This window comes from Cnephaeus nilssonii (assembly GCF_951640355.1).
Source record: "Cnephaeus nilssonii genome assembly, chromosome: 19".
Lineage (NCBI taxonomy): Eukaryota > Metazoa > Chordata > Mammalia > Chiroptera > Vespertilionidae > Cnephaeus > Cnephaeus nilssonii.
Window position 1 is genome coordinate 10,002,081 of NC_137090.1, and position 68,505 is coordinate 10,070,585.

Here is a 68,505-nt window from a genome sequence, read left to right on the forward strand (position 1 = left end):
TGGAATTTCCATGCCTGCCTTCACTCCCTGTAAGGTTAAGAACCCTGTGAATTGTGAATTGGGGGAATGCACTTTGAAGGTTCTCATTGCAAGAAAAAAGCCCAAACAGGTAACGTTGTGTGGTGACAGATGGTAATTAGGCCTGTTGTGGTGGTAATTTCACAATATATATAAATATCAACTCACTATGCTGTGCACTTGAAACGAGTGCGATGCTATAGTTCAATTACACTTGTGTGTGTGTGTGTGGGGGGGGGGGGGGGGCCGGAATTCAGCCTCTGCTTTTGGAGATGCCTTGGGCTTGGGCGCCCCCTGGTGGTGACATGCAAAGGCTGAGCGGCCCCAGTGCCTTCCATCCTAAAGGGTTCCTTCCCTCTTGGGGGCGGGAAGCTGCCTTTTCTTCCTCAGCTTCACAGCCCTCGTCCCAAAGGGGCTGGCGTGGGAAGAACCAGGGAAGAAGGAAGAACCCTGTGGGGAGGTTTGGGTGGAATGCCTTTGCTGGAAGGTTCCATGGCAGCTGGTGGGCAGCCATCGGCCTGGGCAGGGGAGCCAGGAGGCAGAGGGAGGTGATGAGTCAGGGCATGGGTCAGGAGGGGCCTCCCTGGGCAGAGGAAAAAGCGGGGTGGCTGTGTGTGTGTGTGTGCGCGCACCCGGGGTGCTGGGTGGGGTAGCTGCCAAAGTATAAGAGGGAGGTGTACTTTACAACCTCTGTCCATTTTTTTATGCTCACAGAAGACTGAGGAAACCGAAATAGATGAACCTGGGAGGAAAAGATAACCAAGATTTAAACGAGGTGTTTGCCTCATCAGACCTTTCTCTGGGAACATAAGAGTGTCAGGATGGTTCGAAAAGTCTGAAACGCTGAGTTCTCTGTAGGTGGAAAGAGAAGAGCATGTAGAAAACCCGAGGAGGGAAAAGAGAGAAGCAGAGGCCACTGGGAAAATCCTTCAGGCAGAGTGAGCAGCCTGGAGAAGGCTGAGTTGGCTGTTACTCTTCAAAAATCAACAATAAAGCTGGGGTCCTGGCTCTGAGCGGGGACCAACAACAGCCGGTCAAGAGCTGGGACCCTGCTATCCTTCCAGCTTCTGGGCAGCCGGCAGCAGCCGGAACGTGTGGTTCCGGTCCTAGGAGACCCCGGAGGGGTTTGGAGCTTCTCCAGGGCAGAGACTTGGGTTCTGGATCGATCCATCTCTCCAGCTAGTGCCCTCCACATCCTTGGGGATAAACACTCCTTCTCTGGTACCAACTAGACGGAGGCAGCCACATTCAAAGGAGAAGGACCAAGGGAACGTTAGGAAAAGCATTGGGAAAATGAAGAGGGAAGGGGCGGGGGGTGCGGTAAGAGGCAGTCAGGGAAGGAGAAGTGAATTGGACGTGGAAGAAGCTGGGCCTGGAAGAGAAGGGGACAAGCCCTTGAAAAGTGATAGAAGGATATCGTCAGTCAGTCAGTCAGTCAACAAACATTTACCGAGGACTTACTAGACGTTGAGCAATGTGCTGGGAGGTACAGTGGTGGATAAGATAAACGGGGGGCCTTTCGGGGCGGGGAATGGTTAGCTTTGTAAATTAGAAATGGGGAGAACGTGAGCCGGAAGAAGCTGGAAACAAGAAAGCAAACATCACTGAGAGAGAACCTGCCCCGGACACACGGGGGGGGGGGGAAGAGCTGTCTCCCCGACTGATGTTGAGACAGAGCAGGAACCACCCGGCAGCACCGGCTCCGCAGACGGAGGCAGGAGGGGGAGGGGAGACACTCAGAAAGGGGAGGGACAGGAGTGGGTGGGGATGGAAAGTACAGGCTGTTCAAGTGAACTATGTACTTGAGCACCCCCGGTGGGAAGATGCTTTGGGGCGAAGGAGTGGTTCTCAACATTTGGCTGCCCATCACCTGAGGAACTTCTTCCTGCTGTCACTGGGGTCCCAGCCCCAGAGACGCTGGTGTCCTGGGCCTGGGATGGGACTCAGACTTCAGAATGTATGAAAAGCTCCTGCTGGGTCTAAGGTGCAATCAGGGCGTTGAGAAGCTGGCTGCCTGGCCTCCTTCCTCTGCTGAGGACGGGCCACCTTGAAAGAAGCCATCTCTGGGAACAGAAGTTGTGAGAATTGCAAGTGATGCCCTAAGACTTCAATGGTCTCCCCAGTCGGTTTGGCTCAGTGGACGGAGCGTAGGTCTGCGGGCTGAAGGGTCCCGGGTTCGATTCTGGTTGGGGCACGTGCCAGGTTTGCTGGCGTGGTACCCAGTGGGGGGCCTGCAGGAGGCAGCCAATCAGTGATTCTCTCTCATCATTGAAGTTTCTATCTCTCTCTCTCCCTCTCCCTTCCTCTCTGAAATCAATAAAAATATACTTTCAAGAAAAAAAAGAGAGAGAGAGAGAGACTTCAATGGTCCTGACAAAAGTAGAAGGGGGTCCTCTCCTTGGGAGGTGACCCTTCCTGGGCTGGGCCTCTGGTAGGAGAGGGGCCAGATCGGCTAGAAATGAAGAAAAAAAAATAAGAAAATGGCAACTTTCAAAAGGGAAGAACCATTCAAGTAACTCAAGATTGCTGCCAAATTCTTCTTAAGTGTTTGCGCCCTGTCTTCCCACGCACACAGGCACACTTTTTTTTTTTCCACTTCTGTCTTCATGAAGGGGCTCCGGGGGTGGGAGAAGCACAGCTGCCCCAGCTTTCATCCCACGGAAGGCTTGGCAGCAGCCCAGCAAGGTATTCAGCCCCACCTCCCCCCGCCCCCCACCCCCACCCCAAAATCCCTGAGTCACTGAACCCGGGTGGAGTCCTTAGCTTGACAGTGAAGCAATCTGAACTTGAAAAATGGCCTGGGAACAGAATGTGTGGTCTATATAAACCAGTCCTAGGCAGAGGTAATTGTATGCAAATACTCATTCTTTAACTCAGCGGACATTTCCTGCCAGTCCTCGGTACGCTGCCTCAGTCCTTCTGCGGCAGTTCAGGATCTAGCAGGGAGTCAGAAGTGAAAATAAGTGTGCAATTTACTCACACTTGTGCCAAGAACTGTTCAGAGGAGGAAAAAGCTAAGGCTGGGTGGGAGATTTGTGTTCAGATTCTTTTTTTTATATACACTGAGCGGCCAGATTATTATGACCTCTGAACACATAATAATCTGGCCACTCAGTGTGTGTATGTATATATATGTGTGTATATACACACACACACACACACACACACACACACACACACACACACATATATATGAGGCCCGATGCATGAATTCGTGCATGGGTGGAGTCCGGCCAGCCTGGCCAGGGGGAGGGGACATGGGCAGTTGGCCGGCCTGCCTGCTGGTCGAACTCCTGGTTGAGGGGACAATTTGCATATTAGCCTTTTATTATATAGGATATACACTGAGTGGCCAGATTATTATGCGTTCAGAGATCATAATAATCTGGCCACTCAGTGTATATACTAGAGGCCCAGTGCATGAATTCATGCACGGGTGGGGGTCCCTCAGCCTGGCTGGCAATGGGGGCCGATTGGGGTTGGCTGGCCAGCATCGGGGGGAGGGACCACAGGAGGTTGGCCGGCTGTAGGAGCGCACTGACCACCAGGGAGCAGCTCCTACATTGAGCGTCTGCCCCCTGGTGGTCAGTGTGCAGCATAGCTACTATCCGGTCATAACAGTCACTTAGGCTTTTATATATATAGACTAGAGGCCCAGTGCATGATTGAATCATGCACGTGTAGGGTCCCCTACACGCTTTCGCTTTTCGCGGTGGAGCTGGGTGCCTGTCCGCTGGTGCACCAGGCCTTTCAGAAGCCTCCGGCTCAGCGGAGGCTTCTGAAAGGCCTGGTGCCGGAGCAGACAGGCATCCAGCTCCCCCACTTTTGATGGTCCGTGGCCGCTGAGGGGGTTACCCTGCTGTTGAGAGGCGCAGGGGGCGGGAGTCCCGCCCCCTGCGCCTCTCAACAGCAGGGTAGCCCCCCTCAGTGGCAGCGGATCCGTGCCTCTCAACTGCCGGATAGGCCACCCCGAGTCCCGCCCCCCAGCCTCCCGCCGCCCAATCGTGGGCGTAGCGGAGTGATGGTAATTTACATGTTACTCTATTATTAGATAGGATATTTTTAAATTGATTTCAGAGAGGAAGGGAGAGGGAAAGATAGAAACATCAATGATGAGAATCATTGACCAGCTGCCTCCCACACACCCCCTACTGGGGATCAAGACCACAATCCGGGCATGTGCCCTTGACTGGAATTGAACCCGGGACCCTTCAGTCTGCAGGTTAACGCTCTATCCACTGAGCCAAATCCGCTAGGCCAGACTTTGAACACAGTCTTGAAGGATGTGTAGGAGTTTACAAAAATAAAGGCAGGGTTAGATAGGAAGGGACATAGTAGAGAGAAGCATTAAGTGTTTAGGAACGGGGAAATATTTCCTTAGGGCAAAAGAAGAGGATTTGTAGGAAGTTAAAGGGGATGGAGGAGGGAGATAAAGCATGACAAACCCCAGGAAAGAGTGTGAAGGACCTCGTTTGCCTAAAAAGTGAAGTTTGGGCTTTTTGCCCAGAAAGGCGTACAGGGCGCCAATGGAGGGTCCTAGAGGAGTGATCTCTTTCTCAAGTCTTGTTTTTCAAAGGCTACGGCTGAGCGGAGGACACTGGAAGGCTATTAACGTTTATTCAGCAATTCCTGTGCATTAGGCATTCTCAGCATTTTATACTATTTTTATTGTATCAACCCTTTATGAGTGTGGGTCCCCCCCCCCCCCCCGCCCCTCCTCCCCAAATTCCAGGAAAGAAAGAAAAGGGCAGAGAGAAAAGGAAAGAACTAGGACAGGATTAAAGATATGGGGGGGGGGGGGGGAGTATTGATTTTGGAAACTTTGTTACATACACTCCCATAGGAGTACAAGTGTCCGGCCCAGGATGCAAACGTATTTCTCCCTGTGGGTTGTGGGTTGTTTGTTGTTGTTGTTGTTTAAAGGAAAGTCACCCTCTAAAGTGTCGGTGTGCTTACTCAGCCTCACTCTACAGGGGAGGGCGGACGCTCCGAGGCTTGGCCTCCTGCCTCTCGGCCAGAGGGATGTGTCCGTTTCCAACCAGAGCTGGCAGGAGGGCAGAGGGGATTCCTTCTCACTCATTCCAGGCAGCCTTCCCGGGTTACACGTCCACAGGACAGGCCTGGGAAAGACAAACCTACCCGGATGGCACCTGCCAGGGGCTGGACAGACACCACCTCGGTCCCCCCGAGGCGCTGGTGCGAGGGCACATTCCAGGGTGCCCAGAGCTGCAGAGGAGGATTAGAGAGGAGACCCCGGAATCCACCCCTGGAGCTTCAGGTGATGCTGACGCCCACATCTGGGGGCCGTCAGTGAGAGGGTCGCTGCAGTAACCCGGGGGGGGGGGGGGCGGGTTACAGGGGCTGGAACCGAGACGATGAAAACAATCCCCCCTCGCACCAGTCACGCAGCCCCAACTCCCGCTCGGTAGCCAGCGCCTCGTTTTCCAAAGTTGCCTGGGAGCTCATTTCCTTCTCCGGAGGCGATGAAGGGCGAGGGACTACACAAAAGGCTGGTGGCTTTTCACTCACCAGGAACGGGATGGAGTGGCCGAAGAGCAGGAGTCCCCTGCTACCCCACGGCGACCCTGGACTGAGGTGTAATTTTCACGCTATTTACAGGGCTTTTCGGGGGCCTCACCCTGCGGACTTGTGATTGGCTCTAGGGCAGATCTATCACTCATCCTCTGGGTTAGAGGTGGGTGGAAGGTCAACCACGACCAATACAAAATCAGTCCTCAAGACAAGCCCCGCCCCATCTAGCTTCCTGTTGCTGTCCATCAACCACCCCGTGGGAGGAACTTTGCTTCCCTCCAGTTGGCTGGCGAACACGTCGCTCACTCTTCAGTAGGTTTCCGGTTGGTGCCTTCTACCGTCCATCAGTTACATTTCACATGTCTATTGGCCCAACCAACGTCGCTCTAGATACCTGCCTTTGATTGGTTAGGAGTGCTGTCGGTCCCCAATGCACAACACTCTATTGGTGAACACTGCCGTCGCTCGGGCGGTGGCGGGCTCCGGGATTGGCGGGTGCTGGGCGGGCGGTGTCAGGCTGTCGGTGGCGGCGGAGGCGGCGGAGGCCAGGGAGGAAGATGTCGTAATGAGCGGTGGGTCTTGGCCGCTGCCGGCGGGGTCTTCCTATCCCCCAAGGGTCGGGAAGTCGGGCAGAGGCCGCAGGGAGGGGGAACCGGGGCCGGGGGTTGCCCCCTGGGGCCGGGCCTGGCGCCGGGGCCCGGCTCCGGGAGGGGCGGGGGAGGAAGGATTCCCGCCCGGAGGAGGAGCGGGGCTGGCCAGCCGGGCGGAGGCACCCGGAAGGGGGCGTTCGACTCCCCGCCTCCTCGGAGCCCGCTGGGCGGGAGGGCAGCGCTTCCGGGGGCTGGCAAGACGAGCGGGCACCTGGGGCCGACCGGTCACCCCTCCGCCTGGTCGCCCCCCAAACCCCCCAGCGCTGTCCGGCCCGGGGGTATTGCTCGGGCCTGCTCCGAGGAGACGACCAACCCCCCTTCGCGGGTGCCCTGTGCCGGGAGGACCCTCCTGCACTCGGAATCGAGGTGCCCGCCGGCGATCCAGGGCCCGCCCGAGTGCAGAGCGGGGCAAGGGGATGCTGGACGTTCAGATGGCGCCAAGCACATGGGCACTGCCGGGCATGGAAGCCAGCGTGGTGACCCGTGTGTCCCCATTGAGAGACGGTGTCAGGACACGAGGGCACTCCCGAGGCAGGTGACCTCTCGCCTTAGACTGCGAGTAGGCAACACCTTCTCATGGGTTCCTTCATTTGGATCCTGGAGCCTCCAGCTAAATACCTTCAAACACTGGGAGACATTTAAGGACTTGTTGGCGGAGCTAGCCTGAACCTGCTGAATCCCAAAGGCCAGGCACAAACCTAAGGAATGAACCAAAGAAATAAAAGCAAAATGGGTATTTCTTTTCTTCCACCGCACCTCCCCACCCCTATGAATCGCAGCCTCTTACCCGTGCTTCTTGGCATATATATATATATATGTTCCTGGGGGCTTTATAACTTTAGTTGAAAAGGAACTGTGTTTTCTCCGGGCCATTGAGAAACCTGTCTTCACTGCATTCCTTGGTTTTGATTCCAATATACTGTCGTGTTGAATCGTTTCTTAATTAACTTGATCCAGAGGGACTCAGTCTGGCTTTTCTCGGTGCACATTTTCCAGAACTTTGTTTCTTCTTCTGAGGTTTACTTCCTGGCTCACTTATTAGTTGTTTCCTAGAAAAGGGGAAGGAAGAGCCAGGAGATCTACTTCAAGCAATGAATTGGTTCCTCGTTGTCCTCCATCACGCCGATTTCATTGCAGATAGAGGGGTGATGAGTTTTAAGGGGCACTGGCAGGCACTGTCTAAAACTTGCATGCTGTACCCCACACGGCGATCAGTATCACACGGAGGGCTAAATGTGGAGTTGGCACTTCGGGTAAGATTTTTAGGGCTAGGAAGTTTAGGGTTGTTAGCCACCTCACAGAGAGACTGAAAGGAATGATGGTGGAGTCCACACCATAGGAGTAATTCTGAGTAACGACCCAAAGAAACCTGTTGTCTGCAGTAATTAATATAACTGCAGTGGCTTTTTAAATTCCTGTGTCTGGTGAAGGGGCTAATCTGTCCTACAACCTATCAGTTGGGCTGATGATGTCAGTGTTCCAGTGGCTTCTAACAGGCATTAATTCCTGTTGGAAATGGATTCTCACTGGGACAATGGGTACGATTTCTAATTCTTGTTTTTCCACTTGGTTGTACAGAGACTTCACCTCTTTATTGAAAAGCAGCAACAAGAGAAAAAAAAAAGCTCTCTGACATATATGAACCCCTGAGCTAGGCTGTTAAAGACACATTCCCTTTGCTAAGGAGACCCAGGTTGAGGTCGTTCATAGTCCTAGCCTGACGACCCAGCAGGGAGAACTGGCTTGAGGAGGCAGAGTTTGACATCACTGTTGATAGCACATAGATTAGGTTCTATTAAAGTTTGGGCCTCTGGAGGTCTGTCAGAGGAAAGGAGAAGCTGTCAGAAGATTTTAGCAAATGTCTGGGTAGTTCATTTTGCTGTCTTGGCCTTGCACTTCCTAGTTCTGTTGATTGATAGCAGTCTTTTGGAGAAGTTGCAGGGTCCCTAAACAGTCCCTTGCCATAGCTATGTAATAATTCTTAAGCTTGCTTTAAGCAAGTATTGCCCAACTAGGGCCCTGTGAAGACATTCTAAGCTGTTGCAGCCAACTAATACACCCTGATACTGACTTGGGTTCAGCAATTTTCTAGACATTGCTCACCCCCATTTCTATGATGGAAATGTATGATATTCTTCTAAGACCTATCTTCACTCCTCTGTTCTCTGTATACACACAAATTAGATGCCTCACTTCCAAAGATTGAAACACTTAGGGATTATTTTAGAGGGGGTGGGCAGTGGCCACAGAATAAAAGATGCAGAGAAACACTGCTGTCAGGGGTGTTAGAGTACTAGGAAGTTTAGAGGTACAGTTGTGTGAATACTTCTGAGTTTACTAGTAAACAATTACACGGTCCAATCTGAAGCCTTGGGGACTGCAAACTTGGAGTCACCTCTATTTATACTTGCTTACGAGTTTATTGGATGACAGTGTCCCTTTGGGATTTGTGAGCTTCTTCTCAACAAGTTTGAAACCAGGAACACTTGGTCTACAAGCTGGACCCAACCAGCACAAGCTGGGTTGGAAACTGGACCTCATTATGGAATGTATCTGTTCACATCTTTGCTTGTGTGGTTTTTTTGTTTGTTTTTTTGCTTTGCTTTAGTTTTGGATCCACATGCAACAACTCCTTGTGTGACTTCTGGACCAGTTGAAGGAGGGGGGAAATGCTTTCTCTTCATTTCTTCCTTCATAGAGCCAGTGCTTAGATTTTATATTTCTGAAATGCATTTGAAAGTCTCTCTCTTAAGACGTTCTTCCTGAATTATCATAGATTTCTTTTTGGCTGGAAGCATTTTCGTAGGAGACCTCAGGGTGGGGAGGTCTCCCTTTTCTGTTATCTATTGGAAAGAAGGTAAAAACATGGGGCGTTACTAATTCAAGGGCATCGCCAGCCTGAGGAGGAAAGGGATTAGCGATCGCCCTTGAGGAGATGCTCCCAGGTTGTACTGTTGGATTTGTTCCAGTTGATGGGATTCCAAAGTGGAAACCGGTTTTCCTTCTGCTGAAATGAAAAGAGGGTCCAGGAGCGGGCTCAGAGTCAGCCTGGGGGGAAGCTGCGGCTCCCACCCCGTGTCCAGGAAGCGCTCTTCAGATGCTCTGAGGCCCCCACGGCACAGGGAGTTACTAGACTTCTCATCTCGCCGGGCTTCTGGCTGGCGTGCTCTGCTCCGGAGCAAGGGCGTGTGAGGGGCTGAGTGCCCAGTTAGATGTTTCTGTTCCCTCCTGTGCGCAGCCCTGAGGAGTGTTGGGATGACAGGGCTGTTTGTGTCACAGGAAGAGCAGGCTTACAGTCCCAACTGTTGGAACCCTTCCTTTGGACACCTCATTCCTTAGGTACAATTAGTTTCAACATCAGAGTTGCATGCTGTACCTAGCCAGAGCCCCGGAACATCACAGTTCAGAGGGTTAGCTTGGGTGACTATTGTTTTGGATGCTAAGGGCTCCGAGATGCCAGTTTGTCCCTGGGCTGTTAGGTGGCCTTTTTCATCTCCGCCACAGGGTGAAAATGGCTCCGGGATCAGTAGGCACTGGCCTGCGCATTTCCAGATGTCCTCTTTCCAGAGCTTCCTTGTCCACCTCTCCTTTGGGACTTGGTGGAATGACAAAGCAGCCTCTTGAGAGTGTGAATAGGGGATCAGAGACAGCAGGCAGAACTGTGTGATTGGAAGTGGAATATTTCTGCTCCTGATCATTGTCTAATTGGAAGTCTCAGATTAGTCTAAAAACAGACCAAATCATTTCCCAGACTTCAAGAAAGTAATTGGTAAGCTAACCCTCCCTTCCCAGGGGAAATGAAGTCACCACTCGTTTCAGAAGCCGATCCCAGCCCAGGATGGACTCAAATAAACGTGCCAAAGCAGAGCAAGCATGTGTTTTCACATGATGGTGTTCTTCAGGGGGGACATATATTTTGGTTTCTCTCCCTCCCCCCCCCCCGCACCTGTTCTCCAAGACAGAATTCTGAGGCCCAGTATTCTTTGTGCCATTTCCTGAGATTGCTTCTATCAGTAAAGAGTTCTCACCGTTCCCTGTTGCTCTTGTGTCCCACTCACTTCTCCCGAGTCCCTGCAGTATGCACACTGTGACCCAACAGTATGCAAACTAGCTAAGGACAGTCACATTTTGGGGAGAGGAAGTCAGGGTGGAGACAGAAAAGAGGTATTTCTATAGCAGGTACCCTGATTATTTTAACTTACTTGGAAAAGAACCCCCCCCCACACACACACACACAGACACACACACACACTGTATGTTAACTGAAAGAAGCACTGGAATGTAGTGTGGTGGTGGTGATGATCTGTGTGCTTTGCAGTATTTGTCCAGGAGCAGGAATGGACGTGCACTTGCCTGTGTGAGGTGACTGGTGAGGTTGAGATTTTCCATCTGGCCCTGGATCAGCTAAGCTAATCTAGTGAGCTAACCTAGTGAGCAGATCCCAGCTGAGTCAAAGGATATGCAAATCTGCAGGTTTTCTCTTTTGGTTCTTAAGCTCCATATAGGCTCTCCCACTCCGCAGCCTCTAGGGTTCATGCAGTCATCCACTCAACAAATATAGATTAAGCACCCACTACGTGCCCGGTACGGAGGTACATCAATGGGTGAGGCAGAGAGAAGTCCATGCCTTTAGGAAGCTTACATCTTAGAGGGAGACAATAAATACTAATAGACGTTAGACAAGGAGAAGTGCTAAGGAGAAAAATAGAGGGCCGGAAGAATGTGTGTGCGGGTATAATTTTACAGGGCAGTTTGGGAAGGTCTCGCTGGGAAATGACATTTGCGTAAAACTGTGAAAGAGTGGAGAGTGAGCCAATACTCAGTCTGGGGTGAGAGACAGGGTGAGAGCGCCAGCAGAGAGAACAGCAAGTGCAAAGGCCCCCTGAGAAGCGGCCACGTCCGGCATGGTCAGGAGCAGTAGGGAGGCCCTGGTGGCTGACGTCGTGAGGGAGAATGATAGGGGCTAAATCAGGTCACAGGAGACAGGTCACATTGGGCCCTGTGTGTCACTGTGGGGACTTTGGCTCTTCATTGGAATGGGAGATGGAATGCTATTGGAGGGCTCTGGGCAGAGGAGTCACGGCATGATTTACGTTTGATGGGTCTCATGGATGCCTGTTGAGAGAAGACTAACAGGGACAAGGTCAGAAGCCCAGCCAGGAAGAAGGCTTGTACAGTTACACAGGCGAGAGGATGGGGGCCTGACCTGGTGATAACACGAGGCGGGGAAAGCAATCAGATTCTGGATATATTTTGAAGGGAGAGCCAAAAGTGTCTGCTGACTTAAATGTGGCGTGTGGAACCAAAGAAGGATCCAGGATGAGTCCCAGGGCTTTAGGGCTGAGCAGCTGGAGGGAAGGAGTGTGTGTCACTCACTGCAGTGGGGAAGTTTGACAGGCACAGAATGAGATATCAGTAGCCCTGTTTGGGCTGGATTTGAGATGCTTACTAATACATCCAAGTGGAGACTTCAGTCGGCAGTCAGATATACAAACCTGAAAATACAAATTTGGGAGTCATCATTGTGTAGAACCTATATGTTAATTGATGTTTAAAACTACGAGACTAGATGAAATAACCCAGGAAATATGTGAAAACTGAAGAAAAACAGGTTTGGAGACTGAGTCCTGGGGCAGCTCAACCATTTGGAATTTGAGAGGAGGGGCGGACCCAGTAAAGGAGTCTTACAAGGGTAGTCAGAGAGGTAGGAGGCTAACCTGGCAAGTATGTCTTGGAGTCAAGCGAAGGTGTTTCAAGGAGAAAGAGGGGTCAACTGCCAGATCAACATAGAAGATGAGGTCTAAGAATTAACCATTACACTTAGTAAGGTGGCGGTCACTGGTGGTGTGAGCAGTTTTTGTGGTGTGGATGGGGTAGAGGCAACATGGTTGGAACAGGTTTAAGAAAGACTGGCAGGAAAGAAATTAGGGACAGTAAATACAAGTGACTACTGCAAGGAATTTTTCTGGAAAAAAAATAGATTCAGCTAATAAAGGGAATTTTAACTTTTTTTTAAAAGTGTAATTTTATTGATTTTAGAGAAGAAGGGAGAGGGATAGAGTGATAGGAACATCAATGATGAGAGAGAATCATTGATTGGCAGCCTTCTGTGCTCCCCAACTGAGTATGGAGCCCGCAACCTGGGCATGTGCCCTGACCTGGAATCCGAACCGTGACCTCCTGGTTCATAGGTTGATGTTCAATCATTGAGCCAAGCCGGCCGGGCCAAAAATTTAACTTCCTTTTGAAATTGTGGACACGACACACATCAGGGTCATGGGCTGAGGATGGGATCAAAGTTAGGAGTAGGGAAGACTGGATGGCTTGGTAAAGTGTCTGGGTGGAGACAAGACCTCTATTCTGATCCAGCCGCAACCGAAGTATGTGCCCTTGACCTGGAATCGAACCTGCGAGCCTTTGGTCCGAGGGCCCACACTCTATCCACTGAGCCAAACGGCCAGAGCTCCATTCTTTATATACCTCCCTCCTTTGGCCTGTGGCATTAGCAAGGCATCCCCCAGAGTTGTTCATATTTAATGAAAGTCAAATTTCTTTTGCTCTTATAGAGCTGTTTTATATGGTTATTGTGATTGCTGGAGATTAGCTTCTGGGAAACATTCTGTGCAATTTGGAGTCATTCACAAGCTGATTCTCTTAGCCCATTTGTCAACTCCCTTTGGAGTCCGACGTTGTTCTCTAAAACCAGCCTGGTTTGCTTTTCCCTTACCAGCTCTGAATTCTCCCAGGCCAGGCAACTGGGAAAGACTAGGCTTAGAAACTGTTTTGTTGGCTGTAGGCCAGCTGAGCTGACCAAAATAGACAGCAGGGCTGTTTGTGCGAGTGAGGAGTGAAATTCCTCCAGGGGAAATACCATAGCAGGAGGCCAAGAAAGCAATGGCTGGGATGGTAGGAACCTGAGGCAAAAAAAAGCTGAGTACCCACAAGACCTGGCTGTGGGATTTGAGTAAAGTGCTCTCAGAGGAGAAAGCTTCGTGAAGCCTACTGTTGTAGTATTTCTTTGGTCCCCTTTTCTCTCTCATTCCCTGCGTCCCAAGTGCAAGACCAGTGCAACAGCCCCTAGTCCGTGGCCAGAGCTTCGGGACCCCTCAGCCCATGGAAAGACCCCCAGGACAGAAACACACTCCCTCCTGTGTGTGGGGGGGGGGGAGAAGTGCTGTGAAGGGTGCCCTGGTGCCTGTACACGGGCACATACCGGAGCATTTACCCCACAGTGTGGGGGTGGGAGGGAGAGGAAAGTTTCCCGGAGTAAGTTATAAAGGACCTCTGAAGGAGGACTGGAGATCAGCAAATGGAAGAGAGCATGCTTGGGCTCCAAGTGAGAGAGGGCCTGTTATAAAGGTCCAAAAATGGAGAAAACCGGTGTGCCTTCAGGAGAGGAGGACAGAGATAAGTAGGAGGTGGGGGGGGGGGAGGGGCAGATTGTTTTGACCTCTATAAGCTTATCATGAGATCAACTGGAAGTTCTTGCAGGATTTAGTGAGGGGAGAGGCTGGATGGAATTTGCATCTTAAAATGATTCTGACCAGATTATGGAAGCTGGAGAAGAGGGGCAAGGCCAGAGCTGGAAGCTATTTTGAAGGCTTTGGGCAGTATTTCCGGCTGAGCCAAAGCGGTTAATGCTAGGATAATGGCGATGGAGGTGAGGAGCAATGAGTAGACTGTAGAGAGGTCTATATTTAGGAAGTAGAATCAGGAGGACTTGATGGGTTGGCAGTGGGGATGATGCTCAGATGTCATTGTGATGGGAAATAGCAGAAGAGGCTGGTTTAACCAGACATTCACTCATTCTGCAGCACTGAAGGGTCGCTGGGCTGTGGACCGGACTTAGTGTATCTGTTCCGCAAACAGACCTGGCCCACCCTGGGAAGCCCTCCCGTCTCAGGGGTCCTGGAAGGCCTCTGCGGAAATGACATGCCTGTTACGTAGTGGGCTCTCAATAAATTTTGCTGAGAAAAAACAACAGGCTGAGACCTGCAGGATGAGTAGGTCTTAGCTGGTAAGAGAGAAGGAAGAGCTCTAAGCAGGGAAGGGGCAGTGGCAGAGACAGAGGCTCTGAAAGAAGCCCCGGTGCCAGGGGGTGAGAAAGCTGGAGAGAGAGGGCAAAGGGGACCGCTAAGGTGGGAAGCTCTGTGGGCAGTGCAAGCGAAAGGCCCACAGAGGGCTGGGTGTACTGGTCTGCACTGGGCAGAGACCTGGGAGTTGTCAGCCTGTGGAGGTGCTTGAAGCCAAGGTGGAGGGGACAGAGGTGGAAATGAATCATCTCTCTGTACACCAGGAGCTGGGGTACTCGGATGCTTTTCTGCTGGCCTTAGAGTTAAACTGGCTTCCAGTATCCAGAAAGGAAAGACTGTGGTCCCATCAGACACTGGACGGCTTGTTAGATGACCTTGGAAGTTTTCCTTGAAACCTGAGAGAGCTACTTCCTGTCTAGTAAATCACTGAAGTTTCACCAGCCAAGGTGAAATCTCTGGTGGGATTAGCCAACCTGAATGCTAGAACTCTGAAAGAAACCCCTTCTATTTCAAGAGTATGCAATAATCCCACTTACCCATGTGGCAAAGTGTAGGTTTCAGTGACTGGATGTCAACTGCTGTGAAAAGCCAGTGGTACCCCCCCCCCCCCCCCCCCCGGCCGGTGTGGCTCGGTTGGAGCATTGTCCTGTACATCGAAGTGTTGTGGGTTCAGTCACTGTTCAGGGTGTGTCCAGGAAAGCAATCGCTGTTTCTCTCTCACATTGATGTTTCTCCCTCCTCCCCTTCCCCTCTCTCTAAGAAAATCAATAAGCATGTTCTCGAGTGAAGATAAAAAAAAAAAGCAAATGGTACAGTTAAAATGGTGGACGTGGTATAAACCAATAAGAGTCCTTTTGCAGTCTCGCTTTTTATAATATGAAGGAAAGCACAATTTATGTCCAAATTACACATTTTAAATATAAGGTTCCAAATTAATGCGGTTCTAAAGTACTTGGATCAGAGTCTTTTAGTTACTGTCTACGCCATTTCTTAACCAATTCTCATTTCCAAACACCAACGGGAAATGCTTCTCTTCCCTTTTATGGTTAATCTCAGGGTATAATCCTGCAGTGGCAGGGAGCGAGATCCTCTCTGTTTTGGTTGCCCAGGGGCCACAAAACTCTGAGTGATCCTAGGAGAGATACAAACATTGGCTTGCAATCTAGAGGAGTATTTCAAGAGCCAGCTGGGGAGGAAAATGAAACCAAATTGAAATGGTGCAACGCCAAGCGCCAGCAGTCTGCAGCTTGCTTCAGTAGATTCTGCTGTAGCTTCCTAACCGAAGGCTCACTCAGAGCCCAGCCAGGTCTCCAAACAGTTTGAGTCCAGGGTAGTAATGACTGCAGAGGGAGACAGGGAGATGGCAAAGGGGGATGAGTAGGAAGCTCTAGGCCAGTTTTCATCTTGTTTGCACGCTGTCCTTTTCTCATGTCCTTCCGTTTCATAACAGACGATGTCTCGGGGAGAGTCACTCACCAGTTTTAGCTAAGTGAGCCTGAGCCCAGGGAGCCTCCTGGGAAAGCCTCTGCCTTTCCTTCCCAGCCCTGCCAGCAGCTAACTCGTCTTGTGTTTTTATCAGTAACTGGTCTGAGAATTGTAAAACCCTTAAAGGCAGTCAGTCCAACTTCCCGCCCCATCTAGACATCCTGACTCCAACAGACACATATTCTGCCTCAGGCTAAATGGTTCCAGAGAAGGGAGACCATTACTACAAAAGGCACTTATTCCATCTTTTGAAAGTTTCCCTCTTAATCTGAAATCTGCCTTCTTGAAATTTCCACCCTGAAATCTTGGTTCCACCCTTTGAACCCACGGATGGAATAAATACCCTGGTGGATATAGCTGCTCGGGCACCCTGGTCACAACCATTGCTGCCCTCCTCTGAACCAGCTTCCACTGCAAAGCCCCCTTTTCAAAATGTCCCCCAGAATGAAACCTGACACTCCGATGTAGCCCAAGTGTGCAGAACACACTAGGACTCTTATTTCTCTTCTTCTGTGATTGGACTTGGGGAAATGCAGTGCAAGATTGCAGTAGCTGTTTTGGCAACCGCATCAAGATTCTGTTGGCGCCCGTTTAGCTTTGAGTTAAAACCACTGCAGCTTTTTCACAGGAGGCTCACTATTAAGCTCTGTCTTCCTGTCCTGTATACATGTTACTTTTTTAAAAATCTTAAGTGCAGAATTTATTCAACTTTAAAGTTTAAACCATCATTTACTGATTACCCACTATCTGATTAATGCTTTTCATATCAATTGTTGATGCCTCCTGGAATCCCATGAGGGATTCCATGATTCTCCCTCTTTCTCTCTAAAATCAATAAAAACATTGATGTTTCTCTCTTTTTCCCTTCCTCTCTCTAAAAATCAATTTTTTTATTTTAAAATTTTTATTGATTTCAGAGAAGAAGGGGGGGAGAGAGAGATAAATAGGAACATCAGTGATAAAGAGAGAATCATTGCTTGGCTGCCTCCTGCACACCCCCCACTGGGGATCGAGCCCACAACCTGGGCACGTGCCCTTGACTGGAATCGAACCCGGGACCCTTCAGTCTGCAGGCCAATGCTCTACCCACTGAGCAAACCAGCCAGGGCTCTGAAAATCAATTTAAAAAAAAAATATTTTATTGATTTTTTACAGAGAGGGAGAGAGAGTTAGAAACATCTATCAGCTGCCTCCTGCACACCTCCCACTGGGGATGTGCCTGCAACCAAGGTACATGCCCTTGACCGGAATCGAACCTGGGACCTTTCAGTCCGCAGGCCGACGCTCTATCCACTGAGCCAAACCAGTTTTGGCTGAAAATCAATTTTTAAAAAAATATATTTTATTGATTTTTTACAGAGAGGAAGGGAGAGGGATAGAGAGTTAGAAACATAGATGAGAGAGAAACATCGATCAGCTGCCTCCTGCATACGCTCCACTGGGGATGTGCCTGCAACCAAGGTACATGCCCTTGACCGGAACCGAACCTGGGACCTTTGCAGGCCGACACTCTATCCACTGAGCCAAACTGGTGAGGGCTAAAAATCAATTTTTAAAAATAGTTTTAAAATAAAGAAAAATATGAAATAGAGGAGAAAAATAGCAAAAGTCCATCACGTGTAGTAAGGGCATCTTTTGTTTCTGGAAACTTTTTTTAAAAATATATATTTTTTTATTGATTTCAGAGAGGAAGGAAGAGGGAGAGAGAGAGAGAAACATCAATGATGAGAGAATGAACCAAACCAGCGAGGGCATCTGGAAACTCTTATTGCATGAGCACAGGACAAGGAAGTGTGTGGGTGTATGTGTGCACTGAATCTTGATGTAAATTGTTTTTATAGCTGTGGTTCATGGTCTGAATAGTTTGAACGCTGCTGTAGAGAAAAGATGTTTTTGAGTCAACTTAGATTGTTTTCATTATAATGCTACAACTTAATTATGTACTCACATAAATCGGTGTAGCTCCTTTAAAATTAATTAAATAACTACCCAAAAGCCAGTAAAATTCAAACTGACAACATCATTCTGGGAGGACGACATTAGTTTGACCCTGAATCGCTGTTATCAGCATAAGCACAGCGCGGACTTGACACCAGGGCCTCCGTGACTTCTGCACTCCCATCCTGCAGGGTCTAGTGAGGAGACACAATCCTCCCAGCTTCTGAAGAGCTGTCATCCCTCACGTTGCACAAATGTATCAAATGAGTTACATGCAGAATTAAATTGTCTTAATTAGCCCACGCAGTTAGAATAGTACCACTTGGCACTAATACAGTTGTAATAGGCCCTGAAATGTGCAAATCTGGGGTAAGCAACAATCACCCAGTGATCTATAGTATTTGTTCCTTTTAAAAAGATGATCTCCACAGTGAAAACAAGAATAAAACATTCTGGTAGAGAAAGCTTGAGCCTCCGAGGAGAAGCCTGCAGACCCTGGTCCTGGGGCCCCATCCCTAGTTTGAGGCACCCTGGTTGACCTTGCAGCAGCCAACTAGACAGCATGGATCTACTTAGCCTCCAAAATAGACTGTTATCCTGCCTGCAATGCCTTCCCTTCTTATAAGAATACTAGAGGCCCAGTGCACGAAATTCGTGCACGGGGGTGGGGTGGGGGGGGCGCAGGTGGTCCCTCAGCACAGCCTGCACCCTCTCGCAATCCAGGACCGCTGGCTCCTAACTTCTCACCTGCCTGCCTGCCTGATCGCCCTTAACCACTGTGCCTACCTGATTGCCCCAACCCCTCTGCCTGCCTGATCATCCCTAATGCCCCTAACTGCTCCCCTGCCGGTCTGATCGCCCCTAACTGCTCTCCCCTGCTGACCTGATCACCCCTAACTGCTCTCCTTTGCTGGCCTGATAGCCCCTAACCACCTCTGCCTCAGCCCCGCCACCATGGATTTGTCCAGAAGGACATCCGGAAGATGTCTGGTCTAATTAGCATATTACCCTTTTATTAGTATAGATTATAAAAATTTCATCCAGGTGCCTTGTTGAAAGAAAATATGCAGCGCATACCATTCTGATGTTTCCAGCCCAAACCCCACAAAACAGATTTGTTTAGGATGACATGTTTTTTGCAGCCGTGTGCTTACTCCTATGATTACTGTCCTGCTCCCTTACCTCAGTAATTGTAATGCTGGTCAATCATTTATTCTAGGGTTTTGCCAAGGATCAGTGTCTAATATTTCCGGATCTACCTCTACTCTGGGTTTTGCCCAGAGCTGCCCTCTGGCTCCTCACTCGTTTTACTCCTGTGCTACAAAGTCTCTCCTACTCTGGAGTGCTGCTTGTGTGGCCTTAAAGCCTGGGAACCATTTAAGGCATTGGTGTGCCTTCTTACTAGTCCATCACCTGTCCTGGATTCAGTCCCCCATTCACCTTTTCTTTACCTTTTCCCATTTAAGAATCTTCCTCCCAGTCCTAGCTGGTTTGGCTCAGTGGATAGATCTTTGGCCTGCAGACTGAAGAGTCCTGGGTTTGATTCCGGTCAAGGGCACATACCAGGTTGTGGGCTCAATCCCCAGTAGGGGGCATGCAAGAGGCAGCTGATCAATGATTCCCTCTCATCATTGATGTTTCTGTCTTTCTCTCCCTCTCCCTTCCTCTCTGAAATCAATAAAAATATATATTTTTAAAAAACAACCCTTCTCCCATAGAGAGAAGCCAGAGGCCAGCTAAAATTGAATTGTTCCACCTTCTCCCCAACTTCTCCCCTCCTCAATGCCCAGCAGGGGCCCAATGCCTAAACCATTTTGCCTTTTTGAGCCTCTGAAGTAATGAATACCCTTCTTGTTTCTGTACTTCCCGAAATCTACTTTCTAAGGGTCTAGGATACAAGTTAGATCTGCCCAGTGTCCTTTTTCTTCAGTGATGTATGAACTGTATGATAGCTTAGGTTCTTTCCCCCAAATTCTCATGGTTTTCATGTTACCTATCTTATATTTATCTTAGATTAGACTTAATTCAGAGTAGAGATTCCTTTAATTACTTCCTTAACATTCTTTATCTTCCTTTATTTTAAAAAGAGTACAATAGAATACATTTATTGTGAGAAAATGACAAAATACAGAGGAAAAACAAGGAGAAAAATTCTCTTAAGTCAAGCAAAATCCAACTACCAAGCGATAATAATTTTTAACATTTTAGCAATTTAAGACTTTTTCCTGCTATATTCATATATTGAAATACGTATACATTTAAACAAAAATAGAATTTATCTTTATTCTCATTATATTCAGTGATTAGCTTCCTAGTCTTGGTGATATCTATTGGGCCAACCAGGTGATACCTAGTATAGGGCCATACCTATTGTCTTACATTGAAGTGTAAATTCACATAAAGCAATTCTCCATATGCTATAGAACAATACCTGGGCCGTTGGGCCTTTGTGGTGAAGGCTGAGCATAAAGCACCCAGGACGTGGGCATGGAGTAGATGTGTCCTCCTTGTCAGGAATCCTGACTGAGCCAAGCTTCTCTTCCAGGCTGGCTTGGCATCTGGCCACAGCAGCAGTGAGCAGGAAACCTGGGTCAGGGCTGGAGGATTAGCTGGGGAAGGGGGCTTCCCCGCCCACCATGCAGGGGTTCTGACCTAAGGAGAGTCAGCAGTGCCCCACAGAGAGGGCTCCATAGGTTCACGGTTCAGTTAGAGAAGCTGCGCTTGGTATAATCTCAGCATCTTCGCGTTATCTCGGGCTTTATGTTGGCTGGAGGGGACAGTGCGGGGAAGGCAGCACCAGCTGTCCTCACAGCCGTGGATGGCTGAGTCTGAGCAGAGGAGAAGGGCATCTGCTGGGAAAGATGCAGGGTTGCTCAGCTTGAGTGGATCAGTGTGGGGAAAGCTCTTAGAGAAGCAGCAGCAAAGAGACAAAACGGAAATACAAGGCAAGTGGGTTTGGGTTCTTCTGGGGCATTTTGTGCATCACTTTCTTCTCTTCCAGCAGATCCACAGACCAGCATGGCTGCCACTGCTGCCGTCAGTCCCAGTGACTACCTGCAGCCCGCTGCCTCCAGCACCCAGGTGAGTGGGTCTGAGGGTGGGGGCTGCATCAGCCTGGAAGGACTCCTAAAGCTGCCATCCAACCAGACTGACCACTCACTGTGAATACCCCAGGATATGAGCCCAGGGAACCTTCAGTTATCTCGTTTCTGAACTAAGAAACCATGGCCACTAACCTAAGGTGCCACAGTTGGGTCAGGGGGAAAAGCAGGATTAAACTCAAGGTCTCTTCCACTAGACTCCACTGACCATATAAGGAAAATAGAGACTTGTGTCCCCACCCCAGAGATACCTTGTAGCCTCAAAAGAGCAGCCTTCCCTGGTCAATGAAGTCATGTCCCTCGAAAACACTTTACCAGAGGGTGTATTCCTCTTGTTGCTCCTCCCTTTTCCTTTCCCTCTCTCCCCTCCTCCGTTGAGGAATCAGGGATCCCTTAATCCCTGTGGTGGGCCAATGGAACTCCATGTGAGAGCTCAGGGTGGTTCTGTGCCCTGTTAGAAATGAGGCCCGTGGGGAGTAAGTGGCCAGCTCATGCTGTTAGTTCACCCTGTCCTGGGGTGGTTCTCGGGCACTCCTTCCTGAGAAAGACATTTCCCACCCTTTCTCCCTTTTTACTCAGTACAGGCCGGTGCACGACATTCGACATTCGTGCACTGGGGGAGGGAGCGGTCCCTCAGCCCAGCCTGCACCCTCTCGCAGCCCGGGACCCCTCAGGAGATATCTCTTAAGCCGGCAGTCGGATATCCCCCGAGGGGTCCTTAGCGCTGCCACAGAGGCGGGAGAGAGGCTCCCGCCACTGCGCTCGCCAGCCTTGAGCCTGGCTTCTGGCTGAGCAGTGCTCCCCCTGTGGGAGTGCACTGACCACCAGGGGGCAGCTCCTGCGTTGAGTGTCTGCCCCCCTGGTGGTCAGTGCATCATAGCGACTGGTCGTTCTGCTGTTCGGCCGATTTGCATATTAGGGTTTTATTATATAGGATGGAGAAACCAGCAGGGAATGACAGGACCACTGCATAGGGAGGATGCTGGCACCCTGCCTGCCACGGAAGTGGGGAGGAACCTGCCAAGAGGAACAGGCAGAGGGTGGCTGGGCTACAGGCCCTCACATCTCACTCCTTTTCTCCTCTGGATTTTTTGCAGGATTCCCAGCCGTCTCCCTTAGCCCTGCTTGCTGCAACATGTAGCAAAATTGGGCCTCCAGCTGTTGAGGCTGCTGTGACGCCTCCTGCTCCCCCACAGCCCACACCACGGAAACTGGTCCCTATCAAACCTGCCCCTCTCCCTCTCAGCCCTGGCAAGAATAGCTTTGGAATCTTGTCCTCCAAAGGAAACATACTTCAGATTCAAGGGTCACAACTGAGCACATCCTATCCTGGGGGTCAACTGGTGTTCGCCATCCAGAATCCCACTGTAATTAACAAAGGGACCCGATCAAATACCAACATCCAGTACCAGACAGTCTCTCAGATTCAGGCGAGCAGTGGCCAGACCATCCAAGTACAGCCCAATCTCACCAACCAAATCCAGATCATCCCTGGCACCAACCAAGCCATCATCACCCCCTCACCATCCGGTCACAAGCCTGTCCCCATCAAGCCAGCCCCCGTCCAGAAGTCAAGTACAACTACCACCCCCGTGCAGAGTGGGGCCAATGTGGTGAAGCTGACAGGTGGGGGTGGCAACGTGACACTTACTCTGCCTGTCAACAACCTTGTGAACACCAGCGACACCGCGGCCTCCACTCAGCTCCTCACGGAGAGTCCTCCCATCCCGCTGTCTAAGACTAACAAGAAAGCCAGGAAGAAGAGTCTTCCTGCCTCCCAGCCCTCGGTGGCTGTGGCTGAGCAGGTGGAGACGGTGCTGATCGAGACCACAGCGGACAACATCATCCAGGCAGGGAACAACCTGCTCATTGTTCAGAGCCCTGGCGGGGGCCAGCCAGCTGTGGTCCAGCAGGTCCAGGTGGTGCCCCCCAAGGCCGAGCAGCAGCAGGTGGTGCAGATCCCCCAGCAGGCCCTGAGAGTGGTGCAGGCAGCATCTGCCACCCTCCCCACTGTCCCCCAGAAGCCCTCCCAGAACTTTCAGATCCAGGCGGCCGAGCCAACGCCTACTCAGGTACCACGCACACCCTCTGCACCTGCCTTCCTCTCCTCCTTAGCACTAACTGGCTAGCGCTCCACTCAGCTTGCCTTTGAAGATGATGCTGATGCATTTCCCGATTTGATCTGAATGTTCAGAGTCAGTATCGTTTGGGGTGGGCAGTAAGTGTGGGAACCAGACTGTCCTGGAACACTGACTTTTTCTCTCTGTCCCTCCCAGGTCTACTTCCGTACGCCTTCCGGTGAGGTGCAGACGGTCCTTCTCCAGGACAGCTCCCCAGCAACAGCTGCACCCGCCTCCACCACCACTTGTAGCAGTCCTGCACCCCGTGCTCCCCATCCGAGCGGGACCAGCAAAAAGCACTCAGCCGCAATTCTCCGGAAAGAGCGTCCCCTGCCAAAGATCGCCCCTGCCGGGAGCATCATCAGCCTGAATGCAGCCCAGCTGGCGGCAGCGGCCCAGGCCATGCAGACCATCAACATCAATGGTGTCCAAGTCCAGGGCGTGCCTGTCACCATCACCAACACCGGCGGTGAGGGAAGACCCCTGGGCTGGGGCGTGGGTAGTGTGTCTGCACATCCCTCGCATTGGAACTGTGGGCCAGCCCCGTGCTTCCCAGGAACAGCAGAGAGGATAATACCTGACACTTGTCTCATCCTTTCCAGCTTACAAGCATGTCCACTCGGTCCTTACAGTAGCCCTGTGAGATAGTGTAAGATGCTTGTTGGCCCCAACTTACAGCTGAAGACCTTGACTGTGGTGGAGAGAGTAAGATATACTAGGAGAAAACTCCAGCTAACACCAATGCAAATTCGTTTGGTACACACCAAAGACAGATACATCTTCAAGGGAGGCCCTGGGTAAAGAAACTTGAAGGAAGACTTCCAGAATGAGGAAAGCCTTGAGTTAACGTTGGAAGGAAAGGAGGGAGCCTTTGGCAGTGGAAATGGCTTGTGCTTCACTTCAGCTGAGTGGGAATATTTGGTAATATTTACATTATGAAAGCAGCTTTGCAAATCAGCAAAGGAGTATTGTAGCTAACTAGCAAAACGGTTCCTTGCCTTGCCTTCTTTAGCCAGGTGAAGGCCTTTACAGGGTAGTGGCACTTTAACACCAGCAATAGGTCAGCAACACTCCCCTGCTTTGAAAGGCTTTATGCAAGTCCTAGAGGACTTGGGTTTTTTCCCAAAGCCCTCAGAACTGTCTTCTTTATTTTTTTTTAATATGTTTTTATTGATTTCAGAGAGGAAGGGAGAGGGAGAAAGGGGTAGAAACATCAGTGATGAGAGACAATCATTGATTGGCTGCCTCCTACACGCCCCCTACTGGGGATCAAGCCTGCAACCCTTGGCATGTGTCCTGACCAGGAATCACACCTAACCTCCTGGTTCATGGGTCAGTGCTCAACCACTGAGCCACACCAGCCTGGCTCTTACTCTTATTAATAGAAATCCCTGGAGACTTTCCTGAGAGCAGGTATCTCACAAGGGCCTAAGGCTGGAGGAAATTCTGGGAGAAACACCCCTCAAGACAAGACTCTTCCCAATTGAAATATGTGAAAGCACATTTGGCTGGTGTGGTGTGGTGTGGTGTGGTTCAGCGCATTGATGCTGAAGTTGACTGCCTGGGTTCAGACCCGAGTCCTACCACTTATTAGCTGTGTGACCTTGATATGTTATTGAGCCTCAGTTTCTTCAACTGTGAAAGGAGGATAATAGCATCTGTTTCACAGGATTGTGAAGGTTGAAGGCGTATCTGGCATATAACAGGCTCAAAAGCATTAGCTGTTAGGGTTATCCTTATCATATGCAGAAGGGAAGGAGGGTGTCAGGCTCCCTGCTCTGTCCCTTCAGGCTTCCTCACCACAACCATGCCCTACCACTCCCCACAGGGCAGCAGCAGCTGACGGTGCAGAATGTTTCTGGGAACAACCTGACCATCAGTGGGCTGAGCCCCACCCAAATCCAGCTGCAGATGGAGCAGGCCCTGTCCGGAGAGGCCCAGCCCGGGGAGAAGCGGCGCCGCATGGCCTGCACGTGTCCCAACTGCAAGGATGGGGACAAGAGGTAATGGGAGCCAGCCCGGCAGCCTGGCAGGTGCCTGTTCCCCATGCGCCTTCCTGGGACACAGATCGAGGGGGCAAGGTAGCGACTCCACACCACCTTGCCTCCTCACCTCCTCTGTGCTCTCTGACCTGCCCCCACATCCTCTCTCCATCCCATCCTGCCCCCATCTTCTATCTCCTCCCTCACTGCTTTTCCCTTTCCCTCCTTCCCATCCCCATTCCCAGGTCTGGCGAGCAGGGCAAGAAGAAGCACGTGTGCCATATCCCCGACTGCGGCAAGACTTTCCGGAAGACATCCTTGCTGCGGGCCCACGTGCGCCTCCATACCGGCGAACGGCCCTTTGTCTGCAACTGGTTCTTCTGTGGAAAGCGGTTCACACGGAGTGATGAACTCCAGCGGCACGCTCGCACCCACACAGGTCTGTTCCCTCTCCCCAGTGGCACACTGCCACCCAGACGGCCTCTCACCCCCTTCCCTGGCAGGCTTGCAACCACACGGGTCCTCCCCCCACCTCTCCCCGCACCCCCACTCCATTGCCCTCAGTGGCATCGAGATTGCTGGCCCTGCCGAGGAACTGCCACACTGAGCAGGAGCTACAGACTGTCTTCTCGGGGCTCCAAGCCTACCAGGAAATGCTTTCAAGCCATTCCTCTATCGCGGTGTTTCCCAAAGCATCGTGCAGCCTCGATGGCTTTTCCACAGCGGCAGCTATTTATGTAACAAGCACCCACGTCGCATGCCAGGCACTGTACTGCGCACTTCACAGCCCACTGATTTAACCCTCAGAACAACTCGGTGGGAGGGTGCTTCGATTATGCCCATTTTATCGAGGCCTGGAGAGGTGGCTGGGTCTCAGCTGGTGACTAGTGGAGCTGGGTTCAGACGCAGGCCCCCTGGCTCCCAAATCCACACTCTTTCTCCCCCCCCCCCCCATTTGAAATATAATCATATCGATGAAACTATACATTTCTACATTAAAGACAAGTTATAGAATAATTCCGAGTAATGTTGATAGGAGCTACAACTTTAGCCCAGCTATTATTTTTTTTAAATATATTTTTATTGATTTCAGACTGGAAGGGAGAGGGAGAGATAGAAACATCAATGATGAGAATCATTGATTGGCTGCCTCTTGCATGACCCCCAATGGGGATCGAGCCCACAACCAAATCGAACCAGGGACCCTTGAGTCCACAGGCCGACGTTCTATCCACTGAGCCAAGCCAGCTAGGGCTAGCCCCTCTATTATTTCTCTCTCTCTCTTTTTTTAAAATATATTTTATTGATTTTTTACAGAGAGGAAGAGAGAGGGATAGAGAGTTAGAAACATCAAAGAGATAGAAACATCATCAGTTGGTTGTTTCCTGCATGTCCCCTACTGGGGAATCAAGCCCGCAACCTGGGCATGTGCCCCAACCGGGAATTAAACCAGTGACCTCTTGGTTCCTGGGTCGACACTCAACCACTGAGCCACACCAGCTGGGCTAGCCCATCTATTTCAATTACAGGTATTATGATTTCAAATTTTCAAGGATGCAACAGCACTAGATTGAGCTGTTACTACCAAGTCCACACACTTAGTTGCTACCCCATATTGCCTTTCCTATTATTATTTCCTGAATGATTGTCCTGAAATCGTTTCACTATTTCATTCATTTTTGGGTCCAATCACTATTATTATTATTTTGTTGTTGTTGTTGTTGTTCTTGTTAATCCTCGCCTGAGGAAATTTTTTTCCATTAATTTTTAGAAAGTGGGAGAGGGAGAGACAGAGAGAAACATTGATGTGAGAGAGACACATCGATTGGTTGTCTCGTGCATGCACCCCAACCAGGGCCAGGGAACCTGCAACCAATATACATGCCCTTGACCAGAATCGAACCCAGGACCCTTCAGTCTGTGGGCCAACGCTCTATCCACTGAGCCAAACCGGCTAGGGCGCAATCACTATTATTTTTGACATCACAAGCTTGATGTCACGCGTGCCTCTCCTCTTGGGGGGCTGGGACAGTGTCTGTGAATGAGCTCTGTGAGTGATGCCATCTCCTCTTCCCAGGGGACAAACGCTTTGAGTGTGCCCAGTGCCAGAAACGCTTCATGAGGAGTGACCACCTCACCAAACATTACAAGACCCACCTGGTCACGAAGAACTTGTAAGGCCCACTGAGGCGGGAAGCCCGAAGATGCAGTCCCCCGGGGGAAAGGAGGCCCGGCTGCCCTGGGCCTGCCCTCAGCCCCTCCCTCCTGTTTGGCAACTGTCCTCACAGGAAGGGGTTCTGCTGCCCCACACTCGCCTCTCCTGAAGCCCTTGGCTCTGCCCTGGCCCTTGCCTCTCACCAGACCGGGGACACTGGCTCTGCCCAATGAGACGTTCTAAACCAGGACGAGTGGGAACCTTTATTTCCAAAGGAAAAACATGAATTTCACTCCATCGAGGAGCAAAGTGAGTCCCCCTCCCCCCCCAACATTGCGAGAGTCGCATCATCGTGCCATGCACCTCCCTGGCCCCAGCCACCTCAGATGCCCCGGGCCCTGCACCCAGGGCACCAGCGGCATCCACCTCCTGTGAGGCTCAAGAGGCCACCTCCACTCCACATGCCCAGCCCCGCCACAACTCTTCTCCAGCACATTCCAACTTTCTATTTAAAAATAAAACTACCACGGACTCCCTGATCCCCCTTTTTCTATGGAGAACGTTGCCTTATACTCTATTTCAGATAATGAACACTGTGTATTGTGTGTGCTTTAAAGTTTTATTTAATTGCTCCCTTCCTCCTGTACTTGTTACTCACCTCCCCCATGCCTGCTTTCAGTTTAGGGTTTTGGGAGGCAGTGATGAGCATATGGGTTTTTTTCTCATTAGCAGTTCTCTTTTCTAAATGACACAGCATTTCAATTTGAATCTGGATTCAGATAAAAACACACCCTGAACCTTTCCGCTCTCCCTTCATCTCACCTACCCCTACCGTCCCAAGCTCTAGTTATGTACAGTGTATATTGTATAATAGACAATTGTGTCTACTACATGTTTAAAAACATATTGCTTGTTATTTTTGAGGCTTTTAAATTAATAAACAAAATACAACTTTATTTTTAGTTGTAACTGCTTGAGGTATGTTTTATGATTGACAGATTTGTTATCCTTTATTAACGATGTACTTGGTTCAGCATTGGGCTGACAAAAATTTTTCCTTGCTAATAAATTTAGTTGCCTGAGGCAAAATCCGCAACTTGGCAGTGCAGCTTCCTTTGTCTTTGACCTCATGGAGCTTGGAGAGGGGACTGAGGGGAGGGAACCCTGGTCTCAGAGTGGTCCACCAGGACCGAGGCAGGACCTTCCTCTCCTCGCCTGAAAAGGGTCGCGGCCACATAGACTTCATGGCATTGGCACCAGCCCCCAGAGCACCTGGGTGGGACCTCCAGGGGGACAGGACCTAGCATAGGTGTTCCTGCTTTGTTCTTCTATAGCCAGTTTTGCCCAGATCAAAGCAGGCACACTGTTCAGACTCAAGTCACAGCATTGTCTCCCTTACCAGCAAGCTACTTCTTCCACTCAACTCTCCAACGCCCAGACACAGGTCTTGCTCTCACTTGGGAGAGATACCCAAAGGGGCCTGGCTCTGTCATTTCCAGAGGCTAACGTGTCTGGAGAAAACGAAATTCCCTAAGGACCAAGATCCCTTCCCAGGGTGGACAGCCAGGCCTGGAGCCCATCTCTATCCAAGAGAGGACCCTGGCCACAGATTCTGCTTTTCTCCTACCCCTCACCCCAGCACCAGTGGGGGCAGTGAGCTGATTTTGTTTTTACCAAGTGCTGCAGATTCACGTCTTGGTGGGGATTTGAGGGGGAAGCACAGAGATATTATGGAGGTCAGGGTGGTGATGTTACGCAGAGTGAGACTGGAGTACACGGCAGGATCCTGAGAGCAACCGGGCTGAAGGGAGAGAGTTGTTCCCAAGCAGATAAAGAACAGTGTGTGCTCTCCTTACACTGCCGATGCCTTTTCACTCACCTTGAATGGTACACCCAGGGTCGCAGTTCTGTGCGGGAGCGCCAAGGCACCTTTGGAGCTATCCACCCCCTTACTCTTTCCTTTGTCACCAGCGGCCTGCATTTGCAAGCAAACAGCTCTTCCTTAACGCCAGTCCACCCTCCCTCACATCAGCTGGAGAAATAAAAGGGAGCCGGGTCTCAGATGGATCACAGGTTCTCTGTCTCCATCACTTCTTCGTGATCAGGCAGGAAGACCCGTCCTACCCATACGTAAGTCCTTTGAGTGATACCAGACCAACTCTGACACAGAAGCCTCTGAATGAGCCCATCAGCCCAACATCTCATCGCTTCCCTGCAGGTGGAAGACGGGGGTGTATTTCTCTCTTTCTCTCGTGTGGATTATGGGACTGAAAAAAAAAAATGCCTTGCTGAGTTCTGAATTGGGATTGGTGGAGAGAAGGGGAATATTAACAAATGACCGCTTTCTCCCACGTTCCCCATTGCCTTTGCTATCAGGCACAAAGTTATCCTTTCCTGAGAGCTGATTCCAAGTCATCTGCTTCAAGTGCGGAAACTGACCCAACTCCTGGGCATCCTTTGGAAATGAGGGTGCCAGGCTCCGAGGGCAGAACTGAGTGCCGACACTCGGGATTTCCCTTCTCCAGGAGGCAGGTTCAAAAGTTATGCTAGCCATCTGTGCCTCCCATGGGATGCCTGAGGTAGGAAGGGGGCAAGAGAATGTATTCTGCCCAGCCCAGGAAATGGCATGAGGGCAGAATGGAGAAAACCTGGTGGCAGGTTAGCCCTCATCTGCTGCAACCCATCCATTCATTTACTTGTGAGTTGCAGGGGGTGGTGGACTGTTGTCCAGGCTAGAGCCACCCCCAGGACACCTGATCGGCAGGCTGAAAATGGAGATTTGGGGGCAGGCTATCCCCAGCAGCTTGGGAGTGTGGGGCCATACACGTTCCATCCTCAGGGTCATCTGTACCAAAGCCACCCTCCCTGCCCCATTTTGTCTGCTCAGTGATGCTCAACACAGCAGCTCTTTGATTCCAGATCCTAGAATTACAAACCGGAAAGAAAAGAGGGCTGGGGAAGTTCCCCCCCATCCTGAAGGCAAATCCAGGCAAATTACCCTTTAAAAAAATCAAAGCAGCAAATGGAACTCAGGCTTCCTTCCAACTACTCAGTCCATTTCTTCAATCACCTTTTGGGGGCCCACTGAGGCCCTACACGAGTATGATGATGGGAGCCACCTGCAGCATCTCCGGTCCCTGGACCCATCGGGGGCTCCTGGCTCATGGATGTGGCTGAGGCCTACATGGGAACCTAACTCAGGGTGAGACACCCTCTCGGGACAGAGACTCTTGTAACCTGACCAAGGCCTTTGGGGCTGGGATAAAGCCACTAAAGGAACTACAGTAATCTCAGGACAGGTGGCAGCTGGGTTTCCCAGTGAAGGGGTCCTCAGGGAGGAGAAGAGGCAGGAAGTGAATCAGGGAAGATGGAATCAAGAACAGGGATGCGGGTGAAAAGAAAGCGAACCACAGTGGGAAACGGCAGGGAATCAGGGCTGGAGAAGAGAGTCAAATACCTACCAACAATCAGGATCTCTCCATGAAACTAAGGATCGCCAGGTCACATCCTTGGGCCTGCCGGGGAACCTGCCGTCAGGCCTCCTTCTGCCTGTGGCCCACACGCTAATTACAACGCGGCCAGTGCCACAAATGAGACTGGTGCCCTGAGACCTCACTCAGCCTGGGAAAGCTTAACATCCCTCCAGCCAACAAGGACACTTAGCCAGGCTCCCACCAGGTGCAAAGAAAACAAAAAACACAAAACCACACACACAAAGAAACAACAACCCAAGCCCTACCCACAATGCCTAGCACTGGCTACAGAGAGGCTTAACAAAACAGTTTATGCATAAACATGACAGATTAGCATTTCCTGGCTGGCATGTTGAGAAGGAGCCAGAGAAAGTAAGTGACATAGTCCATCCCATTAAGGAGCTTCTGATGGGAAACACATATGAAAACCATAGGATGTATCTGCAAAGTGACCCATGAGCACATGAAGAATCATGTGAGGCGTCAACCACATAGCCACAGGCAGGACACTCAGGTAAGGCAGTCTCCTCTGCATCTCTCCTCTGGGTCCCCTGATAACCACACTTGGGACTCAGGCATCTGCTGGCAGAGCACCAAGTACCCACCCTTCTGTGTGTCCTGAGTTCACCCCAAGGCTGGGCCCAAGACTTCCCGAGCTTAGAGGCCCCAGCACACCCCCTCCAGCCTGCCATCAGCCCCCTGGAAAGCTGGACACTGTATCATTTCCATCCTCCTGGGCCTCTCCCCTCCCCCACTGTCCTTAACTCTCCCAGACCCTCTGACATTCTCACCCTCCCCCATGGTTTCAGGTGCCACTTCGGTGGCTCATGACACCTAACCCGGTCTCATTAGCCCAGACCTCTCTCCTAAACTCCAGACTTGATTATATAATCCAAGTGGGTGTCCCATAAACCCTCACTCCGCAGTGACTTCATCTCTCCCCCAAACCTCCTCCTCCAACATGCCCCACTTCAATGAACAGCACCACCCATGTCACCTAAAGTCATCCTGGTGAGCTGATTCCCTCTCCATCTCCACCCACCCACATACTCAGGTGCCAGGTCCTGCTTCAGTTTAGACAATACTGCAGTGTCCTGACCTCCTTCACTCACCATCCACTTGGTCACCAGGTCCCAAAACACAACCACTAAGCTATAATGGAACTATATAATACAATCATTTAGACTAAAAGATGATTTCAGAACACATATACAAAAGAATGCCCAGCCGGTGTGGCTCAGTGGTTGAGCATCGACTTATGAACCAGGAGGTCATGGTTCGATTCCTGGTCAGGGCACAAGCCCAGGTTGCGGGCTTGATCCCCAATACAGGGCATGCAGGAAGCAGTCGATCGATGATTCTCTCTCATCGTTGATTTTTTAAAAATATCTTTATTGATTTTTTACAGAGAAGAAGGGAGAGGGACAGAGAGTTAGAAACATTGATGAGAGAGAAACACCGATCAGCTGCCTTCTGCAAGCTCCCTACTGGGGATCGAGCCTGCAACCAAGGTACATGGCCTTGACTGGAATCAAGCCTGGGACCCTTCAGTCCGCAGGCTGTCGCTCCACCCACTGAGCCAAACCGGTTAGGGCTCATCACTGATGTTTCTATCTCTCTCTTCCTCTCTGAAATCAATAAAAATAAATATTTTTTAAAAAGCATTGAAAGAAAACAGGCAAAGCGTAGTCCCCAAACCCACCTGCAGCCTCTTTGTTTCATATGGAGAAACCAGTGTGCCTCTCTGTACAATGAAATATTGCAATATATTTTCTATTCAAGACTCTGGAGAAAAGATTAATAAATTTACAAGGCTGGGAGGGGAGGGTGGCAAAGTATTTAATAAAAAGCAGTAACAATAAAAAATTCCTTTCTCACACACAGGCAAAACCCTTGCTGAGGGTACAGCAGTAGAGGCTCAGCCAGTGGGTGTGTTCCCCACGCCTTTTTGCACCACGGGGCTGCTTTGTGATCCAGACACCAAATCCCACGAAGCAGAAAAGCACAACGCAAGCCTACTTATTATTTCAAGACAGCGGGGGAAATCTTAAAAGGCAACCAGTTGCAAGCTTCCTCACTAATTGCCGAGAATGGGAGAGGCTGCTGGAATCCACTTTTTCTCATCGGGTCTTTAAAACACAGGAATTAGACACCGTGGTTCGACAACAGCAAAGGATAAAAAAAGAACCGTTGTCTAAAAGCCTACCCCGTGCCATCTGCCTGATCTTCAGCTGGCACGCCGCGCCCTTGCCCAAGTGCCCGGCTGTGTTCTCACCACCCGTTCCAGCAGGATCCCACGGCTCCACGTTCCCCCAGGCACCCAGCCTTTACTCACACTGTTCCCTCTTCCTGGCACGCGTGTTCCACTGTCCATCTGGCAAACACATACTCATTAAGACAAATACAATGTCTGCTCCCTTTACGGAAGATTCCTGGCTGCTGGAAACCCAGAGGCCACTTCCTCCTGTTTGCTCCCCGTCTCCTCACAGAAGTACCTGTAACTCTTCAGCTTACAGATCTGCTTCCCCTACAGACTGCAAAACCCTGTGGGCAGGAACCGTGTCATCTTCATCTTCGTATGCTCAGACCTAGCTCAGTACCTGGTCCGACAGAAGTCTTTCATAAATGTCAACTGAATGAATACATATCTATGCAGTTGGCCCTTGAACAACATGGTTTTGAACTGCATGGATCCACTTACCAGTATACATGGATTTTTTTTCAATACTGTTAATGTATTTTCTCCTCCTTATTTATGATTTTCTCAATAAAATTTTCTTTTCTCTAGCTTACTTTTTTTCTTTTTTAAATATATTTTATTGATTTTCCACAGAGAGGAAGGGAGAGGGATAGAGAGTTAGAAACATCGATCAGAGAGAAACATCGATCAGCTGCCTCCTGCACGCCCCCTACTGGGGATGTGCCCGCAACCAAGGTACATGCCCTTGACCGGAATCGAACCCGGGACCCTTCAGTCCGCAGGCTGACACTCTATCCACCGAGCCAAACCGGTTTCGGCTAGCTTACTTTTTTTCTAAGAATACAGCATATAATACATGTGGTAATCGACTGCTTATGTTATCAGTAAGGCTTCTGGTCAACAGTCGGCTGCTGGTAGCTAAATTTTGGGGGAGTCAAAAATTATACGTGAATTTTCAGTTGGGGAGGGGTCAGCGACCCTAACCCTTGCATTGTTCAAGAGACAACTGTACGGTAATGGTTTCATTGAAACCATTCAAATTATCCTCGTCTCGGTGCCCTAGAATCCTGGGTCCAGGGTAGCACATCCCAGGAGTGCTCAGAGTGTGGACCCATGAACAAAACCGACTGAGTTGAAGGGCACTAATTACTGCTTACACAGATTTAAATGCAGGTGCGTGGGAGGAGGGGAGGGCAGCAATGTTCATACGTGGAAAGACAACTTCTTTGGCTCAGTGGATAGAGCGTCGGCCTGTGGACTAAAGGGTCCCAGGTTCGATTCCAGCCAAGGGCACATGCCCGGGTTGTGGGCTCGATCCCCCCCAGTGGGGGACATGCAGCCAATCGATGGTTCTCTCTCATCATTGATGTTTCTATCTCTCTAGCTCTCTCCCTTCCTCTCTGAAATCAATAAAAATATATATATATATATTTTATAAAAAGAAAGGAAGTCCAGTCAACTCTCTCTCAATCATGTTGATGGAGGAAAACAATGCAGCAAAAAAAAATTCTAACCAGTGGAGAATCTATAGATGAATATTATTAAGCCTTGAGACATGTGTTATTTCTTTGCCGCAAATTTGTCTTCCAGATTCTATTTGGCTCAAGCTACGTGCACATGATAAAGGATGACAGGTTATCTAAAGTAGGGCTTTATGAAGCTTAGCTGTCATGCAGACACCTGGGCAGGACAGGAAGTTCCCTTACCTGACAGTCCCGGGGTGCCTGCCTAGATGGTTCTTGCAGCTCCCCTTCCTGATGATGGTGGAAACGAGGACTAGAGAGAGGCCTTGACCCACGGCTGCCCCAGCCAGGCCAAAGCTGGAATGGGTAGGCACTGGCAGGCTTCCCATTTCTCAGCCCTGCATCGACTCCTGGAAATGGCTTGGCACAGCCACCTACTCTCCTGTGCCCTCAGCGATGGCTGGCACTGACTTAGGCACCCAACTCCAACTCTCTAGGAAGGGCATAATGTGAAAATGGGAAAACTCAGCAGAGATGGGGGAGGCCTGGGAGAGGTGGGACAGAGGTAACCTATCTATCTACTTGGCAGCACGAGAGGGGAAGCCATGAGTAAAGAAAACAGCATGCTCTGGCCTGGGGTGAAAGAAATGAGGCTGGAGAGAGGGGGTTCAGAGCTGGAAGAGGAAGATGGCGCTGCTCTGGGACAGCTTGATCCCAAATTTCCCTCTTCCCCTTTCCCATTCAGCTGTCTTCCTTCTCACCCCCCCCCCCCTTCCCACCAAACACACACACACACACACACACACACACACACACACACACACACACACATACACACACACTACTTAGCACCTGTTTGGAGGAATCACAAGTCACTTCAGCCTCTCCCCCTCTCAAGCCTTGATTGCTTCCCCAAACCAGATGTCCTCTTTCTCTGTCTCCCCATCACCTTGCCTTAGCGTCTGGCCCCTAATTCCATTTCCATTTGTCCGTTCCCAGGCCACCAGCCTGCCCCGCAGGGACACTTCCTGCACTAGGCCCGCCTTCAGGCACCTACCAGGAGCCAGCCACTTAACACTGACCCTTCCCCTCAAGCCCCCAGCGGCTCAACCACCGCCCCCGGCCCGGGAGGCAGCAGCCCCGACATCTTTAACAAACCTCCACGTGCATGTTAGCAGCGGTGACAGAATTCCCTTGTCTCCCTGCTCCCGCCCCCAGAGGCGCCGCCCATTGGCCGCTGGCTTCCTCTGTTCTCGCTGTCATTGGCCGCGCTCCGGAAAACTCCGACCAATAGAGTCCCAGCGCCTGGCTCCCTCCCCCGACCCTGGGCTCCCATTGGCTCCGAGGACTTAGGGTCTCTGGGCATGGCGACTGACACATCTTCCTTCCCGGGGGTAGACTCTGGACCGAGGAACTGGTTCCGAACACGCCGGAACCCGGCGCCGGGCGACGCTGGGTCACGTGGCCGACGGCCCCGTCGCGTGCGTCAACGTGGCGTTCGGGCGACTGGCCGAGTGGCCCCGCCACCTGCGTCACCTGTGCAGCCGTGCAGCCGACATGGATCTGGGGCCGATGCGCAAGAGTTACCGCGGGGACCGAGAGGTGTCGTCGCCGGGCAGGGTCTCCGCAGGGGCGGGGAACAAGGGGTCGCAGATCATCGGAGGAGGGGGGGGGGGGGATGGGAGGAACCCCACGGGGTTTCTGGGGCCACCCAGTGGGACGCGGGGGCTTGAGGCCATCTCCCTAAGAGGAGAGGGTTGCGGGGAAGAGGTTCTGGGGAGGCCGGGACGAAGATGGGGCCCGGAGGCAGCTGTGGTGGGGGGTGAGGCACGGCTGGAGCCTGCCAGGGCCGGAATCCCGCCATTCATTCGCGAGGTGCACCTCCTGGGGCAGTTCCCTTAACCTCTCCGGGCCTCCGTTTCCTCACCGGTGAAGTGACAGTGCCCACCTCGCAGGAAGGTGGCGGACTCAGGTGTCTGCAAAATGCTTAGAACAGGGACACTCAGCCTCTCGGTGTTTGGTTAGCAGAACGTGGGGGAGGCAGACGGACTCACGGGGAGGAGGGAGAACGCTCCTTGCTGCCTTCCTTCCCTCGCTTACCACTTGGAGAAAACGTCCTTTCCTTCCTCCTCCTCCGGAGAGGAACGCAGAGAACTGTTGTTAAACATGCGGTTTTCCACTGACCCTTCGACCTACGGAATGAGGAGTTACAAGGGCAGAGTCCAGATCTGTCTTTTTTTTTTTTTTAAGGCTTTTCAAATGATAGGTCTGACACCCATGACGTGAAGCCCTGATTCATCAACCATCAGTCTCCTTCCTTGTGCCTGTGTCCCCACCTGTAATATGGGGCTAACAGAACCTACTTCCTGGGCACTATTTGTTTTTATCATGAGGATTAAATAAGTTAATCTTTGAAAAGTGCCTAGAATCGTTCTACATACACATCAAGCAATATGTGTGTCCATTAAATGAAATAAAACTCTCCCTCCCCAGGCATTTGAGGAGGCGCAGCTGACCTCTCTGGATCCCCTGAAGCAGTTTGCTGCCTGGTTCGAGGAGGCTGTTCAGTGTCCTGACATAGGGGAAGCCAACGCCATGTGTCTGGCTACCTGCACCAGGTGGGCATAGCCGTGGGCCCTTCTGTGGGCGGGCACAGATGAAGCAGGATGCTGAGGGAGCTCTCAGTTTGATGGATGCCAACTTTATGGTTCTAGCACTTTTACTAAAATGCTGTGTGGCCTCAGGCAAGTTACTTGTCCTCTCTGCGCCTCAGTGCCCTTACCTGTAAACCGAAGATCACACTTCACTCAGTTACATTTCAGGGATGAAATGCAGTGCCTCATTCATCTCTGCCCTTGATGCAACCCCCCATATACCCTTGCCTCCCTTATCTCCCCACCTATCCTATTCCCAGCTGCCCTTTTTTAAAAAAAATATATTTTATTGATTTTTTACAGAGAGGAAGGGAGAAGGATAGAGAGTTAGAAACATCGATGAGAGAGAAACATCGATCAGCTGCCTCCTGCACACCCCCCACTGGGGATGTGCCCACAACCAAGGTACATGCCCTTGACCGGAATCGAACCTGGGACCTTTCAGTCCGCAGGCCGACGCTCTATCCACTGAGCCAAACCGGTTTCGGCCCCAGCTGCCCTTTAAGAGCTATGTCTCCTGGGACCTCTTCATGAAGCTCTTTGTAGACAATGCTTGGCTGTATCATTCTCTTGGTAGTCAACCATTGAGCCATCTCTCATATTAGCCTCTTATCCAATCCAACTCTTGCTGTCCCCCCTCACTCAAATGTAAGGCCTTGAAGGCAGGGCTCTTGTGCTGTGCCCTGGGTGTCCCCCAAAGCCCTGAGCAGAGGGTCTGATATAGCCATGCCTTCTGTGGTCCCTAAGCACCGGCCGGTTGCATTCTTGTTGGTTGCTGCCCTTAGAGCCTTGTTACTTTGCTAGGGCTGCCGTAAGAAAATACACAGACAGGGTGGCTTAAACAACAGAAATGTATTTTCTCACAGTTCTGGAAACTGGAAGTCCAGGATTAAGGTACTGTCGGAGTTGGTTAGGAAAGCCTGTCTTCATGGCTTGCAGATGGCTGCCTTTGTGCCGTGTCCTCACATGGCCTTTCCTTTGTGCATGCAGGGAGAGCAAGTGAGAGATCATTGGTGTTTCTTCCTCTTATAAGGACACCAGTCCTTTTGGATTAGAGTCCCACCCTATGACCTTATTGACTCTTACCTCCCTGAAGGCCCTGTCTCCAAATACTGACATTGGGGGCAAGGGCATCAACATAGGCTTTTAGGGAGACGTAGTTCAGTCCCTAACAGTCCTGGTAATGAAAGAGAATCCACAGACCGCCGTCAGGACAGTGGGGAGGACGCGTCTGGCACGCAGGGGGAAGGCACCAATGTCATACTGGTGTGTGTTTGTTTATTTTCAGGCTAAATGCCCAGGGGCAAGTGGGAATGGGTGGGTGGCCTGAGTGCCCGGACAGTGCAGAGTAAGGGGACACAGCTGTAGGGATGCTCGGACATCCTAAGGGAGGGGCAGCGGCGAGAACATGGAAGTGGGCTCTGACCACGGCGCTCTGCTCTGTCCCAGAGATGGGAAGCCCTCTGCCCGCATGGTGCTGCTGAAGGGCTTTGGCACGGATGGCTTCCGCTTCTTCACTAACTTCGAGAGCCGAAAGGGAAAAGAGCTGGTGAGGGGTCACGGTAAATCCTCCTCGGGGCTGCAGAGGCCAGCCCTTGCCTCATCCGTCACCCCCACCCCAACCCGCTTGCTGTCTGTGCTCAGGGCCACCCTGCCTGGGGGCCTTTGCCCTGGCCGTTGTCCTTGCCGCACAGGCGTGAATGCTCTCTCCAGCCACCCCTGCCTCTGTCATCTGTTTGCCTAAGTCACCCTGTCCCTTCAGTCTCAGCCCCAATGGTAGCCTCTTCAAAAAAGCCTCAACTCCTACACTGTCAGCCGCTCATGCTGTTTGCTGTCATTATAACTAGCAACTTTCCTGCCATTTTTTCAGTTTCTAACTGCGCATGTATATTATTATGTGATTAATGTTTGTGTCCTCTTACATTAATCACATAACCATTATTAATGATTATGTGATTAATGTAAGTGGTAAGCTTTGTGGGGGCAGCGGCTGCATCTGTTGTATCTCTGTTACACCCCCATGACCTCTTCTGGTGTCGAATACAGAGTTGGCACTTCATATGCATGCAGTTCGTAAATCCAAATGAGTCATCCTCCCTGAGTCCCTGCAGCCAAACATACATTTCTGAGAACTTGCAAAATCTGTGGGTTTGAGAAATGGCAAGCGTCAGTTTGGAGTCCAGCTGGCTTAGGTTTCCGACGCAGCTCTGCCACTTGCTGTGTGAACTCGGGCTCGTTACTTAACCTCTCTGAGCCTGTCTACACACCTGTAACAGTCGGCCTACCTTTGAGGGTTTAAATGAGATATTACACTGAGTGCATCTCCCGTGGGCCTGCATGCTGCAGACTTCTGCCTCCCCCCTGCGTGCCAGAGGCGTCCTCCCCGCTGTCCTGACGGCTGTCTGTGGGTTCTCTTTCACTTCCAGGACTCTAATCCCTTTGCTTCCCTTGTCTTCTACTGGGAGCCCCTGAACCGTCAGGTGAGTGAGCGTTCCCGGACAGCCTGGGGCGGGCTACGTTGGGAGGGGCCCGAGTTTATAAATGAGCCCAGTGGAGGTCCCCAGGCCGGGCAAACATCCTGCCTCTCAAATAGCTCTCATACAGTTAGCTGGTCTGGTGGGAGCCAAGAGTGGTGAGGCCCTGGGTAAAGAGAAGACAGAGGGGAATGGGGAGGGCGAGTGGCATTGAACGCCGTGTAGCCATGGCCATCCCTGAGCAGGTGCGTGTGGAGGGCCCTGTGAAGAAGCTGCCAGAGGAGGAGGCCGCGTGCTACTTCCACTCCCGCCCCAAGAGCAGCCAGATTGGGGCTGTGGTCAGTCACCAGAGTTCCGTCATCCCTGATCGGGAGGTGAGTGGGGCTTCCTCTTAGTCCTCCGGGTGGCGAGGGCCTGGGCCAGTGGTCGGCAAACTGCGGCTCGCGAGCCACATGCGGCTCTTTGGCCCCTCGAGTGTGGCTCTTCCACAAAATACCACAGCCTGGGCGAGTCTATGTTGAAGAAGTGGCATTAGAAGAAGTTTAAGTTTAAAACATTTGGCTCTCAAAAGAAATTTCAATCGTTGTACTGTTGATATTTGGCTCTGTTGGCTAATGAGTTTGCCGGCCACTGGCCTGGGCTAATCCCCAGAGCTGTCTCCCAGGGATGCCGGGACCCTCTCTCTCCAGCACAGTGAAAAGGATGTCTTCCCGGGGGATGGGAGTGGGGAAACGGGCCAGTGGGCCTCCTGTCTGTCGGACCCTCCCGCTGGACTGTGTTCCCAGAGGACAGAGGCCACCTGTGCCTTGCTCACCTGTGTCCCCAGCACCTGGCACATGCTCAGTAAGTGGTTATTCAATGCATCATTGACCGGGTCTGGCCCTTCTGTCTCCTTCCCCTGAACAGTATCTGAGAAAGAAAAACGAGGAATTGGAGAAGCTGTACCAGGAACAGGAGGTGCCGAAGCCAAAATACTGGTGAGTGATGCCTCATAGTCGTGTAGAAAGGGACACCAGGACCCTCGTGTTTACTGGAAGCTACCCTCTCTGTGGGGTTACAGATCTACCCCTCCCTGTCACCCTGAGATATAGCAGCTTCCTTCAGGGAGCCGGGGGTGTCGTGGGGAGTGACATGGTTGGAAAAATACACAGCCCCGAAACCTCTGCTTCTCTTCGTAGGGGTGGCTACATCCTGTACCCACAGGTGATGGAATTCTGGCAAGGCCAAACCAACCGCCTGCACGACCGGATCGTTTTTCGGCGGAGCCTCCAGACAGGAGACGCCCCTTTAGGGCCCATGACCCACCGAGGGGAGGAAGACTGGCTCTACGAGAGGCTTGCTCCCTGACTCCCAGGCGGCAGTGCCCACGGGGGCGAGGACCAGGTGCTGAGGGAGGGTGTGGGGTTGGGAGTCAGGCCCGCCCCACTCCTTATATGTAGGCGTCTTCAGAGTTCGTCCTTTGAGTACTCTACTTGGTTGGCTCTCAGTAAGCTCTCTAGTGGAGTGTAATGGTGGCATAGAGAATCACAAATGGACGATAATCTCATCATTATTTTCTTGATTTTGACAATAGTTTACTGGAATGGCTCCCTCTAGAGGTAGCAGCTGCTGTAATTCCCTTTCCTGGTGACACAGAGCGGGTCCCCAGCAGCCCTGGGTTTTTACCACTGTGACTGAGTCATACTGGCCAAAGCCGATTGGTACCAGCATAAGCACCTGAGCCAACCTCACCCATCGGTTTTTCTTGTCAGCTATTCAACATTGGACATGGAGAGACCCAGAGCCTGCTCCCTGGAGCCACGTTGTGAGTGGCAGCCAAGAAGCAACGGCCTCTGGCTGCTGCTCATGCAATTCCCTGAGAGGCCTGGCGCCCTCCTTCCCACGCCCGGGCTGTGCAGTTCCTCCTCCTGCCTCACACACCCACTGTCTCTAAAAAGAAGGTGTTTTTTGGACGTAAACTCGCAGAATAAATTGCTGTTGATTGCAAATAAAAGAACCCTAACTAACTCGTTTATTAACAGATATTCTTAGAGCATTTACCCTGCTGATAGCTGCCTTCCATTATCTGAAGCACAGCAATGTGGGAAAAGATGGAATTTATTCTCTGTAGCTCCAAAGGACCCATAGGTGGATATTACACAGAAATAGATTTCTCTTCGATATGGGGAGAGACTTCAAGAGGGAGGGGGTCGTAAGCATCAGGCAGTGAGTATTCTCTTACCGGAAGTATTCAATCCCAGTCAGGAGTTTTGTAGAAAGGATTCATGTGCTGGTACCTACGGGCCAGGAAGATTTTAATCAAGCTTTATTTTCCATGTTGGTTTATAAACAGTATTTATTTATTTTACTTTCCAGGTATGAGATTAAGTTATTATAGAGATTCCGCCTTTCTGACTACTCACACATCCCCTGCCCTATTCCTCACCTCTCCACATCACTGGTTTTCATCCACATCGGAATTACCGGGGGGAGGGGAGGGCTTTGCAGATCCTGATGATGCCTGGATCCCCCCCTTAGAGATGATTTAACGGGTCTGAGGGCACTGGGAAATTCAAAGGCTCCCCAGGGGACTTTGTGAAGCCAAGATTTGAGCCCCTGGTCTAGATCCCTGTGTGGCCCTCAGGACGGCAGGCAGCATTGGCATCACTTGGGAGCCCACCCCAGACCCACGGAATCCCCTCCTGCGTTTAACAGGACCCCCACCCCACCCCTGGTGACAGTACACCGGCCTCCGCCTCTAACCCTCTGCCTGTCACCCTCACGATTGGATTCTCCCGTAACCCTCGGCCGAGGCCTGTGCTGAACTGTATTTGCTTTCCTCGAGCACAAGTGTGGTGACCAGGGTCAGCCTGGATGAGTGGCCTACAGGCTGTGGAGAGGAGCCAGGCTGGGTAAATGTTTGCTCTGACTCAGCCAGGATGAGAGAAGGGACTATTATTTGTGCACAGCGGCATTGAACTTGCCACTCTGTAAACTGCTTCACTCACTGTATGGGCATGTGCTTCAGCGTCTGTGAGTGACCAACTCCCCCAAGGGCCCCTCTCTTGTTGTTGATCCCCCCTCAAGCCCGAGTGCAGGAAAGCACAATGCTAACCTTTCTGAAGCCCACAGGAGCGGGTGCTGGGGACCCTTCCCTTCCTTGTCCTGTTTCTGGGAGCTGTCTCCCCGGCTTTGAGCCTGGTCTCAGCAGTTCTGTTCTGTCCGGCAATCACTGTGCCAGATCTGTAATAAAAACTATCAGATGTGCGTGATGTTAATGTCCGGTCTGGCCTGGTCTTGTGCCAGATCTGTAATAAAAACTCATCAGATGTGCGTGATGTTAATGTCCGGTCTGGCCTGGTCTTGCCCCCGACCCTAGGGAGGAGGGGAGTTGGGGGATTAAGCAACTCTCCACCCACCTCCATTTTCCTCTCTTGGGGGGTGGGGCATCCAGCAGGGGGCGCCTGCTGCCCGAGGTTGGCCCCTTCTCGGTTGCACAGGCCAGTCCTAGCCTGCCCCGCCTGCCTCCCCCTCCCACCTTGGGTTGAGTCCCAGTGAAACTGTGGTCGATAACCCGTAGCCTCTCCCGGCTCCTGCACATATTTGCACTTTCGGTTCCTCCTCCTCTGGCCTGGTAAAAACTTGCAGCTGCCTGGGCTCTGACTCCCGGGGCAGCCAGATATCCCTTTGGCCGTTGGTAACCACCCCACCTCCTCACCCCCGTCCACTAATACCCAGGTTAGGGGTACGTATGGAGTTTCCCGGGAAGACTCCTGCAGTCATGTTGGGGCCGTGGAGCATGGTCATATGCACAGGGCAGAGGGGTCTGCAGACCCTCCCACCTAAGAGGCGTCATGGTGGCAGTAATTAGGCCACAGGTAGGGTCTGTGGCCCAGGGCCCAGCTTCATCCCCCTCCCCTCGCATCAGGGAACCTCAGGATGGGCTGGAGTGGGAGGTCCCTACAATCTGGGGTCTTGGGGTACACTCAGCCTCAACGCTGGTTGGCTTCCCCCGTTGGTCCCAGAGTCTGCAGCACCCTCAAACTCAAACGGTGCTCACCTCCCAGGATCCCACGGTCCAGGCCTTGCCCTGTCTCACCCCGCCTCTCCTTCAGCAGAAGGTGACCGGTTCCTTTCTTTGTCCCGAGTTTCCCATCCCCTAAGCAGATGCAAATCAGGAACGGAAGGGGCTGTGTGTTTCAGTGGTCACATGCGCAGCCCAGCTCTGGCTTCAGTTCCAGCCGCACCTCTGCGAGGGCATGATCTCGGGTGAGTGACTAAGCTCAGCAACTCACCTGGAAAATGGGGGTAGTTAGTAACAGGCCCTGTCTCAATGGGGGACCAGAGGGTTAAATGGGGAGTACTTGCCACAGGGCCTGTCCCATGTTAATCCTCATCCAAGGATGTTTCTTTGTTTTTTTAATCCTCACCCAAGGATTTTTTCCATTGACTTTCAGACAGGGTGGAAGGGAGGGAGGAGAGGAGAGGAGAGAGAGAGAAACAGCTATTGGGGAGACATATCCATTGGCCGCCTCCCACACGTGCCCTGACCAGGGCCTGGGATCAAACCCACAACCGAGTACATGCACTGGATTGGGAATCGAATTTGAAACCCTTTTGATGTACAGGACAACACGCCAATCAACTTAGCCACCCAGCCAGCGTGGGCCTGGCCCATTTTAAACCCTCTGTAAACATCAGGCATTAACAATGGGCAGGACTGGAGTATGGGGAAACTGCTCCTCCATGGGAGGCTTTATGGACTGAGTTATTGGGGGGCCTTAAAAAGTTCCATCATGAGGAGGGACAGGGGAAGAGTCCTGTTCTCCTCCTGCTCCTGGTCTCCCTCCCTCATCCTCAGAGCGCCCCATGCCCTGGGGGAGGCCACCTGACAAAGGCCCCCTTGTATGGTCTGTTTGTTTTGGTAATAAATTTCCGGAGCAGCTCCTTGGGGTGGGGAGGGGTGGGGTGGCCCGCAGCCTGCGAGGAGCTGGCCTGGAAGCTGCTGGACCACATTGTTGAGTCGCCACCTTGGTCTCTCTCTCCATGTTCCCACCATGAGCTCTGGAGATATGGCCAATTTTTTCCAGTTCCCAGCTCCTGCGGCTTGAGAAAGATCCAGATCTAACAGCCTCAAGAGCAGGCTCTCTCTTCTTCCTTAAATGGAAGCTGTGGGCTGTGGTGAGTTCCTTAATAAGGGAAAAGCGGGGGGGGGGGGGGGGGGGGCAATGTTAATGGAGAACCTACTACAGGACTACTAATGGCCCACTAGTTATTGACCACTCCCTGTGAAATAGGTATCATTATAGGCCCTTTTATAGAAGAGAAAACAGGCTCAGAGGAGGTATGTTTTTTTTAAAAAATTTATTGATTGATTTTTAGAGAGAGAAACATTGATTTGTTGTTCCACTTATTTATGCATTCATTCATTGTGCCTGACTGGGGATGGAACCAGCAGCGTGTTGGGACGATGCTCTCTAATCAACTGAGCTACCCGGCCAGGGTTCAGAGGAGGTGGTTTTTGTGGGTGTTTTTTTTAATGTTCCCCAAATGTCACAGCTGCTGAGGGGTGGGACCAGAATTTGAATCTTGATCCCAAACCAAACCACTGCGACTCTGGGTCAGTCCCCAGAGGTCTGCTTCGTTCTCCTGCAGCCCCTGCTGGCCTCTGTTGACCAGAGGGACTGGCCACTGGGGTGCCCCCAGCTCCTTCCTATGTCCTCTCTACCCCCCAGGGCTAAGGGTGGCTTGAGGGTGAAATCAGTGTCCCAGTCCCTACATCCCGACACCTGGGACCCTGTGTGAAATGTGAGAGGAGCGATTTGAGCACCAGGTTCCACTTAACATGAAGGGAAACAAAGGCCTAAAACACTGTCCTCTCAGTGAATGGAAGACGAGCGTGTAGATTGATTCTCAGCTTTTGCAGCATTGTTTATTACAAAGGGAGAAACCTACAATTATTTTTTTTAAAAAAAATTCAAGGCTCCAGGACTCCTCTCTGGGGCTGATCCATCTTAAATACGGGTGGGGAAGAGCTGGCTGCTGTTAGGTCCTACCAGAGCTCCCCCACCCCCTCCCCTAACTTGGACCCATGGGTCCCTAACCTGGCCTTCTGCGGCACCTCCAGGGAGTGCCAGGGTCCTCCTCCCCCTGCACATCTGGGGGCAAAGTTCCCGGAAGTTTCCCACTTGCGTTAGGAGGTGAGCTCAAGTTCAGCCCACCTCTGGCTCCTGGAAACGACCCCCCATCACATGTCTTCTGGAAAACGCACTCTCAGGATTGGTCCAGGGAACAGTCACGGGTAGAGACAGTAGAGGGAGCAGCAAGTCAAACTCACCCTTGACCCCGTGCCCTGGGCGGAAGTGAAGTCCATCAGGCTCCCCCTCTCTGTTCCGTGTCCGCCTCCCTGCCCGCCCTGACACGGCCTCAAGGAGGGCTGTCCTTCCGGGGTGGCATTTGTCATCCTTGGACCGAAGTGCCTTTATTTGTGGTGGGGGGCGGTGGGAGGACCCTGGCATCTCCCAGACTTCCCAGAAAGCCGGGGCACATCAATACGAACCTAAAACCAGACATTTCCTGCCAGCAGGCATCAGCTGCCCCCAGGGCTTCCGCTGTGGCCATGGAGGCCAGCGTGGCCAGCTCCTTGCTCAGATCCAGCTGACAGCAGGGAGCCAGCAGGGAGGTGCTAGCATCCTCCTCGGCCCCCTTCACTGTCCTTGGCCCTCCCTGTCGTCAAAGAGGTTGGGGTTCTCCGCCAGGGTGGCCCGCACTTTCTTCTTCTCCTTGAAGCGGCCGGAATTGGAGACCTTGACGTGCTTGCCCTTTGTGTTCTTGTCCACAATCTTCTCCAGGCGCGTGTTAAAGTCACTGCCGGCACCCCCGCCCTCGGGCCCCGGGGGCTCCGCGCTGCCCTCCGTCTGGGCATAGGTGTCCGGGATCTCGTACAGCACCTTGGGGGCGGATTTCTTTTTCCGGAGGAAGGTCAGCTTCCACCAGCCCACTTCGGTCATGGTGCTCCCTGAGCGGAGCAGAGCTTCTGCAGGAGAGAGGACGGGGTCAGTGGGGAGAAGGCCGGGGGGTGCCTTGGAGCAGCCCCCTCTAGACTCCTAACCACATTTTATTTATTATTTATTTATTTTATTCTTTCTTTATTTTTGTTATTGTTCATCCTCATCCAAGGATCTTTTTCTGTTGATATTTAGAAAGAGTGGAAGGGAGGGGAAGAGAGAGAAACATCGAAGTGAGAGAGACACATCAATTGGTCGCCTCCCTCACATGCCCCGACCAGGGCCTGGAATGAGTCTGCAATCAATGTATGTGCCCGTGACCAAAATAGAACCCAGGACCCTTTAGTCCGTGGGCTGATGCTCTATCCACTTCTATCCACTGAGCTAAACCCATTAGGGCTAGTATTATTTTTAATCCTCACCTGAGGACATGCTGAGAGAGAGAGAGAGAGAGAGAAACTTCGATCAGTTGCCTTTCGTATGTGTCTCAACCAGGGATGGAACCCGCAACCCAGGTCTTCGTCCTGACCGAGAATCGAATGGGCAACTTTCGATGCGCAGGGCAACGCTCAACCACCTGAGCCCCTCCAGCCAGGCTATGTCAGTGGCCCAGGCCTAACGGCATGAGAGGTGGGGCCGAATGACCCTCGGACTCAGGTAAGTGATGCAGTGCATTTGGAGAGAAGAGAGCGGGTCTGGGGAAGAGGCAGCCAAATACACGTCGACGGGAAAGCCCTCTGAGCCCAGTGGAGGTGACAGTGGGGGAGACACGCGCCATCGCCAGGCAGCATCGAGCTGCCAGGTCCCTTGGGGCTGCAGGAAGGTGACCAGCTCGCCCGAGTCACACAGCATCCAGGCCGTGGACACCCTTTGGGCAGATGGTCAACTGGTATCAGACAGACAGGAACACCCTGGGCATCTTGCTTGGAATTCATTAATTAATAAATCCATTCATTCAAATTTAAATAGGATGTGTGATGTTTGGAGTAATTTGGACTTCCCACTGGTGATGAGCAGGGGGAGGAACCTCAGGCTGGGCGTGGGAAGTCCTGGGACTATTCCAGGTGCGTGACCCCTGGCAAGTTGCTTCTCTGGACCTCAGTGGCCTCATCCTTCCCTCCCAGCCCTCATATTCAGCTCTGATGTTGATGCCCGCCCACAGAGAGAGACACGCTTTGCAAAATACAACTTACGATTACGGCCCCCTTTCCCCACGCAGCTTCCACAAGGACGGGTTTGAAGGGGAGTGAGAATCTGGAAGGAGGTTTGGCGGGGCCAAGAGGTACATGTGACATACGGTTATCACGGGTTGGACTCTCCATAGGAAACCCAAGAGATGGGCTGTGGGGGCTAAAGTCCAGGCTTCTCCACTGACAAGCGACGTGCCCGGGAGGAGACCTCACCATTTACCGATCGCCACAAAGGTGCGTCTGAGCCGGTGGAGATTTGGGAGGTAAAGTTGCCCGGACATCACTGACAGGTGGGCATGCAGACCAGGGGGTTGAGATCAGAGAAAGAGCAGGCAGAGTGATGAGCAGTCAGACAGGCATCTCTGTTTCGGGAGAGGCTGGTAGTCTGGCCTCAAGACCCCTGAGTGTGACTGGGAAAGGTCCTGGGGAGGAGGGGCAGCAGCCACCACACCCCAGAAAGCTGGACGGTCAGTCAGCCCGGGCACAGGCAAATGTGTCACCTCTTTCTAAAAACGGATGGTCTCGCCTGGCCGGCGTGGCTCAGTGGTTGAGCCTCAACCTATGAACCAGGAGGTCACGGTTCGATTCGATTCCCAGTCAGGGCATATGCCTGGGTTTCGGGCTTGATCCCCAGTGTGGGACGTGCAGGAGTCAGCCAATCAATGATTCTCTCTCATCATTGATCTCTCTCTCTCTCTCCTTTCATCTCTGAAATCAATAAAAATATATTTTAAAAAATAAAAATAAAAACTGATGGTCTTAACTACCTTTTCTAAAAAGACCAGAAAGAAATATGACAAATGACGAGTAGTGGTTTCCTTTATGTAGAAGGAATATGGGATGCTCTCTCCCCTCCACTTTTCTAAGTTCCAGATCTGCCATAATGAGTATGGAGTCTGTTCTGTTGGAGGAGAAACACATCAAATTCAGAAAAAACGAAGGCAGGGTGCTGGCCTAGGCTGGGAGTGGGTGGGTTGAGTGCCTCCCTCCATCGGCCCCCTTGCTGTTGTCCCCTGTCCCCCTACATGCCCATCCCCCTGCCCAGAGCATGCCCCCAACCGATTCCTCCCACGGCTTTGTCCAGAAAGCAGACTCCACGTTGCCAGCCCTGTCCCTCTAGTCAGCTCATGCAGCAAGAGACCCCAGGGTGGATCTTGTGCAGCTCCCACTTAGGAAGTGAGGGAGGGGCGAGAGTGGCCAGATAAGTACTTTCCGGGCACCCTGGAGAGGCGAGGGCACCCGGGGGACAGCCCGGGAGGTTTGCTTTGGCAGCTTGCCCCACCTGGGCCCAGCACGGCCTTGCACAGATCTCGGTGTTCCGGGATGGTGTCTGGAAGGAGCTGCGAGAAGGGCAGGGAAGGAGGGACAGGACGCTTGCTCCCTTGCTCGGCCTGTGGGTGCCTGAGTTGCCACCTGGTCTGGGGCAAGTCCCATGGCCCCACCAGGGCTGCCAAGGAACTTGGGCAGTGGAGGATCCACCTCCCGAACCAACAGTAATAACCAGACCGCCTAGCCTGGAGGAAGTGGCTTTTTTATGTGCCAGTTAAAATACACCCGCTGTAATGGGTGTTTCAAGTTAGCATCCACAGGGAGGGCCCGATCACAAGGACCTTGTCAGGAAACCAGAGTCGGGAATGGCCCTTGGACCCTGCCCTGCAGCCTCCACCATGGCACCTCGGTGCCCGGCCTCCTGGCTTACACTCTGGTCTCTCTAGGAGACTGTTTGCCAGGCCTTGCTGTCCCCCTGCTTAGGGCACGCGAGCACAAGTAAGCAGGTGTTTGCCCCTTTAAGCAAGCCTGACCTATGGGAATCTGGATTTGCAGAACAGCTAAATTAGGCCTTTGTTTTGCAGAATAACCCAGCTAGCTATAAGATTCTGGTAAACAGTGAGTTACCCCAAGAGAGTGTAAAATCTGACTTGCTTAGAAAAAGAAAAAAGGAAGTGTTATCCCAACTTCCCAGCTACCCAAAGTAGCCAAGACTCACCCCAGAGGGTCGCAGGGGGCTGGGGGCGGGGAATGAATTGGGATTTTGAGCTCGGTCCGCAGTCTGTTCATGGCCAAGCGGAGGGCTGGCCCTCGCCCCGGGGCCTACCATCCATGAGAGGATAGAAACCTGCCCCTGAGGAGGCCGCTACACCTCCGCTGTTTGCACAGCTCGGGGCCCAGCCTCGAGGACCTCCCGGGCCAGCCCGCCACCCCGTGCCTGTAACAGCCACCACCGTGCCCGCACGTGGGCACCCGGGATAGGCCCCACCGCCCCAGCCGAGTTTGCCCAGGCGAGGTAGAGCCCCTTCTTAGCTGGGCCAAGTTAACCACTGACTGGGGCAAGGTGGAGGGCTGGAGGGGGCTGGAGGGAGCAAGTCGGCTTCTGCGTTGTCAGACGAAACCCAGAGCCCCAGCCCTCAGCTTTCTGGGGGGCCCCGTGGGACTTCTCCACTCTGGATAAGTCTGGGGTACCCTAGTCAGGAACAGGAGGAGGTTCCTACCAGACAGCCAGAAACACCCTCCAGGCTGGGGGTAGGCGCTGGTGGGCTCCAGCTCCAGCTCAACAAGAGTTAACCGAGAGCTGCTCTGGAGAGAAACTCTCCCACCAGGAGTTCCAGGCTGGAGGCCTGGATGGGCTCCAAGAAGCCAACGGGACGGGACGAGCCCTGGATTCTGCCTGCTCACCCAGGAGGAGGTGGGAGCCCGTATGCCAGGGTCTCCCTCGCAGCTGGACTGGTCAGCCACTGAGGCAGATCGGGGCCCTGACTACACCGCGGTTCCCGCCGCCCCCCTCTGCCTGTACCTGTAGTCCTGGCTGCAGCGGGGCCGAGGTGAGCCCCTCCCTAGAGAAGGAGCTGAGTGCAGGCGCTGCCCGGAGGGGAGCCTGGGGGAGCTGGGGGTGCCGCCAGGGTGCTGCGCCAGGCACGGCTCGGCCAGGGGAGCTGGGTGGGAGCAGCTGTGCGGCAGGTGCAGGAGAAACAGGTGCAGGAGCGGGCTACCTGCTCCCGGTGCCTCCAGGAGTCAAGGTGAACCTGAAACCCAGCCCCTCCCGGCTAAGTAAACAGAAGCAGAGGCCTGCTCGGCCTGATGAATATTCATGAGCCCGGAAACCCAATCCCCGGGGTCCTCCAGGGACCGCCTCGCCCGCCCGGAGGAGGAAATCCCCAGGGAAGCCTGGGGTCGGGGGCCGGGGGAGCCCCTCTCCTCAGTCTCCCCACTCTCCAGCGCCTGGTTGCTGGCCGCCTGTAGCCAAGGTCACCCCCGCCCGGTTCATGCCCCAAGGAGGTTCAGACCCCTTTCCGGCCACAACCAAGCCTGGACCTTGCCCCGGGCACAACGGGGAAAGGGTTAAGGGCCGCCGTCCCCGCTGGCTGAGAAGGACGGGGTGCACCCGGCTCCTTTGAACTCCGGAGTCGAAACCAGTCCCTGGTTAAACTGGTTGGCAGACCGGTTCGCAGGCTGCCCGCTCCGCCCCAAGTTCAGTGCCGCACAGGCCGGCGCTGGGTGGGCGCTGCGGCTCCTGTGCCTGAAGGGCCCCCCTCAAGCTCTCCCCGCGCTGGAGTGGGCAGGGGGCCCCGGTGCCTCCAGACTCACTACAACCGCAGATCGCCTCCCCCCTTCTCCCTAACTTAGAGTGGGCTCTGGGGCCTTGAAACCACAGACACCAGCCCGCGTGTGCGGGAAGGGCGGTCATTTTTCTGCATCCGGCACCGTACTGTCATTAGACTCTCGGAGAGAACGGGGATGGCTCCCCCCACCAGGTACCACTTCGCTCAGCTTCCCCCAGGCCAGCTGCCCCTCCCATGGACCTTGCTGGGTATTACAAAGCGCGCAAGACCCGGGGCCGGCTCTCAGGGAAGGAGGTGGGGAGGGGCTCTGGGGAGGTGGGGAGAGAGGAAAAGGCGAGAAGGCAGCGTGTGCACATTTGGTGACGTCCTCGCTGGTCCCCTCACTGGTCTAAGTCACAGCTCCTCTGGCAAATCAGTCGGGCCGCGTGCAGCCCTCAGCCCGGGCTGCTGTTACAGGTGTGCACAGGGGGAGGGGTGGGGGGGAGAGTTCTCTGTAGCCACCCTCAGGCGGGGTTTGTGTTTGCCTTCTCCCTCCCGGCTGTAAGGTGAGTGTCCCGCAGCTTCCTGTCCCAGTGCTGGCCAGCTCAGGTGCTCAGTCCAACTGTCCGCTCCCTTCCTCCAGGGGCTGCGTGTACGCACACAACTAACGGTCCCTTCCCCTGGCTCGCCCCCCCCCCCCCCCCCGCCCCGCCGCCCCGCGCTGTATTTTAAATCCTAACCAACCAACTCTCCAAGCTGCCCCACTGGCGCCTACTCTGCTTTTGCTTCGTTCAGTTCCTCACGGCCCGGTGAACGCATCCCCTCCATCCCAAACAGCCGTCCCTAAGCCTCAGCCGGACAGTCCTGGGCCACAGGCGCCCGCCTGGCCTGGTCCTCCTCCGATGGCATCTCTGCAGCCTCCTCTCCCAACCGTCCGCCCCGAACGTGCACACCAGGCCCTTTCCCGGCCCCCTTCCCGGGTGCAGAGCTGCCTGGAGGGTGAGATTAGGAACGCAGGCTGTGCTCTTGGCCAGGAATGGCCTCCCCACCCCCCGTGTAAACCAAGACAAACTCCTGTTCATCCCTCAAGACCCACACTAACGATTTGCCTCCTCCCTCACCAAGAAGCTTCTTTTTCCGAAAGAGTTTGTTAAAATGCTTCTATTTCACACGATGTGTACGGTGATTGATTGTACAACCGAAATGAGAAACAGGAACGTTCTTAATGAGAAATTCTCAATGTGGCGCGTGGTCTTTGTCCTACTCTTCCTGGGATAGGTGAGTGTGAGAGAAAACTGGTTTATTTCTTTTTTTAAAATATGTTTTTTAAAATATGTTTTATTGATTTCAGAGAGGAAGGAAGAGGGAGAGAGAGATAGAAACATCAATGATGAGAGAGAATCATTGGTTGGCTGCCTCCTGCACGCCCCCCACTGGGAATCGAGCCTGCAACCCGGGCATGTGCTCTTGACTGGAATTGAACCTGGGACCTTTCGGTCCACAGGCCAATGCTCTATCCGCTGAGCCAAACCGGCCAGGGCTTTAAATGTTTTTTACTGATTTCAGAGAGAGGAAGGGAGGAGAGAAACATCAATGAGAGATGAACATCCATCGGCTGCCTTCTGCTCTGAGGTGGGCGGTGGGGTTACCATTGGGGGGCTTTCCCCCGCTTGGTGGGAGGACTCCCTCAGGGAGACCACGGGACTGTGTTCCAGGCACTGTCCCAAACGCTCTGCCTGTGTGGACTCTTTTTTTTCTTTTTCTTTTTGTTAATCCTCACCCGAGGGTATTTTTTCCATTGATTTTTAGAGCGAGTGGAAGGGACAGAGGGACGGGGAGAGAGAAACACCATTGTGAGAGAGACACATAGGTTGGTTTCCTCCCGCACGCACCCCGACCAAGGCCGGGGATGGAACCTGCAACCTTGACCGGGAATCGAGCCTACGACCCTCCAGGGTGCAGGCCGACACTCTAACCACTGAGCACGCTGGCCAGGGCCTGTGTGGACGCAATCCCGACGGTCACCCGGGGTGGATCCTCTAAGCGGGTGCGCCAACCTGCATTCCCGCGTGCCACTTTCCCATCGCCCTCTGAGGATGGAACAGAGTCTCCCTGGGAGCCAGCCACTGCGCTGAACCCACCTGGCTGGCACCTTGATTTCAGTCTCCTGGCCTGTAGAACCAGGGAAACATACACTGAGTGGCCAGATTATTATGATCTCTGAACGCATAATAATCTGGCCACTCAGTGTATATCCTATATAATAAAAGGCTAATATGCAAATTGTCCCCTCTACCAGGAGTTCGACCAGCAGGCAGGCTGGCCAACCGCCCATGTCCCCTCCCCCTGGCCAGGGTGGCCGGACCCCGCCCATGCACGAATTCATGCACTGGGCCTCTAATAATATATATATATATATGCACACACACACACTGAGTGGCCATATTATTATTATTATTATTTTTAAATATATTTTATTGATTTTTCACAGAGAGGAAGGGAGAGGAAGAGGGATAGTCAGAAACATTGATGAGAGAGAAACACTGACTCAGCTGCCTCCTGCACACTCCCCACTGGGGATGTGCCCGCAACCAAGGTACATGCCCTTGACCGGAATCGAACCCGGGACCCCTCAGTCCGCAGGTCGACGCTCTATCCACTGAGCCAAACCGGTTTCGGCATGAGTGGCCATATTATTATGCGTTCAGAGATCATAATAATGTGGCCACTCAGTGTGTATTTCTGATGTTTCCAGGCACCCGTTCTGGGACCCTTTGCTCCAGCAGCCCTGGCTCACCACAAACCTCGTTTCCCGTGGAGCCGAGCATCCTGTCAGACATACGCTGGCCTGTGGGTTTCCTGTCCTCTGAAAGCATCCTTCCTCAGCGTGGAAGAGCCCCCCTCCCCACCTGACTGTCATCCTTCTGGGGTGCACCGACCGATGGGTTCCTGGGCCCCGACACAAGTGCACGGGGTCTGCTGCCCACTGGCGGGGACCCTGGTCTGCAGGCGCCAAGCCCAGCCCTTGGCCGCGGGCCTGAGGGCTCTGCATGGTCTCCCCTGGCCCATCTCTCCCACCGCCCGAGCTTCCCCTCTCCCCATAAACGTCCCCGCCCCGGGACCAGCGTCCTCAGGAACAGCCTGGTCTCTTTCCTGCGCTTTACCCAGTGGCTCCTCTCCCCTCTGCTCTCCATTCAGCCGCCGTCCTCCCATCCTGCAAGGCCCAGCTCCAGGCCTTCTCCTCCCAGAGCTGCCCGGACGGCTTTCTGTGCCCACCCCGTGCCGGTCCCCACGTTGAGATGGCCCTCTTCCTCTCTGCGCCCTTCGCCCTCTGCGCAGACTGGGCTCCTGACCTGTGATGCATGAGCACACTGCTCGGCGCGGGGAGTGCTTCATGGGGGTTAGCCCGTCACGCTGCCACGCTGTTTGAGGGCGGGGACTCTGTTTCCGTGTTCCGGTTGGAAAATCGTTCTTGGCAAACAGAGGGTCCCTAACATCGTGTACATGGGAAGGGGGGCTGGCGGGACGGGGTTTAGGGTGCAGCCAGCGGCCCCAGAGCGCGACCCGGCTGATGAGTTAAGTCATGGCCTGTGCTTACCTCGGAAGCCAACCAGCCCTGACCTCGATTTCCTCCCTCTGGTTCCGGGCGGTTCAGGGGGCTGGACTACGAGTCCTGAGCTGCAGAGAGAGGGAGAGGGGACAGGCTGGGGCACACACTCCGCCCCCAGACCTGTGACCCGGTCCCCATCATCACTAACTGTCTTCGTGCACATCCGCACCTTCTCTTAGTCCTTCCTTTACCCCCGCCGCCAGGCCCCTCACGGTCAATGCCAGCTGTCAGGCCGGGGGCTGGGGTCCCGGGGCTGAAGAAGACTGTCCTCCTGCCCACAGGTGCTCCCAGACTAGCCGGGGTGACAGACACTGGGAAACACCACACAGAGGTCACGCAGGGGTCATACTGCAAACAGCAAGGCCCCCTGAAGCTGCTGAGCTCCCAGCCCGGCAGGCAGACACCACACACACACACACACACACACACACACACACGCAGGCAGCGTGGCTGTGAGCAAACACGCAGAAGACACGGACCATAAAGTAATAAACATAGGGCCGATTAAAAAATGGATTGCTTGGATGCCAAGGGTAAGCCTCCCTCTTTATGGGTATTGCAGGAAGGTAGCCATGGGCGCCTCGCCCAGGCCGGGGTGTGGTAAGACAGAACTTTGGAAAGGGGCAGGGACGGCAGGCTGGGTGGGGGTTCTGACTGTTTGGCACAACAACTGGGGAGAAAGTGGGAGTCAGGCCGAGGAGGGGGGAGGGAGAGAGGGGGCCGGGGTGGCTGACGGCGGGAGGGGACAGGCAGGGCTGCGGGAGAAGCCAGGTCCTTGGGAACAAGGATGCAGGTGGGGGGGGGGGGGGGCAGGCAGGCCCACGACCTGTGTGATCTCGGGCAGGTTAGGTATCGAAGCGCTGGCGCCCCTGCCTTTACAATCTGGCCAATAGGAGTGCCCACGTTACAAGGCTGTTGGATCACATTAGATAAGACTTGTCAAACACGGAGATCTACACTGGCCCCGGGCACATGGTATCACTGAATAAGCAAACTGGGAGGACGACAACAACACAACAACCAGGATGGAGGGCGGCTGACGCAGAGCCCGAGGGCATGTGCTCTGTGCAAACCGGGCACCGGCTCGCTCCGTCCTCCCACCTCCCTCCACGCTTCTCTCCCCAGACAGTGTCCCACCTGCTAAAGCAGCAGGGAAGTGGGGGGTACGCGGTTAGAAGCATCCCACCCCTCTCTGCCACTTTCCAGGTGCTGGGGACCCCAAGGCCCTCGAGGCCCCGGATGCAGACCACTCATGTGCTCCTGTGCCCACGGCCCTGAGGTCCCCTGTGGCCTTGGGAAAGGGGGACAGGGCAGAATGCTGTCCGAAGCCCACACCCCGTGCTCTCTGGGCAGCCACCCACCCCGCGGGGCCCAGAGGTCAGGGCTGAGGGACATGAATCACCGGCGAGCTGAGGGCGGGGTGAGTGCCAGTGGTCTCCATCGCCACCCAGTCACCCAGTCACCAGGGCTGGGCCTTCCAGACTCACCCCGCCCGGCTCTGCCCGCCTGCTGATTCCAGCAGGAGAGATGCAGCTGGGGGGACTGGGGGGGGCATGCTTCCTGGGATGTCCCAGGGCCAGGAGCACACAGCCGCAGCCCAGTGTTTGTTTAATCTGGGGGTGTGGGGGGAGCCCCAGCAATTCCTAGAGGCTGAGTCAGGGCTCTGAGATGAGAGCCAATTCCCACAAGAGAGCCCTGAAGAGGCCTTCGTGCTGCCCAGGAGCCATTTTCAGGAAAGTCTTTCAACTCATGCTGTGCTAATGATTAACGTTACGCACACACTCACACACACACACACACACACACACTTACACACACACTCACACACACTCATACACTCACACACACACTCACACACTCACACACACTCATACACACTCACACACACTCACACACACACTCACACACACTCATACACTCACACACACTCACACACACACACTCACACACACACTCATACACACACACTCACACACACTCACACACACTCACACACACTCATACACACACACTCACACACACACTCACACACACACACTTACACACACACTCACACACACTCATACACTCACACACACTCACACACACTCACACTCACACTCACACACTCACACACACTCACACACACTCACACACTCACACACACACACTCACACACACACTCTCACACACACACTCATACACACACTCACACACACATTCACACACACACGCACACACTCACTCACACACACTCACACTCACTCACACACACACTCATACACTCACACACACACACTCACACATTCACACACACACTCACACACACACACTCACACATTCACACACACACTCACACACACACTCACACACTCACACACAATCACACACACACTCACACACACACTCACACACTCACACTCACACTCATACCACACACTCATACCACACACTCACACACACACACACACACACACTCTCACACACACACACACACACACACACTCACACAAACTCACACAGTTCACAAAGCATGAGAAGCTTTATGAAGGCGTGTTGTAACCGGTAAAGGTATATACATCTAGACTGTTTATTTATTTAAGGGCATAAACAGAAATACCCGAGATCGTCAAGATAGGCGCTATCTCCGTGTTGAGGAAACGGCGGCTGGCAGAGAGGTTATGGAGATGGGCCAAGATCTCACTGGGCAGGAATCTAGATCTTCTTACTGTTGTATCGCACCACAGTTTAATAAAACATTTACTGAGCCCCAAGCGCCGGGCGGGGGTGGAGGGGGGGGGCCCTTAGAAAGGGGGAGCTAACCACCTGGAAGGAGGGGGGCGCCCATGTCCCCCCTCCCCAGCCCTGTGAGATGCCAGGGATCTGTTCTCGCCCCACCTTCTCTCCCTGCTCTACACTTCTCGCCGAATCTCACACCCCCCCTCAGCTGCAGGGACCGCCAGGACCACAGCTCAGCCCGTGCTCCCCGGAGCTGCACCCCAGCCCACGGCTCCTCTGAACGCTGGAGCTACGGACCCAGTGCCTCCTGCACCCTTCCCGCAGGCGTCTCCCAGCACCACCAACCCCACAAGCCCAAGGCTGAAACATCCCCTCCCCCCACACCGGCTCAGCATCCTCATCCCTGTCTCAGGTGGGCTCCTCCATTTAGGTATCATCCTTGCAGTCCCCCACCCCCACACCCCCACCCCGCAACACACAGCCAATCACTGGCCAAGTCCTGCTTATTTTCCTCCAAAGCATTCTGAAATCCAGCCCTCCTGCGCCGCCTCATGCCTCTCTCCCAGGTAGCCCGAACTTCTGCCTAATAATCTCCTGACTGTCTTATCTCCCATGTCCCCATTCTTTTTTTTTTTTTTTTTAACATATTTTATTGATTTTTTTACAGAGAGGAAGGGAGAGGAAGAGAGAGTTAGAAACATTGATGAGAGAGAAACATCACTCAGCCGCCTCCTGCGCACCCCCTACTGGGGATGTGCCCGCAACCAAGTTATATGCCCTTGACCGGAATCGAACCTGGGACCCTTGAGTCCACAGACCAATGCTCTATCCACTGAGCCAAACCAGTTAGGGCCCATGTCCCCATTCTTAGGTCCCATGAATCCATCCTCCTTGCAGCCAATCTGTACAGGTCCCTCCCTGCCTCAAACCCTTAAAACCCTCCAATGGTTCCTCTCTGCAGGGGTGAAGGCCAAGTTCTTTTTTATTATTTTTTTAATCCTCACCTGAGGATATTTTTTCCATCGATTTTTAGAACGAGTGGAGGGGAGGGAGGGGGGGGAGAGAGAGAAACATCGATGTGAGGGAGACACATCAATTGGTTGACTCCCACACACGCCCTGATAGGGGCTGGGGATGAACTTGCAACCCAGGGACATGACCCTGACTGGGAATTGAACCCGTAACCCTTCGGTGAGAGGGGCCGATGCTCTAACCACTGATCGCACCAGCCAGGGCCCAAGTTCTTTAATGAGATTCCCTATGATATGACCATTCAACCTTTACCGTCTCTTCTCTGGCCAATCCATGCCTTTGACTGCACTGAGGCTGGCCTGCCCGTAGGACCAGCTTCATGAGTGTGAGACCTATGTAGTGTCCTCTTGAAATCCTTCATTTTTTTTTAATCCTTCATATTTTTTAGCAAGGGCCCTGCACTTTAAAAATATATATATATATTTTTTAAAAAATTGATTTTTAGAGAGGAAGGGAGAGGGAGAGAAACATTGATGTGAGAGCCTAACATCGATCAGCTGCCTCCTGCACGCCCCCTACTGGGGATGGAGCCTGCAACCTGGGCATGTGCCCTGACAGAGAATCAAACCAGCAACCTTACCTTGCAAGGGAGGACGCCCAACCCAGTCACACAGGCCAGAGCAGGGGCCCTGAATTCTCATTTTACACTGGACCCCACAAATTAGATTGCCAGTTCCCTGCACCCCTCTTGCAGTTTGTGGCCTCCAAAGCTTTGTCTGTACAGTCTCCTCCACCGGAAACACCCCTCCACACATCACCCCTCTTTCTGCAGCTCTTCCTTTAAGACTCAGTTTAGGCGCTGTGCTTGGGACGCCTCCCTTGGCCCTCTTTCCTCTCCTTCCCTGTCCTAATGAGCACGTAGCAGGTGCTCAACACATTACATAAACGGAAGGGGAAGGCAAAGTGTGACAAGTGCCAGAACAAAGTTACAAACTAACTACGAGAAACAGTTCAAGACGGGGAGAATGCAAATCTAAAGGCCTCCGGTGCGCCTAGGCGGCGCTAGGACCCTGCCCGTAGACGCGTTAATCTGCGCTCAGAGGGTTCCACGTGGCTGCGACCAGCTCTCGGGCGCCGCCTGCCGCGATCGTGCCGCCACTGCAGCTCTTTCTGGCGCCCCGCCCCTCCCCGGCTCCCATTGGCTGTCTCCTGTTCTCCCGCCCCTCCTCGGCTCAGCCATTCGGAGCCCGGGGGTGGGTGGGGCTTGCGGCCAGGGGTGGAGCGAGCGCCCCGATTGGCTCTGAGGAAAGCGGCGACGTGGCGGAGGAGGCGGGTTTGGGCCTAAACTGAAGCTCTGCCACTCGGGCGCTGGGTGGGTGGTAGGCGGGGCGTGCCTGGGCCGTCTGCCGGAAGCAGGAGTGGAGGAGAGATGCAGGTGGGGGGACAGGAGCCGAGGAAATGCGGGGGGCTGTGGGGGGGACACCTCTCCCGGGACCCCTGAGTTCGGTTCAGCCCGTCCGTCCCTAATCCGCTTCCTCGGCCACCCTCCCGGGCCGGCCGGCGGGCGCAGCCTCCCCGGCCCCCCGGCCTGGCCCCGCAGCTGCCCGTGAAAGGAGCGCGCGGGTGGCACGCCCCCTCCCCGCGCTCACACCCGCTGCCTGTCGTGTTTCCCGCCAGGACCATCAGCACGTGCCCATCGACATCCAGACCAGCAAGCTGCTCGGTAGGACGGCGCGTCCCCGCGCAGCCAGCTCTCCGGGGGAGCCCGGCCCCTTGCCCCCTGTCGCCAGCAGCTGGGAGCCCTGACGCCCCGAGGCCCCTGTTCAATCGCCCACCGGCGCCACCGGCTGTGCCCCGGCCTCGCTAACAGGACCGGCGGGAACCGTCCCTCCTCTGCGCTGGGCCCGCGTTTTCTGCTTTAACATGTAGAACATGTGCGGTCCAGTGACATCCTCCAGGCGCAGGGAGGGGGGTGGCTTCCCCGAAAGAGCCCTGACACAGTGGCAGATCCCAAATGGGAACCTAAGTATGTCAGGCTCCAGTGTCTACCAGGCGTCCTCAAACGACGGCCCGCGGGCCACATGCGGGTGTTTTTGCCGTTTTGTTTTTTTTACTTCAAAATAAGATATGTGCAGTGTGCATAGGAATTTGTTCATAGTTTTTTTTTAAACTATAGTCCGGCCCTCCAACGGTCTGAGGGACCGTGAACTGGCCCCCTGTTTAAAACGTTTGAGGACGCCTGAACTTTTTGTATGAAGCTGGGGAAAACTCTTCTTTCTTTCGTTCTTTCTATTTATTTATTTATTTATGAATATGTTTTTACTGGAGGCCCAGTGCAGGACATTCGTGCACTGGCAGGGGGCCCCTCAGCCCTGCCCGGGGCCCTTTCACAGCCCCTGCGCTCTCAGGGGATGTCCAGCTGACAGCTTAGGCCCATGCTCGGCAAACTGCGGCTCGTGAGCCACATGCGGCTCTTGGGCCCCTTGGGTGTGGCTCTTCCACAAAATACCACGGCCTGGGCGCGTCTATTTTGAAGAAGTGGCGTTATAAGAAGTTTAAGTTTAAAAAAATTTGGCTCTCAAAAGAAATTTCAATCGTTGTACTGTTGATATTTGGCTCTGTGGACTAACGAGTTTGCCGACCGCTGGCTCAGGCCCACCCCCTAAGCCACAGTCGGGCTGCCTTAGCGCTGCCGCAGAGGCTGGGCTCGCCGTCAGCCCACTTTGTGGCTGAGCGGCCTCCCGCTCTGGGAACGCACTGACCACCAGGGGGCAGCTCCTGTGTTGAGCGTCTGCCCCCTGGTGGTCAGTGCACGTCATAGCGACCGGTTGTTCAGTCGATTTGCATATTACCCTTTTATTATATATATATTACCCTTTTATTACATAGGAGGAGGAGGATAGGATTGATTTCAGAGAGAAGGGAGAGAGAGAGATAGAAACATCCGTGATGGGAGAGAATCATTGATCAGCTGTCTCCTGCACGCCCCACACTGGGGATTGGGCTCACAACCCTGGTGGGAACCAAACAGTGACCTCTTGGTTCGTAGGTCGACGTTCTGCCACCGAGCCACGCCAGCCGGGGCTCCCTTTTCTTTTTAAAAGCTCCCATCTTCCCTTGACTTTAGGAAGAAGAGGGACACAGACCCAGTTGGAAATAGAGGCCTGTTCGTGGCAGGGCCATCTCCCTGATGTCTGTATCTGATCCACAGCCCCCTCCCCAGTTCAGGGCAAGGGAAGGACCTCGTCCTCCTGACCCCTCCAGGGCGTTGCACAGCCGCTGGGTTTTTAAATGCTTACTGGACTAATTGGTTTGATGCCATATCTTTTGTTAAGATGTCTGTTTGCTTCTAGTTCGGTGACATCCACCCAAGTTTCCTTTCTGAACATTTTAAAGGAATACAGCAGAGGGAGTAGAATGATAACTACTGTGGGGCCCCAGTGTTGGACCGATTGATTAGCCAGGGCAGGTTCTGAATTGACCGCTGTGGGCCAGCCAGTCAGTCCCGTGCAGTGGCCACTTCCTCGGCTTCATTTCAGATCTGTCCCAGCTCTTCAGTCCGTGTGCAGTCTCGGTGTATGAGCCTGTCCTTGGTCACGAGGGTATAGAGCAGACCCTCAATCATTCACGGAGGGTCCGCTCTATACCAGGTGCGTTTTTAGGCACTTGACATTGTAAAAGGGAAGATCAGTAGGGTTTATTGAGTCCTTGCCATGTAACAGGCACAGTGTTCAATGCTTTACCTACATTTTCCCTTATACTCAGTACCTTATTATCCCCATTCTACATGTGGGGAAACTGAGGCACGGAGGTTGAGAGACTTACCCCAGGAAGTTGGTAGTTAGAAGGCAGGACCGCCTGAACCACAACGCCTAGCTCTTCGCTCTCTCCTCCTGACGAAACATGCACGGCTCTCAGCCACCCGGACCCTCTACTAAAAACATAAATCTAGGCCCAGGTTCCAGGAGGTCAGTCACATGCATTCACGTGTCCGGGGTGGCACTTCGCTGGTAAGAACAGACCAGTGTGGTGTAGTCTTTAGGGCGCTATCGGTATTAGGGGCTTTGCAGCTGTTCCTTCCCCCAGTACTTGGCATAACCCTCTGTGTTTCTCATTGTCACGGTTAATCCCAGCCCGAGGAAGTGGAAGCTGAACATCATCCTCTGTCAGGAAAGTTATAATTACCCCTGGAAGCGAAAATATTATGGAGACTTTAGAGTGGTCCGAAGTGGCGCTTTGATGTCAGGGCTAATTGAAAGTTCTTCTTTATCCCTGTGTGGAGGCAGTTGCTCTGGGGAGTCAGGTTGCCAACGTGTGTTTAGCCCTCGCGGGCATCCCTTTGGGCCCGTCTTCACTTCCATCTTCCCGTGACCCCCACGCCTTAACCCGTGTGAACACAACGTGTAGCCCCTGTCGTAGCGTCCCCGGCCGTAGGAACGGGAGCGCTGTGATTGGGGTGTTTCCCACATAGACTGGCTGGTGGACAGAAGGCATTGCAACCTGAAATGGCAGAGCCTGGTGTTGACCATCCGAGAGAAGATCAACGCGGCCATCCAGGACATGCCGGAGAGCGAAGAGATTGCCCAGCTGCTCTCCGGCTCCTGTGAGTGCTTTGGGGCTGCGTTACCGGGGCCCTCGCCGCTCCCGGCCGGTACAGAGCAGCCCAGCTAGCTGCCCCCCTGCTGTTTAGCCACAGCGGATCCCTAGAGAAGGATTTGTCCGGGGGTGTAGATGCTCATTTCTTCCAACACAAACTGATGAGGGCGAGAGCTGTGCATGATGGGGGAACTGTGCTTACTTCCCTCACTGGCATGTGAGTCAGCTGTTGGCCAGAGTAGATGGGGAAGATCCTGGAATTCTCAGCGTCTTTGCTGTTCCTTGTTTTTCAGACATTCACTACTTTCACTGCCTAAGAATCGTGGACCTTCTCAAAGGCACTGAAGCTTCCACAAAAAATATTTTTGGCCGGTACTCTTCTCAGCGAATGAAGGCAAGTGTGGGCGAGGGTTGTAATGGGGTCAGAGCCTCTCCGGTCTCTCGGAGGATCCGGTGGAGAGCCTACATGGAACGCTTCCGGAACTTTCTCTCCGTCCCCATGGTTTATGCCAGAAGTAGCTCCTCTGGGGCTTGCTGGTTGGCACCACACTCTTAAAATCAAGCGGGTGGTCCAGCCGGTGCTACGGAGGAGGACAAGGCATTTGTGTGTGATGTGATGCGAGGACGGGGAGCTTGCCCTGCTCCGGGCTGGCGCTGGGACGGGGCTGCCGAGAGCTGTCCTGGCTGACTTCCTGTTTCTGTTCTCCCGCAGGACTGGCAGGAGATCGTGGCCCTGTACGAGAAGGACAACAGCTACCTAGGTGAGGCGGGCCAGCCCGGGCCTCCGGGGGTCCGGGCGCCACTGGGGAAGCCCGCTCCCATGGTTCCGAGACACTGAGCTTCTGGGAGACACAGACCGTGGAGGGGGCGAGGCTGGGCTGTAGATGCTGGCCAGGTGGGGAAATAAATTCCACAGTGCCGGGAGGTAGGTAATAGGTACACGCCAGGCCTGACCCAGCAGGTGTGTGGGAGTTCTCCGCCACTGACTCTTGTAAGGTGGAGTGTGGAACCCATTCCCTCCGCACCCCGTCCTATAGGAGGCAGAAGATGCAGGGATTATCCTTGGGGCCAATCAAGTTCCTGAGAGAGTAATTGAAGGGCTGATTGCGGTTTGGGTGTGTTTTCTAATAGTATAAATAATAATAATTATAATAGCTAGTATTTACCAAGCACCTACTAAACACCTAAATACAAGGAATTGGCTTGGTGTTTTATGTGGATTCCCTCTTTCAGTCCTCACGGCAAACACTGCTGTCCCTGTGATACAGACGAGGATTGGGTTAGAGATGTTAAAAGGCTGTCAGGTTCCACAGCGAGGAAGGGGAGGAGCCGGGAAGCCGCCCCACGCTCTTCCCCGCCAAATGAGGGTACCTGTGTGCATGTCCTGGGGCATGCTTGCCTTACGTGCGGGTGTCTGAGGCGAATTTCCTGGGCCCTTCTCAGTGGAACTCTCTAGCCTCCTCGTTCGGAACGTCACCTATGAGATCCCCTCTCTGAAGAAGCAGATCGCCAAGTGCCAGCAGCTGCAGCAAGAATACAGCCGCAAGGAGGAGGAGGGCCAGGGCGGGGCTGCCGAGATGCGGGAGCAGTTCTACCACTCGTGCAAGCAGTACGGCATCACGGTGAGCGGTGAGCGGGGGCACTGGGCCCTGCCTGCCTGCTGGGCCCACAGCCCTGCCTCTGGGAATGCTCCCCGCAGCCTGTCTGCTGGGCCCACAGCCCTGCCTCTGGAAAAGGTTCCCCCCGCAGCCTGTCTGCTGGGCCCACAGCCCTGCCTCTGGGCCCCATAGCCCTGCCTCTGGGAAGGCTCCCCCATAGCCTGTCTGCTGGGCCCACAGCCCTGCCTCTGGGCCCCACAGCCCTGCCTCTGGGAAAGGTTCCCCATAGCCTGTCTGCTGGGCCCACAGCCCTGCCTCTGGGAAGGCTCCCCCGCGGCCTGTCTGCTGGGCCCACAGCCCTGCCTCTGGGAAGGCTCCCCCATAGCCTGTCTGCTGGGCCCACAGCCCTGCCTCTGGAAAAGGTTCCCCCATAGCCTGTCTGCTGGGCCCACAGCCCTGCCTCTGGGAAGGCTCCCCCATAGCCTGTCTGCTGGGCCCACAGCCCTGCCTCTGGGAAGGCTCCCCCGCGGCCTGTCTGCTGGGCCCACAGCCCTGCCTCTGGGAAGGCTCCCCCATAGCCTGTCTGCTGGGCCCACAGCCCTGCCTCTGGAAAAGGTTCCCCCATAGCCTGTCTGCTGGGCCCACAGCCCTGCCTCTGGGAAGGCTCCCCCATAGCCTGTCTGCTGGGCCCACAGCCCTGCCTCTGGGAAGGCTCCCCGCAGCCTGCCTGTGCCCTTTGGGGCCAGCTTCTCTCCTGTCTGGTCTTGGCATGTGTTTTTTCATCTGTTGACCCCACTTCCCGGCGCTCTGCCTTAGCCTCCTCCTTCCATCCTCTCCAGGGAGACAATGTGCGGCGAGAACTGCTGGCCCTGGTGAAGGAGCTGCCAAGTCAGCTGGCCGAGATCGGGGCGGGGGCTCAGGCCCTGGGGGAGGCCATCGACCTGTACCAGGCCTGCGTGGGCTTCGTGTGTGAAAGGTACAGAGGACCATCGCTTCTCCGTAGCGGGGGGCAGTTTGCCTGTTTCCCTGGCTGTTCGCTCTCCTCCGCTTGCATTTTCCCCACGTGACACTTGAGTTTAATTTTCTGCACGAACCCGTGGGAGCTCTGCCCATCTGACCTCATGGCCCAGGCCACAGCCCTGTTGGCTTCGTGAGTGGGCAGCAGGAGGCTCAGTTATGTGCCTGTTGCAGCCCCGAGGAGGAGGTGCTGCCGATGCTGCGATTTGTGCAGAAGCGGGGCAACGCCACGGTGTACGAGTGGAGGACGGGGACGGAACCCTCCGTGGTGGAACGGCCGCACCTCGAGGAGCCGCCCGAGCAGGTGGAGGAAGACGCGGTAAGACAGACTGAGGGAGAGCTGCCCCCCACCCTCCCAACGCACACAGCCCAGACCTCACAGCTTGAGTTCAGAGTCCCAGAGGAAGAAAGGGGTTTGTGTGAGAGGCTTTGGTGGAAGGGACCAGGGGCCCGACTCCCCTATTTCTCAGGCCACTTTTTTTAAAAAATATATTTTTATTGATTTCAGAGAAGAAGGGAAAGGGAGAGAGATAGAAACATCAATGATGAGAGAATCATCGATCAGCTGCCTCCTGCAATCCCCCCACCAGGGATTGAGCCCACAACCCAGGCACATGCCCTGATCAGGAATCGAACCGTGACCTCCTGGTTCATAGGTCGATGCTCAGCCTCTGAGCCACGCCGGCCGGGCTTTCTGGCCTTCTTGAGGTCAGAGTATAGAAGAGTTCTGGGAGCCTCAGCAAGCTGCTTGGCTTTGAACTGGGAACCTTCAGTCCCATCAGCTCTCCGAGATGGGCTCTCCTTTGGGGAGCTCGGAGGCCATTGCGTTTAAACAGTGGACTAGCACATCCTACTGAGGCGGCCCCTCCCTTATCATCCCCACCTTCTGCGAGCTAACCCTTTCTTTCTCCTTCTAGATTGACTGGGGCGACTTTGGGGTGGAGGTGGCCTCTGAAGGGACGGACCCTGCCCAGCCTGCTGGAATTGACTGGGGCATCTCCCTGGAATCGGATTCAAAGGTGAGGATGCCCTCTCGGTGTGTCTCTGAGGACTTTCTACGATGACTGCTTCAGTGAGAAGGAAAGTCTTGTCTGTGCCTTTAAAGGCATCATTGGAACTCGTAGCTCTCAGACCAGGTGTGGTCCAGGGGAGACAGCTTCCAAAGTGACATCTCGGCGTCTTGACCTCTTCTGGCGTTTGGGGCAAGGTGGGGGGTTGTCAGCCGGTGGTAACTCTACAAAGCAGGGGGACGGTGGCAACATGCGTAGCCTCACACTGGCATCTTTGCCACCTACCACAGGCCTGCCTGTCCTTCCTACAGTTGAAAGGTGCAGTTGTTGCACTTAGGGAGGGCTTCCTTTGCTGGGAAAATTCTGCCAACATTCCTGGGGTTCTTTGCTTTCCCCCCAGGAAGCTGGGGGTGATGCGATAGACTGGGGAGACGATGCTGCCGCTCTGCAGATCACAGTGGTGGAGGCTGGAACTGAGGGTAAGTGCACCGTCCCCTGCCAGAAGCCCTCAAGGTTTTAGAGAGGAATGTGGGCCAGCCATTCTGGCCAGGGGGCTCCAGGAGTGTCATAGGCTCTGAGTCTGAACTGACCCCTCCCCACCCGCTGAGAGGCTGTAGCAGTGATGTGAGCCACTAGAGGGCAGTGCAGGCCGAGACTTCACCCCCTACGCCCAGAGGGCTGGCCTCACTCCTCAGACCCAGCGCTGTGGTCCTCCCCACAGGCTGCGGGTTGGCAGTAGTGCCTGATTAGGGCTGAGACACCGGAATGGGTAACCTTTCCCCTGGGGTTGGAACAGGAAGTGCTTTAGTTCAGTGAGTCCATGTCCATATTAACCCACCAGAGCGTCTCACTTGGGGGAGGTCTCCTCCTCTGGTCCTCGGCTCCTTCATGACTTCTCTGTCTCTCCTCTTGGCAGCTCCGGAAGGTGTTGCTAGGGGCTCCGATGCCCTGACACTCCTCGAATACCCTGAGACCCGGAATCAGTTCATCGATGAGCTCATGGAGGTACCTCCATCCTCTGCGGGAGGGGTGGGAGCCGGCGCCGCATTGGGGGCCTTGCTCCAGACACCTGACCCGCCCTTCCTGTTTCTGTGAAGGACACCAGAGGCATCGCATACTAGGATGCCCCGTCCATTCAGCAAGGATTTATCCTGCACTTTCTCAGCCCCTGGCACTGCCTGAGGTGCCGAGAGTGAGCAGGGAATAAAACATCGAAGTCCTTGACCCCCTGGAGCTTAGGTTCCAGTGGGGAATGCAGACAGGAAACAAGATGAATGAAGTAAGAGATGCGGTATGTTAGGTGTTAACTGAGTGCCTCGTGGTGAAGGTGACCAGTAAGCCAGGACCTGCAGGGGTGCAGAGAGAGCCGTGCGGCAGCCTGGCCTAAAGCCTCCAGGCAGAGGGCGCGACTGCAGAAGCCCTGAGATGGGCGTGTGCCTGCACAGCTGGTGCAGGGCGGCCGCGTGGCAGAGCGGGGGTGGGACGGAAAGGCGATCGGAGAGGTGATGCACCTGGACTTGGGCTTTTACTGCGAATGACTGAGACGCTGATAGAGGCTTGGAGCCACATGATCTCATTGGTGTGTCAATACTGCTCCGGTGGCGAAGGTACAGCAGCCCAGAGTAAGGAGCCCGTGTTCTCGGTCCTTCTTGTGGGACTGGGGGCTGCCCTTGTTCATCTCTGGGTCTCTTCCCTCCCAGTGCCCTGCTGGCTGGGGAGGCTTCATGAAGATTATTGTCCTCACCAGTTTCATCCTCTTTCTGTCCAGAGAGGTCCCTCCTAGCCTCCATGGCAGAGGAGGATAGAGGAGATCAAGCTTCCGTGGTTGAATGAGAGGGACAAGATGTGGGCTGTTCTCGGAGTCTTCCTAGCCCTTCCTTATTCCAGGGATTCCTCTCCCTGAGTCTCATTCCTCCCACGGAGAGAAAACACCTTCACCGGGGCTGGGAGAGCCCTCCGAATCTCTGCGTTCTTAGTTATCTGGTCCACAGCGA

At 53.4% G+C, this 68,505-nt stretch overlaps 4 protein-coding genes and 1 long non-coding RNA gene across 8 annotated transcripts in view; 3 read left to right on the top strand and 2 right to left on the bottom strand.

The window, feature by feature from the left end:
• Positions 1–6,042: 6,042 nt before the first annotated feature.
• On the top strand, positions 6,043–28,110 carry SP2 (Sp2 transcription factor). 2 transcript variants are annotated; one of them, XM_079799020.1, is made up of 7 exons: positions 6,043–6,122; positions 20,661–20,737; positions 21,855–22,829; positions 23,034–23,346; positions 24,706–24,880; positions 25,105–25,298; positions 26,937–28,110. In XM_079799020.1, the coding sequence occupies exons 1-7, from the start codon at positions 6,116–6,118 to the stop codon at positions 27,035–27,037; spliced, it is 1,842 nt and encodes a 613-aa protein (XP_079655146.1). In that variant the 5' UTR covers positions 6,043–6,115; the 3' UTR covers positions 27,038–28,110. The 2 variants fall into 2 exon arrangements, with proteins under 2 accessions (XP_079655146.1, XP_079655147.1); XM_079799021.1 differs by having other exon boundaries at positions 6,050–6,122; positions 20,658–20,737.
• A 7,238-nt stretch (positions 28,111–35,348) lies between these two features.
• Positions 35,349–41,506, top strand: PNPO (pyridoxamine 5'-phosphate oxidase). Of its 2 annotated transcripts, XM_079797650.1 has the most exons (8): positions 35,351–35,752; positions 36,644–36,768; positions 38,254–38,353; positions 39,231–39,284; positions 39,524–39,652; positions 40,185–40,255; positions 40,457–40,661; positions 41,030–41,506. In XM_079797650.1, the coding sequence occupies exons 1-7, from the start codon at positions 35,708–35,710 to the stop codon at positions 40,623–40,625; spliced, it is 693 nt and encodes a 230-aa protein (XP_079653776.1). In that variant the 5' UTR covers positions 35,351–35,707; the 3' UTR covers positions 40,626–40,661; positions 41,030–41,506. The 2 variants fall into 2 exon arrangements, with proteins under 2 accessions (XP_079653775.1, XP_079653776.1); XM_079797649.1 differs by having other exon boundaries at positions 35,349–35,752; positions 40,457–41,506.
• On the bottom strand, positions 36,784–43,402 carry LOC307114833. The gene is made up of 4 exons (XR_013815044.1): positions 43,318–43,402; positions 41,500–42,512; positions 40,093–40,187; positions 36,784–37,981 (listed from the first exon to the last, which is right to left on the bottom strand). It is a non-coding gene; the product is annotated as an uncharacterized lncRNA (long non-coding RNA).
• Positions 43,403–44,515: 1,113 nt separating this feature from the next.
• PRR15L (proline rich 15 like) lies at positions 44,516–50,459 on the bottom strand. Its single transcript, XM_079797651.1, has 2 exons — positions 50,246–50,459; positions 44,516–46,293 (listed from the first exon to the last, which is right to left on the bottom strand). Exon 2 carries the CDS (start codon positions 46,265–46,267, stop codon positions 45,965–45,967), a length of 303 nt encoding a protein of 100 aa, XP_079653777.1. The 5' UTR covers positions 46,268–46,293; positions 50,246–50,459; the 3' UTR covers positions 44,516–45,964.
• Positions 50,460–59,608: 9,149 nt separating this feature from the next.
• The window catches only part of CDK5RAP3 (CDK5 regulatory subunit associated protein 3), a 10,269-nt gene continuing 1,372 nt past the window's right edge, over positions 59,609–68,505 (top strand). The window contains exons 1-12 of one of the 2 annotated variants that reach the window (XM_079797974.1): positions 59,615–59,725; positions 59,968–60,116; positions 60,162–60,224; positions 62,762–62,893; positions 63,180–63,280; positions 63,599–63,647; positions 64,330–64,508; positions 65,324–65,460; positions 65,676–65,820; positions 66,419–66,520; positions 66,912–66,990; positions 67,428–67,516. In XM_079797974.1, the coding sequence (XP_079654100.1) occupies positions 62,851–62,893; positions 63,180–63,280; positions 63,599–63,647; positions 64,330–64,508; positions 65,324–65,460; positions 65,676–65,820; positions 66,419–66,520; positions 66,912–66,990; positions 67,428–67,516 (924 nt within the window). In that variant the 5' untranslated portion in view covers positions 59,615–59,725; positions 59,968–60,116; positions 60,162–60,224; positions 62,762–62,850. Of the gene's footprint in view, positions 59,726–59,967; positions 60,117–60,161; positions 60,225–62,761; positions 62,894–63,179; positions 63,281–63,598; positions 63,648–64,329; positions 64,509–65,323; positions 65,461–65,675; positions 65,821–66,418; positions 66,521–66,911; positions 66,991–67,427; positions 67,517–68,505 lie in introns of both variants that reach the window. The other variant, XM_079797973.1, reaches the window with a different exon arrangement.

Coding starts and splice junctions, on each gene's coding strand:
- SP2 (XM_079799021.1), top strand. Junction 23,347..24,705: donor CACCATCACCAACACCGGCG/GTGAGGGAAGAC, acceptor CACTCCCCACAG/GGCAGCAGCAGCTGACGGTG. Junction 25,299..26,936: donor GCACGCTCGCACCCACACAG/GTCTGTTCCCTC, acceptor TCCTCTTCCCAG/GGGACAAACGCTTTGAGTGT.
- PNPO (XM_079797649.1), top strand. CDS start 35,708: ATGGATCTGGGGCCGATGCGCAAGAGTTACCGCGGGGACCGAGAG. Junction 36,769..38,253: donor TGTCTGGCTACCTGCACCAG/GTGGGCATAGCC, acceptor GCTCTGTCCCAG/AGATGGGAAGCCCTCTGCCC. Junction 39,653..40,184: donor CCGTCATCCCTGATCGGGAG/GTGAGTGGGGCT, acceptor TCCCCTGAACAG/TATCTGAGAAAGAAAAACGA.
- PRR15L (XM_079797651.1), bottom strand. CDS start 46,267: ATGACCGAAGTGGGCTGGTGGAAGCTGACCTTCCTCCGGAAAAAGAAA.